The following is a 72089-nucleotide window of genomic DNA, read 5'->3' on the forward strand; positions in this document are numbered from 1 at the left end:
CTTTTTACAGGACTAACTAATAACTTCTAACATATCTTTGTTGAATTAATTTTAAAACTAGAAACTATTACTACTCTCTTTTGTTTGCATCCTAAAACTGTTTACATGGTACAATTAACATCAAAGTCAAATTAAAAAAAAAAAAACTTATCGGATTGTTTTGCTTGGTCTACTGTAGCATATGAAGATGGTTTTACAAGTAGATAGCTCAACTTCTTAGAAAGTTTAGTTGCGATGATATGATGTAGCCATACTATCAAAGTAAACATGTAAAGTATTAATAATACTTATAATAGGCTACATGATTTTCAAGTAAACTAAAAATTTAGAATGAGGCAGTAACAAAGGCAACACAGTCTTTGTAAAACAACTTTATTACATTTTATGTATTTTAAAAATATTTTATTCAAGTTAGTTTGTAACAAAATATGCTTTATTTTACATTTGTTTTAAATACATATTTTTAGGTTTACAATTGACTTTAACAATAGCCTAAGATATTATGGTAACAAACAAAGAATGAACAAAAAAGAACTAGCCTAAAAGACAAAATACCTATAAAAATACTGTTGTATCAAGATTACATATTATCATGTAATTTTTTCTGCGATCCATATTACACTCGGTTAGTTGGGAGTGTACAGTATAGGCCTACCGACAATCTGATAACAAACCACATTCTGCTTTCATGGAGGAACATCTATTCATAAAATCATAAATAATACTATTTTAGTTAAATTCAAGTCATTCTTTAATACCTACTTTATTACATCACTAAAAGGCATCAAGTGACTCAGAGGGTTGAAAGGGATGGGTGGGTTGTTAATGTCGGTTGTCGGTTTTACCGGTTAAAAAAAATGAACCGAGAAATGACAAAAAAAAACAGTTTCCGTCTATTGGTTATTGTGTTATCATTTTGCCTCCGTAGTTGGTTAGGAGGACATAAAAGGTTTTATTATTTTAATTTTTTAAATTTATTACTATGGTAATGATGCTATGAAACCCCCATTAGCAGGGCTACTAATAAATTCTACAAATTTATTAGTAGAATAAACTGCTTGAATCAACAAGTAAAATTACTGACCAATAGTTAGAAAATCCATAAAATAAAGAAAAGTCTATAAAAACTTATATTAACACCTTAATGATATAAGATGTTGGTGTGCTGGTGTTTCCAAAACCTTACATATTACAGTTTTTAACAACATTATAATCTAATATTATTATAATTATTTGTGAGTATAGCCTTGAATAGTAACCTGAAATATAAAAAAAAAAACAATTGTGATTTGTACTGTTAGATACAACAACGTATTTGAAGTTAGGGTATGTTCTCTAATCTAATCTTGCTTCAAAATATAATAGCCCTCAAATGAAGTAAGATACAGTACTAATTTAAAAAAATTTGTACTACCTTTGAATGAGTAGAGAGAAAAATTTTATTTAAATAAGTAATTTAAAGGGGGATAACTGACGAGCGAGTACCGATATTTAAAAAAACCTTACCGAAACCGAACCAATAAAATCAGCAACCGACCCATCACTAATTAAAATATTTTACTATTGGAGCTTTTGAGCCTCAGGAACCTCAAAGACCATTCATACATAAAATAATTTATTAACACTACAAACAAAAAAAAACATAAAACAATTATTTGGTAAGTCCCACTTCACAGTCTCATATTTCTGTTATAGTCTTTTGTTTTTGAAAAATATGTGTTTTCCAGCCTCATTCTGAAAAAAAAAATTGTTCATTAAATTATTTATTATAAAATATTTATTACATATGTGTATTCTAATGTACGTACGTATGTATGCTAGGGTATTCTAAACTTAACGATACCGAGATTAAAAAGATCGAATAAGAAACAGCTTAAATATTACGGTTTTTTGTTGTAAAATAGCGTAAGCCTGACTAGCTTCTGCCTTATTCTACCCCATTTTACAACAAAAAATCACAAAATTTCACCTATATCTTATTTTGATCTTTTTGATCTTGGTAACGTATTCGTTTGATAGGGAATTAAAAATGCTAAATAAAAGTGTTCCTGAAATTTTTTTCATAAAATCAGCCATTTTGAAATTTTAAGTTGAATCAAGATAAACCTTTTTTCTAACATGGGTCTCTTTTACCTTAACATACATACAAAATTTTATAAGGATCGGTTGAAAAAATTTAAAGATAAGAAAGTTAATGTAAAAAATACAAAATGGCGGATATCTGCTTATAAAGTGATTTTGGAAAAAAAATTATTCTTGATTTTCTCTTAATTTTGACCCAAGGAACCACTAGGTAAAATATGTCCCCACCCTGTATATTGTAAACAATTTTTGAAATAAAATAGATTTTTATTATTTTGTTTGTGTAGTATTTTTTTATGGTGTATCCGGGTACTTCGAACCAGCTTATTTCCTCCATTTGGCAATACTGAGAGCCTGCTAGCAATTTTATTTTGTGCTGCTATCTGTTGGGTTCTTGCAAAACACAAACCAAGACGTCCACAATGACTGGAACCCAGTATATACCTCTCCTATTGGATGAAACCAAATCTGGATGCAACCACAGCGAATGTGTTAAAAAGTAAGACTGAATTACATTCTTAAATAAATTCAGAACCAAACAATTTTCTACCATTTGACATTTAGTATAATAAATGTTGAATCATGTTTTTAAGAGACTAAAACAATTAGTATTAGTCAAAAGTGAATAAAGACTATTTACCACCCCCAGAGGAGCTTAAAAGTGAAACCACAAATGATGTAGAGAACAATTAACAATTTTACCTCGTGGTAAACAAATTGAGCAGGAAAATGTGGGATTTTTACTTTCCAGTTTTCCACAGCTTACGTGGACTCCTTGGGAACCACAGAACTGGCACAGAATGAGCTCCCACTTACTGAAAGAAGAGAAAATTAATCTTATTGTTTATTTTATTCTCTACACTTATCATGGAACAGATTTGCAGGTTTAAAATCGTGTCCGTCTTGATCACAATATCAAGCAGATGCTATCAATTGCTAACCATATATGTTAGTAAAAATATCTGTGGCCTGTGTCAACTCTTTCGAATCTAATAAATATAAAATATGAAATCAAAGCAATTTGCAGAAACCATGGTCTGTTGCTGTAAAGTAGTAGCCCAAATGATATATTTAGTCACCAAATTTTATTTATTTTTAACCACCATAGAGGTTAAAAATTATACTAGACTGTAGTACTCAATCACTATGGAGTATTTTGCTAGGGGTCTCAATCCCGGGGTTTTAATCCAAATCCAGGACTTCTCTAAGCTGATCCCAGGATCAATCCCAGGATTATAAGATTTTATTATTTTAACTTTTTAGCCCTTTTAAATGAGCAGAGAGTACTGTTATTGAGTCCTCTAATGTTTTTAACTGGCCTTACCAATGTTACACTGCACAATTTTGCTGTCTTATGTCAATGTCAATCTAGAATTTATGAAATACACACAAAATAAAACACGAGCCACCACACTTCTATGCAAAAATCGCACTTCACTCAATACTAAACTCGCTTAGTTGCACAGCTGAATACTGAGAAAACTAATATGATAATATGGAACCTAATGTGGAATGGAAACAAAATAAATTCTCAAATTTGATTTTGTTCAAAACTTAATCTCCGAAACCCATTTTCTGTAGATTATGTATGTTAAGTTCATTTTAGAACTAGGTATAAAACTAAAATACCCCAGCCGCAGCAAACCTGCTGACTAAGCGAATTTCCAGAGTTACCTGAATTGATTTCCAATTAAATGTATTTAAATAACATTAATTTTTATGATTACATAGGCTTGCTGCTACAGGGAGGGATAAACAAGTGTGTTTTCAGTATAAAATAAATACATTTACCAAGTTTGGTCAAAATATATCCATAAATAAGCAGACTACAACATTTTACAATATTCCCCAAAAGAATAACATGGGAATTTTAAAATAACAATTATTTGAATTTTCTCCGTAACCAATAATTGTACAAAAACACTTTGATATACTAATTTTTTTTTTTTTTTTTTAAGCTCTTTAAAAGGTCTGAAGAGAAATTGGAAAATTTTGCGTTTAGAGGTTCAAAAATTAGAAAAACCAATTTTTACGCCATAAAACCGCCTGTAAAACCCCGTTCCCATGATTAGATCATGCTGGTTCGCAAACTCATTCAAGTTTATCCCACCTTACACCTTCAAACCAAATTTCATCAAAATCGGATAAAAATTACTCAAGTTATCGTGTTCACAGAATTTTTATATATTTTTATAAATTTATAAATTTTTATATATTTATATAATATATAGATTTATATATATATATATATAAATATATAAAAATTTGAACGAATGGTGTTTTTGGCCGCTGGGGACATCAAAATGAAAAAGTAAATCAGTCCCGGGCCTAGACCATGCCACCTACGGTAATAGCTACTTCCCTATAGGGAAATTCGCTAAAACCAGCTCTTTGATCCAAATATTGCTGCTCAGATTCAGATTCAAACCACTTTATTCAATATACATATTGTTTTGTACATGAATGGCATCAAGACTAAAACTAAATATGACAAAGTTAAATGCACACATATTTGGGGTTTCCCCCTTTTTCCCAATCAGTTTAGATAATCAAGTCAGTGGCATGTCTGAGAATGATTTCCATATTGACTATGATATCTTGAAAAAGTCTTCAATAGAGTATAATGGATGGTCTAAAAGGAAGTTGTTTCATGTTCATTACAAAAGTTTAAGATCAATTACATTTTTAATTTCATGTGGCAAGTTACTGTAAAATCATTTCCAGCACATGTATGCCATGGTGGAAGGAAAATACATATGTGTGCTATTCTTGTCATATGCTGACGTCAATCAAATTGCAAACACCATTTTGCAATTTAGAAAAGTTATAAAAAAAATAACAATAACATCGAAACAAATATATACTTATATGGCAATACATCAGCAGATTTTTTGTTTGCAATCTGGATGACGTCAGCAAATGACAGGAATAGCACACCTATGTATTTTCCTTCCACCATATGCACTATGAAGGTTGTTTTCAGTGTAGACTAATTCTGTGGTGATTAAGTACAATTTTTTTTTTAAATTTCTTGTGTCATAGCAGTGCACATTTTCTAATTTTACTTTGTTCTCTTCATTGTTTGTTACATACGTTATTGTTTGAAATATATACAGATTTACCACAGTAAATATTCTTAATTCCTGAAATTTATCCATGCATGGAGTATTGGAAGTTCATTTTAAAAGAGCTCTAATCACCTTCTCTGTATGACTAATATTCAAATCAAACCATTGAAATCTGTTAGAGAGGATAAATTTATATTCTTGTCATATAGTACATACATGCCCCAATCTTTAGGCTATCAAGTGTCAATGTAACTTAGGCCTATATGACTTCTTCTTCTTCTAAGAATGAAAGTATTATTCTTCCTATGTCCGGAGTCGGTTGTGAAGTTATGTAATGTCCTCGTTACTTCATGTGTGTGCTGTTGTGTAATAACTCTAATAGACAATAAAATGTTCCATATCCACACCATTGCGCGTTGTTTAATAACCCTAACAGTGGTTATGGGCCCAGAGGCCGTTTGTGGATATGGATGTTAATAACTGGAACATTGCGATATCGGTTTGTTCACGGGTTCGCGAGTAACGATTGATCCTAACCTACACATAGGTTGTGCCGTGTGCGACTACGTGAGACTTTTGTTCATAGTTTTGAAGACAGTACCGACAAAAAATGAGTGCTTCTTCAGGTCTACCTATTGTTGAAAAACTACAGGGGAGGGAAAACTTCTCAACTTGGAAATTTGCTATGAAGGCCTATCTCGTACATGATGACCTTTGGGATGTCATAGAGGAAACCCCACCGGACCCCATCAGTGATAACTGGAAGAAAAAAGACAAGAAAGCCCATTCAAGAATAGTTTTATTTGTGGATAAGATTAATTATTCTCACATCAGAGACACGAGAACGGCTGCAGAAGCTTGGAAAGCCCTGGAAAAGGCCTTTGAGGATTCTGGCTTAACAAGGAAAGTTGGCCTACTAAAAACCTTAGTCACAACCACGCTTGAAAAATGTAAGTCTATTGATGATTATTGTGATAGAATCATAACAACAGCTTTTAAGTTAAATGAAATGAAATTTAATGTTAGTGAGGGGTGGATTGGTACCTTGCTACTCGCAGGTTTGCCTGATCACTACAAACCGATGATCATGGCATTAGAAAATTCGGGAACACCTATCACTGGTGATTCTATCAAAGTAAAACTCCTTCAGGATGTGAAATCCGAGGACTGGACCGGCGAATCTGCTCTTTATGCCAATAAACAGTTTAGGTCCAATAAGTCAACACCGCTAAAATGTTTTAGGTGCAATAAGCCTAACCATCTAGCTAAGAATTGCCCTCAATCAAATGGTAGTAACAATAAATCTAATAGGCCTAACCAAAACAGTAGGTTTAGACCTAATGAATCTAGATTTTCAGATAGGCCCAATAAAAGTAGGCCTAATGAGTACAAACATGAAAATAGCCATGATACAAGTAAGAAAAATGCTTTTCTGGCGGTAGACAGTCATCGGCGTACCCATAATGAAGGTTTATGGTACTTGGATTCATGTGCGTCCACGCACATAACAAACGATGTAAATAAGCTTAGCAATCTAAAACCAAATAGCTGTACAATAGTTTCAGCAGATGGTTCAGATCTAGTTGCAGTTAGTTCTGGCACTGTAGATCTTGAGCTATATAATGGTAGTGAAGTTGTAGACGTAGAAGCAAATGATGTTTTTCACATACCAAGTTCGGCAGTTAACCTACTATCAGTGAGTAAGATAGTTAAGAAGGGACACACTGTAACCTTTGACAAAAGTGGGGGTTATGTTCATAATAATGAGACAGGTGATTTAGTTGCAACAGCTCATCTAAAAAATGGAATTTATTGTATGAATACAACAGAAATAAAAAACTGTTTTTATTCTGAGAATAAAGGTATTTTATGGCATCGTAGATTAGGCCATCTGAACAGGAAAGGTATGTTAAAGCTGTCTAAAATATCCACAGGCTTAGACGACAATATTGTAGTGGAAGATCCATGCGAGCTTTGCATAATGGGAAAACAGACACGTTTACCTTTCAAACGGAGCAAAATGTACTCTGAAAATATTCTAGACCTTGTACATACAGATCTCTGTGGACCTATGGAAACTGCATCTGTCGGCGGACGAAGATACTTCTTGACATTCATTGATGACTTCTCAAGACTCATGTATGTGTATTTTCTCAAAGAAAAATCTGAGGTGACAAAAATCTTAAAAAGTTTCAAAGCCATGGTCGAGAAACAAACAGGAGCGAAAATAAAGAAAATCAGATCGGATAATGGTGGCGAATACGTCAATGAAGAAATGAAGAACTATCTTTCTTCTGAAGGAATTGTTCACCAACTTACGACTCCCTACTCCCCTCAACAAAATGGAGTCGCGGAGCGAGCCAATAGAACATTAGTTGAAAAAGCTCGAACAATGTTGTTTGATGCAAACCTGCCTAAAATATATTGGGCTGAGGCTATTTCTTCAGCTGTGTACTTAACAAACCGCTCGCCTTCAGCAATCCTTGGAGATCGAACACCTTATGAGATATGGCATGGGAGAAAACCCAGTCTAGCTCACCTGAGAGTATTTGGATGCAAAGCCATGGTACATATACCAAAAACGCAAAGAAAGAAATGGGACCCAAAGTCACAAAAATTTATTTTTGTAGGCTACTGTGCATCAACAAAGGGATATCGACTTCTCGACCCTAAGACGAACAAGATTACAATCTCTAGGGATGTAATATTTTTGGAAAACCAAAAAGAGGAGGATCCTGAGACCAGTCAAAAGTTAAATAAGCAAGTTCAGGAGAACAACGTAAACCTTTCAGCACAAATCGAGTCAAGTGAAGATGGACCTGAAGAGAACGAACATCATGCAGAAGATAATCTCCCAAATGAAGATGAGGATACTGAGGATGAAGATTTTCATGGTTTTGAAAATGAAGACGTACCAAGTGAAGCACCACGACGATCTGCTAGACAGAAGAAACCGAAAACTTGGCCTGATCATGTAATATACTACAGTTAAAAGAATGATGATACAGAAATCACCATAGAAGAAGCCCTAAGTGGTGAAAGATCAAAACAGTGGCAACAAAGTATTGACAAAGAAATACACTCCTTGATAAAAAACAAAACCTTTGAAGAAACTAGCCTACCTATAGGTGTAAAACCATTGAAAACTAAATGGGTACTAAAAATTAAGCCCGCATGTGAAAACCAAGAAGAAACTCTCAAGGCGAGACTGGTAATCAAAGGATGTAGCCAGATAAAAGGGATAAATTACGAAGAAACGTTCTCACCTGTCGTGAAATATTCATCCATACGATACCTCATATCCTTGGCAGCCAAAGAAGATTTGGAGATAGATCACATGGATGTGACAACAGCGTACTTGTACGGAGACCTTCATGAAGACGTCTACGTCATACCACCCAAAGAGATCGCTACTTCAAAGGATGGAAACGTTTGGAAATTGAAGAAAGCCGTCTACGGATTGAAGCAAGCTGGAAGAAATTGGAACAGAAAAATAGACGAAGTGCTATCTGGATTGAACTTTACGAGATCTCAAGCTGACCTGTGTGTTTACTATTCAAGAAAAGGAAATAATCTACAAGTAATTGCTCTATATGTCGACGACATGCTGTTCTTCTCGAACAACAAGAAATCCATGGAAAAGACGAAGAGTACTCTCAAGACTCACTTCGATATGAAAGACCTTGGACCTGTCAACCATTGTCTCGGCATGACCATCACTCGAAATAGAGAAGCTGGAAAAATTTGGATCTCTCAAGAAGACTACACCAAGAAAGTGCTACAGAGATTCGGTATGAGCGAAGCGAAGCCAGTAACTACTCCACTTGATCCAGGCTTGGACTTCACGACAGTAAGTGACGAAGAGACGGACATGGTGAGTGTTCCATACCAAGAAGCTATCGGTAGTTTACTGTATTTGTCACAAATAACAAGACCAGACATTTCTTTTGCTACCAACTTATTAAGTAGATTCAATAACTCTTACAGTAAGGTACACTGGTTAGCAGTTAAAAAAATTTTTAGGTACTTAAAAGGGTCTGTTAATTTTAAATTGGAATTTTCAAGGGAAGGGAATAAAAATGTAATAGCTTATTGTGATGCAGATTGGGGAAACAAAATAAATGGAAGATATTCTGTTACAGGTTGTTTGTTAAAATGTTCTGGTAGTTTAATATCTTGGTTCAGCAAAAAACAGAGAACAGTAGCATTGTCCACTTGTGAGGCAGAGTATATGGCATTGTCATTTACAGTTCAAGAATTGTTATGGTTAAGACAGTTAATCTCAGAAATTGATCCAAAAAATGCTCTGAACCCATTTGATGTATATTGTGACAACAAAGGTGCTATTCAGTTGTCAAAAAATTTTGTAACTAATGCTAGATCAAAGCACATAGATATTAGGTATCATTTTTTGAGACAACATGTTGAATCAGGGGTTGTTTGTATTAAGCATCTACCTTCTGAAGAAATGTTAGCAGATGTTCTGACCAAGCCCCTAACAAAAGTTAAACATGAGAGTTGTGTACAACATTTTGGAATTGTTAGGCATAGTTAGTTTAGAGCCTAACATATTGTTTTCTAAAATGCATAGACCTAGCAAAAAAGGAAATATGTTTGGGGGCCTAGTAATTTTTTCTATGTGTTTTACATATTTTGCTGAATATAAATTTAAGGGGTGGTGTTAGAGAGGATAAATTTATATTCTTGTCATATAGTACATACATGCCCCAATCTTTAGGCTATCAAGTGTCAATGTAACTTAGGCCTATATGACTTCTTCTTCTTCTAAGAATGAAAGTATTATTCTTCCTATGTCCAGAGTCGGTTGTGAAGTTATGTAATGTCCTCGTTACTTCATGTGTGTGCTGTTGTGTAATAACTCTAATAGACAATAAAATGTTCCATATCCACCCCATTGCGCGTTGTTTAATAACCCTAACAAAATCAAATATTTTAGTAAGGTTATTTTCTGATGTTCTTCCATATAGTAGAGGAGAATCAAAATGCTCAGCTCACAATAAAAGGGAATTTTACGAATTGCATGAGTCTTGGAGCTTATCCTACTACAAACATGATCTACATGGTTATTCCATGTTAATTGATGACATCCAAAAGTATTTTTTTTTCTTTTAAGGAACTCAATTGTGACTTTAAAAGTGTTTTTTTTTCAGAATAGTGAGTGTTAAAAAAGTTTTGTTCAGCAATCTGTAGAGTTAAATCATAGGCATACAAGATGAGTTGATTATTATTTTTTATTTGATGAGGTGTTGTAGTAAGCCCATGAAAGTAACAAATAAAAAGAAGAGGACCAAGTACAGAGCCCTGAGGTACTGAGTTATTTAGCTCCTTTAATCTGGATCTACAATTTTGAATAGTACCATTCTCAACACATGTCACTTTGACATATTTCTTTATTCCTCTAATAAATTAGTCCAACCACTTTAAGGACAATTCATCAATTACACAGATTTGCAGCACTTTAATAAATTTAACGTGGCCAACCTTGTCAAAATCTTTTGTTAAGTCCATGAGTATAGATAGCAATTACTTTTTTTTTGTTTTTATCAAGGTCTTCTATTACATTTTCAATGAAATTTGTAGCAGCTGTTATTACTGATCTTCCCTGCCTGAACCCATGTTGTTCTTCCTTTAAAATGTTATGTTTTTCTAAAAAATCTGCAAGCCTGTTGTACAGGGTCGCCGAAATTTTATCCCCCTGGAATTTTACCCCCTGGGCAAAGCTGACGTCACTATGACGTAGTAACCTGAGTGGCCAAAAGTTTGTTCGCGGCCGGAATTTTACCCCCGCGGATTTGGAAGTCTAATGAAAATAGCCAGAGCGTGATTAATTAGATTAGCGATAAAAACCGGAATTTTACCCCCTGTCCATATAACTAGCGTTTCGACAACTGAAGATGTACGGGCCGGATTTTTACCCCCGGAATTTTACCCCCGGATTTTTACCCCCGGAATTTTACCCCCCGGAATTTTACCCCCTAGCCGATTTTAGAAATGGAATGATTGATTTTCTCATTTCTGTTTTTAATTAATTGTAAACATTTCATTATTTAGTAGCCTATCTTTATGTATTTATTTCGTAAAGAAATGTTCGAAACAATTATCATTCAGTTGATTGTTTATACGTCATATTAACCAACTGTTGGCTTCAAAGATCGAATCCTAATACTAAAATCTCAAAATTAAAATTAAAAACCTGTTCGTTTAGTTAATGTTACAAAGAAATTAATTAAGGCTACTTAATAACAAAATGTTTACTAATAATTAAAACAGAATGAAGATAATTAATCATTCTCACTAATTTATACATCTGGCCAGGGGGTAAAATTCCGGGGGATAAAATTCCGGGGGGTAAAATTCCGGGGGTAAAATTCCGGGGAATAAAAATTCGGGCCGTACACTCTAGGTTTTTATAATTTGATGTGTTCTGATTAAATTCACAACCGTGAAAATATATGTTCAATTCCGCGTTTAATCCATCGAGCTGATGTCGCGAAACTCAAAAGTTCGCGGCCGGAATTTTACCCCCTGGTTTGTGACGTCACGTTTGCCCAGGGGGTAAAATTCCAGGGGGGTAAAAATCCGCTACCCCGTTGTACATACATGTTTCAAATATTTTTTGAAAATATTGGTTGTATAGATATTGGTTGATAACTGTTTATTTCTTTTGGGTCTCCTTTTTAGCAAATTTCCAATGGGGAATAAGCTATTACCGTAGTACTCATGGTAAGACCTGGACCCGGGACCAATTTACTTTTTTGTTTTGAGGTCCTTAGAGGCCAAAAACACCATCCATGTGTTTTAGTCAGATTTTAAGATTTCTACAGTTTTTACTAAGTTTTGGTTTCCAATTTTTATTTTAGCCAGCTCCTGCTTCAATATTTTTCTATGAAAATCTTCATTTTTGTGGCAAGTGATTTTTCGGTTGATTACGATTAATTTCTGTATTTTTGAAAATAGTCTAATTCAATACACTTGTTTTTTACAGCAATTATCTGAGACTTTAGGTCTTCAACAGTCGACAACTGTTTATTTCTTTTGGGTCTACTTTTTTAAAAACTGGAATAACTTTAGATATCTTAAGTTTTTGTGAAAATATTCATGATACAAAGCTTGAATTTATAACCAGAGGTTGTACAGTAGACCCCCTCTTAACACGTAGAGTGCGGCCGTTCCCGATCGGGTACGGTGCTTGGCCCCCGTCCGGTGCGTCCGTACACCATCGGGAACACTCGACAATGCCTTTTGTATATCTTCGTTTTTGCTCTAGCGTCGGCCGAAAGTGGACCTATACCACGTTAGCGTGTAGTATGTGACTTGAAAATAGCGTATTTTTTTTCAGTTTGTTCAGGTGTTGTGTTATGGTGTTGTGGTGTAGGTTGGTAGTAAATTTCCCCGTAAAATCCCCGTCTGGCAATGTCAAAAATCAACTTTTTGTCCCGTGTTTTTCCCTCCATTTGGCAATACAATTACAATGGGACCGGCTACGTTCCAAGCAGTGCTGCTATCTGTGGGTGTTTAGCGAACTACATCGACTGTCGTTGTAAAGCAGGACATCCCCGCACATTATTTGCTATTCATCAGACCAAAATTGGAAAGCCAATCACACGCGGCAATCGGGGTTTGTTTGACGCTGAGGGCTGCGCCGCACTGGGGATACGCCCGCCATTTGACGTGCCGCAGCGAACGTGTTAACCGACCCTAATGGGACCTAGGTCGGATGATTCAAAAGGTCGGATAAAACGGGCAATCCCTAAAATCATAACATAATGAAGTGCTATTCATCTGGAATTATATAATCATTATTTTGAAGTCATACTTGCATTATTTATAAAATAAACTACTCTTATCTCCTTTTTCATATTGATAGAAATGTCAAAAATAAACACAAAACACGGTTAAGTCAAATAGGCCTACTTTCAGTGAATATATTATAATACTAGGCAAGAGTCAATAAAATTCCTATTTTAATAACTTTACTACTGTAATGTATTAATTAATGCTTTCCAAATACATCGTAATATAGTAAAGAACCTTTTGTCGTCATTAAAGATACAAGCGACCATTTTGTTACAGGACAGGACGTTTATTTATAGCCTCTCACTGGAGGCTCGAGGCACAAAAACTATCTTGACCTTGGAGTTGTTAACACCCCTTCCCTGCCCTCCATACAAGTTGCGTTGTTTGTTTACTCAAGCGATAAGATAATCAGTTCTCAAAATTTAACGCACTTTATGATGTTATAAATTTGCCGCACAGATAACAAATCAGATCAGATGTGCTCGAGCTACGAAAGATGATGACAAACTGACAATAGGCTATGCTATATTTTTTGTGATCATCACAAAATAACTTATTGTTAGTCATATCCTGTGGAGATAAGCGTATGGTTCAGTTATCATCGCCCAGCGTGGGAGCGGAAATGCCGAGATTCCTAGAAAGCGGCGGTTAAAACGAGCTGCTCTCAAATCAAGGTCGGTTAAAACAAACTGTATTATTTTACGATCAAAGGCGGATAATCCGATTATCGGTTAATACGAGGTCGGTTAAGAGGGGGTCTACTGTATAGCTGATTTTATAACACTGACTGGAACCTCGTCATACCCTGATGACTTTTTGTTTTTAAATTTTTTACCAATTTTAGTATTTCTTCCTCACTTACTTGATTACAGCAGAATTTAGTTAATGCAATAGTGCAGTTAATGCAATAGTGCAAGTGTTAGTTGTATCTATCCCTTGGTTGTTAATTGGAGTGGAATCTACCATATTTATATAGTAATCATTGAACATATTAGCTACTATCTCAGAGTTTGACTCTACTACATTATTTTCATTTATAATTTTTATCTTTGTAATTTTTTTTGCTTTACTTTACCTAAATCTTTGTAAATGATATTCCAAGTAGGCCAGTAAAAATAGGTTTTTGCCTGGAAATAATTCTCGGAAAGCTGCAAATCATTTTAATCCTTTTAGCGAATTTCCCTTATAGGGAATAAGCTATTACCGTAGTACTCATAGTAAGACCTGGACCCGGGACCGATTTACTTTTTTGTTTTGAGGTCCCTAGAGACCAAAACACCATCCGTTCAAATTCATATATATATATATATATATATATATATATATGTGTCCGTTAGCGCGATAACTCAAGCAAAAATCATCTGATTTTGATGAAATTTGGTACAAACGTGTAAACCTATGTTTATTCGAACGAGTTCGCGAACCAGCATGATCGGACTATGGGAACAGGGGTTTATGGGGGTTTTATGGGGTAAAAATTGGTTTTTCCCATTTTTTACGCTAAAAACTTAAAATTTAGCAATTTCTTTCCAAACCATTTTGTAGAGCTTAAGAAAACAAATAATTTAGTATATTGAAGCGATAATATGCGCCAAATGGTTACGGAGAAAATTCCAAAAATCTGTAAATTTAAAATTACCATGTTATTTTTATGGAGAATAAGCTGTTCTGTTGTAGTTTGCTTGTTTATGAACATATTTTGATCAAATTTGGAAAATGCATTAATTTCATACTAAACTATTACATTAGAAAAAAAAACACCTTTTTACCCTCCCTTTTGCAGTAAACCTAAGTACTCGTTAAATTAATGTTATTTAAATAAGGAATAAATGTGATATTTTTAAGGAGACATTTTAGTGTAATTCCAATCAGGCAAATGGAAATTCGCTTAGTCTGCAGGTTTGCTACGGTGGGGGTATTTTTTATATAGAAGTAAAAGGATTTGAAATTTGTCCCATTTTTCCAGGCGAGCTTCTGACCTGGGACCACAAAAACCTTGAAATTAAGGGTTATTTTTTAGTTTTTGCTAAAACGTCAAAAACTGTCTAGCCTACAGAAAAACATATCGTAATGGAGTTGTAGAACATAAAATTCTGCATCCATTGATTACCTGTTGATGAAAATCGAACCAATAATAAGTGATTTATAGTAATTTAAATAAAGTTATTTTATTAAGAAATTATTGAACATAGCATATTTAACATTTATATTACTTCTAGGAAATGGATTCCAAGTACATTATTATTTACAAAGTAATTAATACTCCGTTCTTCCTTTAAGTGCAACCAATTTTACACACTTACATGAGATAGTGTTAAGAAGATCCGGTGGTGCAGCTTTAACATTTGTTGGAAGAACGGAGTCAAATGTACAACACTGTAAAGGTGTTTCTTGCACCAATCCACCAGAGAAAGAAAAACCACAAATAAGCTGTGATGTGCGTACACCCCACAAATACACAAATACAGACGAGGAGGAAGTTAGACCTGCAATTCCGGATTCACCACAACAGAGACAAAAAAATCTGATCAGTTTGTTGTAATTCGTATTAATTACTTCTAAATAAAAATGTACTTGGAATCCATTTTGTAGAATTAATATAAATGTTAAATATGCGATGTTCAATAATTTCTTAATAAAATAACTTTATTTAAATTACTACAAATCACTTACTATTGGTTCAATTTTCGTCACCAGATACTCAATGGATGCGGGATTATAATGTGTTTTTCTGTAGGCTACACTTTTTTGACGTTTTAGCAAAAACTAAAAAATAACCATAAATTTCAAGGTTTTTGTGGTCCTAGGTTAGAAGCTCACCTGGAAAAATGGGACAAACTTCAAATCCTTTTACTCCTACATAAAACATAAGGATTAAAACAATTTCCAGCTTTCCGGGAATTATTTCTAGGTACGGTCAATTTTTTAACTAATGTTACTGGCCTAAAGTTGTTTTGGCCTGTTTTGTGATTCAACTACGGTATTAAATTTGAAAAATACTAGTTTTTTCATCGTTAATAGTTATTTTTGTGTGTTAGTAGGAGCATTTTATAAATGGACTTGTATTGCTTCTCAGTTCTTGATTCAAACTAATTAGATTTTCTTTTTCTTTTTTTATATTATTATTCACCCATTCCATTTTTTATTACTGCCTTTTTGTTTCTTTCAATTTCTTTGCAAGTTAAGCCTTCTTTTCCAAAAATCGAAACACCCCCACCTGGTTCTTTATCCCTTGAATAATGCGTAACCAATTCATAACTATCTTAATTAAACATGCTTGAGAAATATAACTTTTTATACATTTGTGCTCTGTCAATACATCAATTTTGGGACTAATTTCTTCCAGAGTAATTATTAGTAGATCAATTATGGATGCAAGGTGCTCAATATTCTGGTGAAATATACTAATTAATTCATTCATTATTATTTTTACCATTCAAATTAATAAATGTGCTACTACAGTTACAATCTAAAATATAATTTTTGACATTATTTAAACTACTATTACTAACATTGTTGTGTCAGTCACTGAGTTTGATGGTTTGCCAAAGTAATTCATTACCGGTTACGGAAACGTCATCTTAGTTATCCTCGATCGTGGAAAAATCATGAACATCTAGACGTCATGTCGTCTCCCGCGGGGTGGAATCTTCTGCGATCTGGGCAAATGCTCAGTTTTATGATTGCAATCTTCTACCGTGGCTAAAACAAATATATCTCGGAATCGGCCCAAAAATCCCGGCTTTTTCCAGCTCCCTTCAAATTCAAGGTGGTTCTCCCGGTTGGTATACACCCTGTTATTTATTTTATACTAAGCTATTAATATTTTACTAAAATACACAATTTATTAGCCTCCCTGTAGCAGCAAACCTAGGTACTTATTGAACCTAATGTTATTTTAAAATAGATTTAATTAAAAATTACTTCAGGCAAATGGAAATTTGCTTAGTCTGCAGGTTTCGTGTGGCGGGGTATTTGTTCTGCAGTAGCCAAAGCCAACGCTTGTTTAAATTGTTTATTATATAATGTAATGCAACTATGTGTTAAACTTGGAATAAGTAAGAGCTTCAGCTTAGTTTCTAAAACACTGTTACTTACGTATTTCTGTTGTTAGTTTGTCTTCCGGTGGGGCACGCACAATTTCTGCTGTCACAGGTCCTGTGCCTCACCAGCAGTTCACCAAATGCATTGGTCTCCTGCTCCCATGCAGCGTCCCTATAAATATTTATTTAGATTTAACAAAATAGTGTTGGCTTTATATTCCTGTCCTAAGGTTTTAATGTAATCCATCTACATTCTGCTCAGTTACAAAAAGTCTTATATTTTGAGATAGAAATATGCAATAACAAGCTCTTTTGTTACACTATACAGTATACGGTAAGTAGTTGGTTTCTGGTCTCTTTGTAGAAATAAAATCATTGTTTACAAGATTGATGAACAGTGTTTTAATTGTATGTGTATGACTGTTGATTTGCTCATGGAAACTGTCCTGTACTAATCTTTGTTTACAAAACAGCGCTGGGGTGGCCGGCATCCCTTTTCTCTTCCAAGAAATTCTATGTCGGTGCAACGCCTCAAAATATAACTTGGTAGCCTGTTGTGTTGACAACGGGACATCGTAGAACTGTGATTAAAATTTTGTCTTATTTGTCTACTATAGACAGAAAAACATTAGCCATCATTTTTTTCTGTAGGCCAAGGGCTAATGGATACTTTATTAATCAAAATCGGACCACAGGTGGAGTCTGTAGCTCCGTACACATCCAAATGCAGACACACACACACACACTCAGACATTATTTCAAAAACCACTTTATGGGTTCAGGGTGAACAGTACGTAGTTGAGACAAATCCACAAACACACACACAATACTCAGAAATCACTTTTTTTTATCAGTGAGACTCAAAATAGATCAAAACTCAAACTCAAAAATGTTGAGAAAAACCTTACTTTTACCAGTGTCGGCTGGTGGGTTAAAGTAGTAGGAGGAGAGAGGACGCATAAAATTTTTTTTGGGGAGGTTACCAGGGAAGGGTCTTAGTTAAAAGAAAAAATGAGTTATTCAAACTTTGACTTGGGCAATTTTTGCATATAAACTGTTTTATTCATTATTGTCTTAATTGTCTCTTTATTCATTATTAATAATTGTCCTCATCACTCGTATACTTTGCAGAAATATTTTTAACAGAATTCACTAGCACCCCTGAACATTTCTAGAGAAACAATTTAGTATGTAAGTTAACACCGAATACTAGCAGCACGATGAACATAACCTCTACAAATCACTAGATAGGTACTGTATTCACTTTTCACTGATCATATTGGGACAGTCAACAGATCCCAGTGCTCAGCGCTCGTTGTGGCAATAGTTAGAACTACTGTTTGGACAGAGTCCCAAAAGCCCGATATCTATTGCATTAGAGCCTGACGCAGGGCTGTGATTGGTCAAATCTTTCCATGCAGTTCCCTGTGTACTACCTGTTGCAAAAATATATTGTGTCCATTATCACCCGTCCTAAAAACACTGATCCTGCAGGAATAAAAATCTTATTTAAGTTTATTTTCACTATTTTTACTTTTATCTTGAAAATGGGAGTACTCCCAGAATCCTTATGGATCAGCCGCTACTGACTTTTTCCACATACTATATAGGGGATGAAAGTAAGAAATTTGCTGTTTAAGTTAATGTGATCCCCAATGTATAGGTTCAATTACAATACACTCCCAATTAACCGAGGTTGATGGGACCGAGACTACCTCGGAAATGGAGAATCTCAGATAACACAGAGGTCGCTTAGATTTTGAGGTTAGGAGTCACTGTACCATATTAGGAAGTCAAATACTTATAATGTATGGCTTTTACATTGAATATAATTGATAAAATGTAATTTTAATGCAAATAATGTTCAGAATCAAGTGGCGTTATTAAAGAAAACAACAACATTCAATTAAAACCACCACCCTTTTACGTTTTTCACTCATTATACTGTAATGATAAACACGATAACAAACGTCACTCAAACAACAATATTTCAACTATGACAGACTGACAATGAAGCACTGACTGATCGACAAACTGTACAGACACTAAATAGTACTGTAACAGTGACTGCATGGAATTTCCCGGAATTTACTTGCTACTTTTACTTTAGGTTATACAGAAACATACGTTTTTAAGGTAATTTTTGTGTTCCAACCATAAATTTAAAAAATATATTTAGCCCAAAAGCTACCTTGGATAACCTGAGGGCTCACATAACCGGGGCTTGGATAATCAGGAGTGTACTGTATGTGATTATTATAATAAATTGTACTCCATTGACACTATATGTACATAGCTTGTATAAAGTGAATGTAATGCAATGTAATGTAATGAATTAAATGTAAGTTAAATGATTTTATTTTATCTTATATTATGACATTTCCTTCTTTAGTTACAGAAGTAAAGAATGGGTTAGAGTTTGATTAAAACTATATGAATCAAATAACTAATTCATAAGCCATATATGAAGTCAGTAATAGTGTTATGAAGGGTCTTAGAAGATTAAGCAATCACTGATATTGTAATTCCTCAGCAATTTAGGACATCTAAGTTAATCAGAGCACAATAACAGAAGGTTCAACTCAATGCCAAAGGCGAGAAGCTGATTGTGGATTGCATCTACCGTATCAAACTCAAAACGTCTTCATTTGTTCATGTACATAAAATAAAATAAATAGTCACATTATATAATAAGCAATTCAGACTTAAAACTAACCTAATACATTTCAGATAATTTTAATTTTAGAATAGTTGAACAGCATTCACATTACTTAATTTATATAGCTCTTTAAAAGAATAAAATCCATTTTAAAAACTTTTTAAGTGTATTTCTAAATGTTGTACAGTTTTCTATTATCAGCATTTCTTTGGAGATGTATTATATAAATACCTGAAAAATACATCAATACCTAATCAAGAAGTTATTTATATAAATACAGCACCAGCATAGGATGATTTCTTTTTAACACTTTGGAGTTATAAGATGGTAATACTATACGACTTTTATTTCTAGTATTGTAACCATGTATGTCCTCATGAGTTACAATCTTTATTATTGTCTTCATTATTTTTAAACTGTGTTACACATTCTAGGATGCACAAACTGTAAACAATTCAAATGTTGTTCAATGTAATGCCCCTTTGCAGACTCATCAGACTAAAGATTTAACATGGCTTTTTCTGCTTTTTCTTGACCAACTAAAATTTTATCATGGTCTTGTTTGGGTTTTCCTCGTACACACAAATTTCATAAGATATATGGGATTGCACATGGGCATGAAAAACATTCCTTAAAACAGATAAATTACAAAGATAATACAATCTTTCAAAGGTATAAATCCCCGAATTTATTTTTGCTAAAAGATGGTCGATGTGCAAATTCCTTACTAAGATGGTGTATCTACTGGTATGAGATACTGATCTAAATTCTTATCTAAACTATAAACTAGGTACACTAATGTAGGCTGTAAAATATATCACTTACTGGGAAGGGACATAGATTCCAAATTTCTTCATTATTAGGACGAATTCCTCTTCATTATTGCAAAGAGGACAGCGGAACTGATATCCAGCACTAAGAGCTGTTTGCTGAAATGAAAATTACCAATTTGCAGTTTAAAGCTTAGTCACAATTGGGATAGCTACAAAAACTAATATAAAAATGGAAAATCTAAAATGGGAGTTTAGTAAAATTAATTTCAGATAATTTAAGATTCAAACGGCTATTTTCCTGGGGTAAGTTTTTGTTGTTTGGCCGCGCACCTATTTATGAAGTAAGCAAGCGGCAGCGATTGGTCTAGAATTGGTCTAGGGAGACGTCGAGTTCGTTAGTGACATTGGTGTCATGGTGGATTCGTGCAATCGAGCAGTGAAGTGGTGGAGTTAAGTTGGGTAGAGAGATGGGTAGAACTGGTGAGTGACGACTTTCCTTGTATTTTGGCTGTGATATCGTAAAATAAAATCTTGAGAATATTTATTACCTGATTTTATTAAAAGAATTAGGGGCCATGGTTCACGAGCTCGGGACTTAGCTGTAATTTAGCTCGTTACTTTCGAGGGGAGGGCAATAAAGTCCGCAACCAGGCGTCTCCATCAAATCCATCAAAGTTTGTTGATTTATAAACACAAGCCTGTATGAAAAGTTTGCATGAAATCAGATAATTGAAATCTTAAGCAATGTAGATTTTTCTGTGTGCATAATTTTGATTCAATTTAGATATACATGACATAAAATAACCGGGTATTTATAACCGGATGAATGCCCATTTTTCATAAATGCGCTAATGTGGGGTGTTTTTTTCTTTTGATAGGCTAATTTTATCTAAACTTACTTAAATAGTACAATTGGAAGAACTATTAAGTATTGAAACTAAAATGAATTTAGAAGTAATGACTATTTAGATATAAAAATCGTGTGTATGTGCTAAGCATCAGGGAAAATCAAGTTTGAAATCTAAGAATATTTTTTTCGTTATTCTTACACTCTTTAGTCTCAAATAATCTAGCTGTAAAATGTTAGAAATAATATTCTGTAGTACTGTAGTTCGCTCGTAATATTAGTTATGTAAACAGCTATGGTTTTGTTTTTATTTACATTTTGGTTGTTGCGATTTTTTAAATCAGTTTCGTTGGTGTTAAAACACGTCCATATTTAGGAAGATCATTGTTTCAGGGTGTCCACAAAAATTTTTTCACTAATTTCCATGACTTTCCATGACTATCCATGACCATTTATTATTTATTTCCATGACTCACAAACTTTACTCAAAAATTATAATACAACATACACACACAAATAATACTGCCTAGACATGTTATTTTGCAGAAAATACTTAAATATTTTTTGACAGAAAACAATAGAGTACAATAGGTACAACAATGAACTAAAAGAAACTCAAAACTCATAAAATAATAATGTAATAAATTGTAATAAGCTGTAATAAATTGAATTGTCGAACATTTGTAAAAAATCCTGAAAAATGCTACAACAGTCAGGGTTACGGCTGACTAGAGCATTGAATAGTCCCCTCAAATCCATCCATCATTGCAAATTTCCATGACTTTCCATGACTACTTGCCTATTTCCATGACTTTCAATGACCAAAATTTTTTCCTATGACTGTCAATGACCATCCCTGACTTTCCAGAATGTTGAAACCCTGTTGTTTTTATACTTTTGGCATAGTTTTGAGCTGGAAATTTTATGTATTCTGCTTTCATTACCAAACAAATAGCAACCATCCAAGCTTTACTAACATCCAATAAATCACCAGTTTCGGGAAATCTGTGCCTTGGAGAGAACGCCTCAAATAACTCATTGACGGCATTTTTGAAAAAACTAAATCTACAGTAAAACCTCGCTAAATCAAATTTCAGAGGAAAGCCAATATATTTCGAATTATAAGAAGTTTGAAATAGAGAGTTTGAATTATAGAGGCCAGAATAAATCAAATTCAAATTATGGAGGTCCCAGTTTTAAGTGTAGAGAGTTTGAAAGATCGGAGACTAATGAACACATCATGGGAACATCAATAAAAGCGCCAGTTCATGTTTGAACATGCATATTTTTTGTTCTAAATTCAAATTACAGAGGCTTGCGGCAATGCAGTTCGAATTGTAGAGGTTGGCTTCGTATTTTGGAGGTAACAATTCGAATTATGGCAACAAAATTTGAATTGTAGAGGCTGCATTAAGCATACTAATCACTTCGAATCATCGGTACAGTATATTATTTTACGGATTTTAGAGGTTTTCTGAGAGGAACAGACAAACATTTCTAATTATAGAGGTTTTCAAATTGCCGAGGTTCGAATTAGCGAGGTTCTAATGTATTATTAAATTCATCAAGTCATAAAAGGTTGTATTCATGATAATGAGCTGGTCGTATGCGAGGTAGTGGTGGTATTTAGTTGTCAACATAATCAAATCATCACCGCTAACCGTGCTCAACCAGTCTCAACAACTTACAATTCGCTTGATGTTTCCCACAGCAGTTAACTATATCTGATAATTATGTTGGATAACAATGGCTTAAGTGTGTCTGATTAGTTATATTTATGTGTTACACATAATTTTATCGTTAAAATTGTAATAAAAAGGAAATTAGTAAATTAGTAAAAATGTCTTTGTAATGATAATACTTTGTTAAGTGCATAATTTATTTGTCGTTTCAAGTTGTTTTTAAGAATTCTTTTACGTTTTATAAGCCTTTTTTACCATTTTTACATATTTTTTTTTAATATGACGTTGTGGGTAATGAAATCGTTCGGAATTTAATGAGGAACCATATATAAACATTAGTTTTAAAAAAAATATCAAAAATAAAGGAGCTAATTAGATAAAACCGGCATGATGTCACCTTAAACCTGTCTCATACCAGGTCTGAGAGTTGGAGACCAAACACCATTGTTGTTTTGGGCTCTGACCATCTCATTTGAGCTCGGACTTGACTCGTGAACCCACCGGGACTAATGCTCAAAAGCCGGGACTATCTGTAATTAATTGGACTCGTGAATCCAACTTTTAAAACCAGGTTTTATCCCTACACTAATTGTGTGGAGCCTATCAGTTTGGTTCGCGGCTTATAAAGTCTCGAGCTCGTGAACCTGATTTTAAGGTCGCAGCGCGAATTTTGGTTATTTCCGGATTTTGGGCTCGGACTACGATAAACCTGAGCTTGAAAACTGCCTCTTATAGTTGTACCTGTGCTGGTTTAAGCCTGACAGAAGCTAGGGTTTACAGGTGTCAGGAGTAATATAAAAGTATATTCCTAAATCCTAACAGATCTGGGCAAGCGCCAAAACACAAATAATATATTATATTTATGGTCTTTGGTAATTATTACATTGCTTTGTGCCATAAGTTAATTGTTGTACTGGTAATAACTCTGAGGCCCGACAAACCTAGGCTACAGGATTTGGCGTGCTCTGTCTACTGAAAGTCACCAGTAGGTTAGTAGTTAAATTTGTTAGCCTACTAATTAGAAGCCCAGATAATTAATATCACCTTGATAGTAGTAGTGTTTTATTGGTTGGTCATTTTATGATTTTAATTTAAGCTGAACAGCTTGTTACTTAGTTAATCCAACACGTTATCTTGGTAGTTTGTATAGCGTCGTACCGGCTATTGGATATATTTAGTTAGCGTTTTTAAGATATTCTATTTATTACACTGCTACTAAGTATCTCAATAATTTAATAAAAGTGTGACTGGTATTCAATTTTGCCATTTGGCTTGGTATTTATTGAGACCAGCTACTAGGTGTTTAGTTGCTCTGCCGATACTTTGATTTTATTTAGTACCTATTATTGTAGATCGACTATTGAGTGAACTACTGTATGATTGTTAGCTTGGGCACATGTACACAGTTTACAGGATACATGTATCACAGTTTACTATGGATACGTTGAATCCATCTTGAGGTATGGAGTCATACTGTGGGGAGTGTCAACAGAAGTCAAATCCCTACTAATTTTACAGAAAAAAATTATTAGAATCTTAACCAAATCAAGAAGGAGAAAATCATGTAAAAACCTGTTTAAAAATCTTAGAATTCACACCATTTTTGGATTATACATAAATGAAATTCAAAATTGGATACATAACACTAAGGAAAATTTGTCAGATGCAGTCAAATTTACACATAATTATAATACAAGGAATAAATATAATTTCAGATTACCACATCACAAATTGACGACTTTTAGGAACAGCCCTCAATATATGGGACTTAGATTGTACAATGAATTACCCCTGTATCTTAAAAATTTAAATGCTACTCAATTCAAAGATAAAATAAAATATAAAATAATTGAGAAAGCCTACTATTCACTTGACGAATTTTTGGAGAACCCTATAATGTAGATAAAAATTCTCTGATATTCTACATGAGTTTATTTTAATTATTTTAACTATTAATTTTACTATATAATACATCACTATGACGAAACACCTGTTCTTATGTATGAAATGTACTTTATAAAGAACGTATTGTGTAAATAAAATATGTCTTATGTCTTATGGCATATAAGGGTCGTGTATTGGATTTTAGTAGCCGAGTAGACCCTGACTGGTGATAACGTGCGTTGAGGTTATTATTGGCAAGTTAGCGCGTCACTCACATTGTTTTAGGCTCTCTGGGCTTAACTATTGGATAGTTAGGATGAAGCCCGAGTTGTGTAGTCAGCAACGACCCCCTAGGAGAGTGCAGAATCGTGAATCGGCATAGGCCTGGTGGTGATAATTGCACGTTTGCTTGATTACATGTTTTGACTTGTTCACAGTGCGCGTGTATGAGCCAGCCCCATTCCGGTCAGACCCAGCTTTTGGCCAAGTGGTTTCCCTCGTCGCAGACTCTGGAATTTCACCCGGCCAAATTGTAGACTGAGCTAACCCCGGCAAACGATTGCGACCAAGCACAAAATATTGTTCTCAGTACAGGAAAAGTGTGTCGCAAATACTATTGAATGTAATATATAAACACAGATGGTCTTTCTAAAAGTAATTTTGCTACTGTCTACTTGTATAGAATATTGTGCATGTCAAGTCTGTATCCATCCGATTGAAAAACTGTACAAGAAAAAGTTAGTTTTGTGTCATTAGAGATTAATAAATGAATTGTCTAATACCTGAATACAGTTTCGATGGAAACAAGCCTCCTTCCTACAACAAGGAGCATATAGCTTGTCGTCCGATGGCTTCACTTCCTCCAAGCATATAACACAGTTACTGCTTGGGTCGCCAGGGTTCTGTAGGTTGTCTGGCGGATCCTGCTTCGGGCGATGTTTATGGCAAAACGAACTGAAGCACAAGATTTTAAACGTTTTTTTCAACATAATATTAGTAAAACATTATATGGATATACTATTAACTAATATCTAGTTGAACACATTCAGCCCCATTAATTTTTGATTGATTTTATTCTGTCTATTTTAATCATGTTTTTCCTCCTCATGAACACAAAAAAAAAAAAATAGATAATTATGATAAATTAATAATAATAATAATAACAAATCAAAGTTTTTGATAGAAGTCCACACACAGTAAGGACGAGTAGGAGCTGATTGAAGTATGTTATTTTTAGATGGGTAAAAAATAAGCTAATATTTGCAAAACTAACAATAGGACTGAAATGATATTTACAAGCATTTTTGTGATAAATCTATCACTGGACTATGAAAAATGTATAAATTATAACTCACTATCTGATAATAACTCAATACTCCTTATTCTTTCATAAAAATTACTTTCTGTACCAAATCACTAAACCATACTAGCTCAATTCAAGTTAAGCTGAACACTGAAATCTGTCTAATATCTGAGTTATAGCAATGAGGTAGCGATTAGAAAATAAAAAAGCTGTAACTAAGTTTAAACTCTCAAAATAACAATAAACTAACTGTTCGCTTGTAAAATGTTTTTACTATTGTGATCATCTTATAAAATAGCTATATCCTAAAATTGTTATCGATAGGTTTTGAGATTTCATATGTAAGTCTGGAAAGGCAAAAATAATTTGATTCGGTGATTATTTTTGAGTGTAAGTAACATAACATTACTTTACAGTGGATCTTGCATCTATTTACAATCTAACAGTTAAGCAGTCTAAACACTAGACAACAAAATTTCAAATGTTGACCTTTGGAAAGTCATTTGTAAGGCTAAATAAAATCAAACGAGTCGAGATATCAAAGACTGTGCTCAAACCAACCTATATACAGTGCAATGATCTTAGATATGAATTTCATCATGGAATATAAAAACTATTTCTAAGAAAAAAAAAACAATTGAGATATGCCATTTTTGGTGTGCACTCTGTGCAGTAAAACATGATGAACCTAAATGTATTTATTTATTTAAGAATCTAAAATTAGGTATCTTTGATGTTGAAAAACTTTTAGCACAAATATACATCAAATGACATTAGAAAAAGAAACAAAAGGAGAACTTACTGGTACTCCCCGAAGTGCTGGTGTAGTGTACCATTTTTTAGTCCGCACGGAAGATGAAATTTTTTTGAGCACTTCCGCTCTTCGCACCCTAGTGACGCTCCTTTCTTTTTACAGAAACTGCATGTCTGAAAAATAAAGCAACTCATCATAACAGCCTCACATCAGTGGTTGACAATAACATTTCCCCGATTCCCTCACTATTTTGAACAAAACCCACTCAAATAAGCAAAAGTACAAGAAAGCTACCAAACATACAAGCATGTAAATATTAATGGATTGAATGCTCTCCTAAATAAAAAAAGACCATACATTAGCGCTACAGTTTTTAAACTGATCTACAACATTGAAACTGACAAAACTGGAAAACAGCAACTGTAACACTACAAAAATCAAAGCAGCCACCCGACCATAAACCCCGAAAAGCCTTACCCCGAGCTATCGAACACCCCAAATGCACACACTCTCAGTCTGTAAAATAAAACGGAAAAAGAAGGATCTCTTGCCAACATGACTCTGCTGTGTGTCCGTCACCGAGCATCGAGTATACACTAATAAGAGGGGACATATAATGCTAATATGTAATAATTGGGAGGACAATGGGCTACCCTGGCGTTTATAGTAGTTTACGCAACGATTGCTTAAAGATGGTGTTAACGACACTCGTAGAAGTTTTTAAGGCACTCGCCAAGGCTCATAGCTTAAACTTTCTACTCGCGTCGTTAACACTATTTACGCAAGTTGCCAGTTGTTTAGTGAAACTTTTCAATTCTAATAACTGAGCTGAAATGTCTACTTAAAAAAACTGTCGTTGGTAAACACTATTTACGCGAGTTGCATACACTTGTTTACCTACGACAGTGTTTTTAATTACTAAAAATCACTACTGATAACTTCTAAGAGAGGTTATATTTTCATTTAGCCTATAACCTCTCATTGCCACTCACAGTAATGCAACAAAACATTGTACCAAACACTAATTATTGTACCACTTTTCAATTCTAAGAACTGAACTGGAATGGCCACTTTAAAAACTGTGGTAGGTAAAATTATTTTTAACCTCAACCCGAGCAAAAAGCAATCATTATATAATTACTAACAGTTATGGACACAAATTTAAGATAAAATATAAAAAAATCTTACCAATTTTGCCGCCCTTCTTGTTTCTTTAAGAAGGTCTCGGGGTAAAAACCCCATTAGACCTTCATGCTCGGCTCCATTCTGAATTAGAGCTGGCGATAAAAACTGTAAAATGTTAAAAAAATCTAAAAACATCTATTTAAAATATTTGAGTTGCCCCCCAAATCCTCCCTTTTGGGGGACACTCAACAATTTCAAAATCATAAAGAAGAAACTTCCTGTTTAGATTGCACGGCCACCAAAAGGATATCTCTGTATATTTACTTAGAAAATTATTAGAGGGAGGTCTTGACTTTTTATTCACCCTGTATGAGACAGTGCATTAACTATATTCAGTCAGAAGCTACAGATTTTTTAATTGATTAATTTTTACAAATCCATTAAAATATGGACAAAGTAAAAAAATTTACTACATAGTGTTTTAAAATACCTTGTTACTGTCAAAATGATCCTTTCTAGTATGTGAGACTACATCTGTTTCATGCTTCAAAGGAGCACATCTTCAGGTCGGAAGAACGTCAAGTAGTCTTCATTGGTATTAGATATTCCTCGTAGTGGAGGTTGTCAAAAGTTAAATAAATAGGTAACAAAACAAAAACACATAGCACACGGAGTCGCTATTCCCTCAGTCAGTCGCGACTCACCCTCAGCCTGCGCCGTATGACGTGTACTGTATTGTTACCGTCGTCTGGTCGACCAATTCTAAATGTTTCGTGTTTTCGTGTACTATGTGTTTTGTTACCTATTTATTACACTTTTGACGAACTCCACTACGAGGAATATCTAATCCCAATGAAGACTACTTGACGTTCTTCTGACCTGAAGATGTGCTCCTTTGAAGCATGAAACAGCTGTAGTCTCACATACTACGAAGGATTGTCTGATAGTAAAAAGGTATTTTTAAACCACTATATAGTTAATTCAGACGATCCAGAGGCCATTCCATTGTGAAAAAAATTGAGTTTTGTGGGCCAGGGTTTAGATTGAGGAGTGTAAATTATTCAATTACAGTACAGAGTTTTAGTAAATAGCTCCATAATCCTGCCATGCAATATTTATTGCTTGTTTATACTCATGCCATGATCGAGATGTCATTCAAGAAGGGTTTATTTAGATTAATTTGTTACTTTTTTCATAACTGCTCATGTACTCAACATTATTCTTTATACAATGTTAAAATAGTCAAGTTTATGTATCTAGATGGTTGTCACTGATTGTTACAAATTTTTATAATGAAAACAGCAGGCACACTCAAACGGACCAAGAATGACAAATATTGTGACAAGGATGCCAGAATACAAACAGAACATTTTTATCTATTTGAAAGTTTCTCTGTCTACTGCAGACAACCCTGTTATTTCTGGCTTTGTCAGCAAGTTAGTAATGTTATGAATTACTGTTCTTAGTAATCAGCTGAAGTATTTATTTACTTGTTGTTTGTATTAGAGATTTGTTTACCTTTTCAGCTATGTAAGAATTTAAGTTTATTAAATTTGTTGTGAATAACCTAGCCTTAATTTCTAAAAAGGTTCAGTTATTAGTTGGTATTATTAGTTGGTACACATTTGTTAAATTTGGCAATCTAGTTCAATATGCATTATAGTTCAGCAAAGTCTGTTAAGGGTGGGCTCTACCTCAGCTCGGAAATTTCAGCTCAGGCTTCAGTTGCTATGTTGCACCATTGGACAGCGCCTGCAGAGGTTTCCAAGATTACTGTTTTCAAATTAACCAATAATGATAGCTACGCACTCTAAATGGCTTATAGTAGTGCAAATACCAATCAACAGTCCTGCGTTTTTCAAATTTACAAATAAAGTTTTTTCAATAAGTTAGGGATAGTTGAAAAGACCTTTTTTCTTGTCCTACAAATCAGTTTATAAGGTGTGTATAAAAATAAATGAAATAATGAAACGCATAACTATAGAAAATTTCATCCTCTTTAATAAGAGACCTTAACTTTGATTCTACCTTCAATGTAGCAGGTGAACATAGTAATCTTGCAAACCCTTGCATTCGGTTGCGCGTCAGGGGTAGAGCGCACCCTTAAGTATACTATTTGAATCAATGTACAGACACAACTTTGTATTTGTGTTTATTGTAAAAACTGTATTTTAAATAAATTTACAAGTAGCAAATAAAAAACCATCATTCTTACCATACAATGTTGATGAACTGTAATCTTATCTAGTTTGAGAATTTTTCCAAATCGGATCTCGTCATCAGTTTGGTTTCGGCAGAAAATGCACACATCCATGTCCGACCTATAAAAGAAAATGTCTATTAGAGAGGGAAAATTTGGTAGTTTCTTGTGTGAATTTCATTTGTCAATTTTTAAGTTACATCAATGTCAATGCATATATATATGCGATGTCTTTCTACAGCATTGTAAATAGCTTTAAAAAATAATAATTTTTAACTAAATGTATAAAGAAATACCCCTGTTTTTGCTTTGCTGTGTGGTTGGTCATGTTTGTTGTCTCTTTTTGAGGCCCATTTACTCTATTTTTGAATTGTTTATCCTATGCATTGTTTACCCGATCTTTCTAATTCTTTTTTTCAGTGGAAATCAACATTTAATAGAGAAATGTTATTTTCTTTTCTTATTTATTTAACATATTTACATTTGTTTATTTTAAAGGCAATTAAAGACGGTTATTTAACCATTGTTCATTAAGTGTAATTTTTGACCTGTGAATGTAAATAACAATTTGTAATTAAAGCACTTACCGTATTCATTTCATTTCAGAAAAATAATAATATTAATCTAGTACTCTTAAGCTTTGTACATTTAATGGTTACAGAAAAAATGTCAACCAAATGTCAATACTAGGCTGAAGTTAGGTTAGGTAGTTTGCTTGTTTATGTTTTGATCAAATTTGGTAAATCTAGTTATTCCATTCCAAGTTATCAACATTTTACTACAAAATACACTTTAATACCTCCCTTGTACAGTTCGGCCAATTTTTCTATGCTCGCGGACAGAACTGGTTGGGTCTGGGCGAGGGGGTTGGCCTGGCTACTTTTGTGAAAACATTTGTAGCTTGCTACTCAGCATTACCATAGATAAAAGGAGTATAGACATACTCTATATATACTCCTTTTACTGTCTTTACTTTACTTTTACTGTCCTTATACTGTCTATACTCCTTTTATCTATGGCGTTACTCACTCGCCCCTACCCCAAGCACTACCAACAAGTGTCACCCGTATGTTTTAGTTCGGCTGGTAGCGCCTACCACAAATAAGTAAAATGTTTCAAATGTCCTGTAATAGATTTACTTGGGAAGGTCCTATGTATCTCCGATGCACATTCAATTGTAATAGCTCAGGATAATTTCAATGGAAATAGACTAGGCCTACCACAAATAAGTAAAATGTTTCAAATGTCCTGTAATAGATTTACTTGGGAAGGTCCTATGTATCTCCGATGCACATTCAATTGTAATAGCTCCGGATAATTTCAATTCCTGTAGGTCCAACAACTCAACAGAAATAAGTTACTTCCAAATGATGTTATTCACACAGACATTTTTTTTTCAATATCACACAGCTCCGATGAAGTTTCAAAATATCCATACAGGTCCAATAGATGCTCTAAGTTAAAACAAATGAATGAGAGGAACCGAACTGTGCATGTGGCCTACATACCTTGTTTTCTCTACGACAACTTTGACTGAAGTGATTTGTCTATAATTTATAGTTTAGGTTAGTTAAACTGGCATTTTCATACCGACATATATTATACCGAAAATCTCATACAGACTCTTAATAGGCTACTTTAATGTTTTCTATAATATTGGCACAGGCTACTAATGTAAATTATAATGTCATCAAATTGTTTAATATTCTCCGTATACAAATCAAGTCCGTATCAGATTGAAATGCTTCAAAGGGCGCTTCCTATAATTTTTTGTGGGTAAAGGCGACTACAGAGTATGTGCATCTCTTGCTGGCGGACAATCCTAATAAATGTTAATTTTAATTTTGTATTTAACTAGGTAGTCAGCTAATTGATAGTCATGGGAAAGTTTACTTGGCTAATGTATGTATTGCCAGAAGTTAAATGAGTTGTTGGGTTATTGAATTAAATATAATGAACATAATAAATCAAACCGTTTTGAAAACAAATTAGGTTGCCAAAAATAAAATTTCTTCTTCATACCGATGGTGAGGAAGTTCATTCATTGTAGCTAAGGACAAATATACGACATCGGAATGATGGGTTTTTCAACAACACTGAAGAAGCTTTTCTATTTCACTTTGTATATAATAGATACAATATAATAGGAAACCCTTTTATTCTATTGGCAGGCCCGTTTTTGAATATGTCAGCGCCCTAGGCACAACTAATAGTAGCGCTCCTTTGCAATATATAGACTATAAAAGGGTGACCATCAACCTGGAAATCCGGGAATTAAGAATGCATTTTTTTGAACCGGGAATTAAGCGTGAATTTTGTATTTCTACCTGGAATTGTGAATTTACCGCGATGGCGCATGACAACATTGACGTTTCCGTGACCGTAGGAGACGATAATAAGTCTACACAAGGCCGTGAGGGATAATCATAACTTTGCTGCAATCGCATGAGACGATGATAATGTCTAAAACGACTTTGGGATATGATCATTATTTTACCGCGATCGCGCAATACGATAATGAGATCTACAGAGCCACGAAGGATGATCAGAATATTGTCGCAATCACAGAAGACGATGATAATTTCTACACAACCGCGGGAAACAGTCAGAATTTTGCCGCGATCGTGGAAGACGATAATGATCTCCATATGACTGCGGGATATTTTTAACATTTTGCCGTAATCACGGGAGACGATTACGATGTCTTCACGATGCACTTTTGGATACAGCTTAACACAGGAACAGATCACAATACTTCACAGGCTACAGAATTGCTCCCTAAGGTTCGTATACAAACTTAAGAAATATGATCATATAACAAGTCACCGTAGGATCTCAAATACAATGTCCGTCCGAGAGAGCTGTGATAAGCAGGTTGCATGTATCGTCCACAAAACACTGGTCACTCAGGCACCACAGTACTTGAAGGAAAAACTGAAAGCGAGGTCGGCCGTGAGAGAGCGCAGAACTAGACAGGACTTGTTGCTTGACATACCAAGGGTTGTTCTTGTGCTGGTAGAAGGGGTTTTTCTTACTTCGGGCCGGCTCAGTACAATGCACTTCCTTGCAAGCTAAAAGCACTGTCTTACAACAGTTTTAAGAATCGCCTAAAGAGTTTGTAACTAATCTTATTTTGTTTCGTAGTTATAAGAGGTTTTATTTAGTTTAAGTCCTGACTTGAGTCAATTTGTAAAACAGTTTTGTAACTGAAATTCGCTCATGAATAAACACATTAATTTATTTATTTAAAGTAGGCCTATACTGTTTTATATATCATTTTGTTTGGAAAATTATGGGCTTCAATGTAACATATAAAACATTACAAAAAAAAGTTCAACAATTTTTGTGGGATAACATTTCTCAAAAATTATAAAATAAATGAAAAAAAAAATAAGTTTGCGCTCAATAAATTGTTATAATTTATAGGTCTACAAATATTTTAAAATAGCCACTTTGTTCGGAATTTTATGAGGATTCCAAAAATATAATAATATAAGGAAGTAGGTTAGCAAATAAATAAGTTATGGGCAAAAAACAGATTTCCGTACGGTACATAGCGTTTAGCTAAGAATGCATAGCCTAACCATAGTTAGGAATCTGGCTGATAATTTAGCCTACATCAATATCACTACCTACTTCTTCGGGATCATCAACCAGCCCTTCAAAATCACTAAAATCTTCTTATAATGCACCTTGTATATCACCACTTTTAATTTTTAACACTAAAACAATGATAAACGTAATAAAACACATCAGTCATCGGTGCGAGGTTAACCAAGCTGTTTACAAATACGCACGTCAGCTGTCTGCTACAATATTTTCGGAACTAAAACGAAAAGCGTATAAAAACAGACATCAGGAGAAAGCTCTGAATCTGCTGAAAAAAAACGATACCTAACTCGATCCAGTTCAATCCGATTCAGTCAGTCCCAGAGCCGTCGCCGTAAACAGTGTTTGTGAGTCGCAAAAGCGACACATAACACTACAGCGGATGTGTTATGAGTCGCTTTTACGACACATAACACTCGGAGGGTTAATCTACCTTAACATCTGCCTAACATAACCAAAAATAATCTGGGCTTAGGCCCTGGTTGGCATTTTTTCTCTCTTCATTTTCATAATTTAGTTAATTAGAAATGCTGGTCGAGCTGGTTAGGTTTGTTAGGTTTGGTTAGGTTCAAAGGTAGTTAGGATAGGTTATGTTGGGTTTGGTTACGCTACGTTAGGTTTTGTTAGGTTCCCTAGGTTGTGTTTAAAAGATTAGTCGTAGTGATTAAGTATTAAGTTATTGATTCTTAGTATACCGTACGGACGGAGAAATTTACCAGTTTACTCGAAAACCGAAAATTTTTGGCAATTTACAATTTTTAACAAATTTACAATTTTCAGAGTGAAAACAGTCTCGGGTACTTTGTTATTATCTGGAGGCACCCCTATACAGCACGCTGTGGCGGTTATGTTAGGTTGGGTTATCATTAATATGTTTGTAGGATTTTACTCGTTTCTTTATGAATCGAACAATACCAGATGAGTCATACTTTTGCATGCCAAATCCCCTCCAAGTAAGCCAAGGTCAGGTCGTTGACCAGAGCGTGCGCATCACCTGTCACTGCCTGTATCTGGGGTATTTAACGTAGTGGGCGAAAGTATGACTCATCTGGTAGGCCTATCGTTCGATTCATAACAAAACAAGGAAAGTCCTACATATATATTTATGATAACCCAACCTAACATACGGTAACCACCGCAGCGGGCTGTATGCCTCTTGACGGAGTATAGTAGCAGCGACGCATTCAACTCAATCCTCGCAGACATCGCTGCCTTCTAGGAGGCAGAACTAAAAGGCCGCTAATCGTAATCAAGTCAATTTAGAACAGTAAGTCAATTAAACTATATTCTTCCCAATTAAGTTATGTAACTTAGTTACTTTCGGACTCCAGTAAAAAAATCACTCTAAAATAATTGGCCTCCGGATAATACCAAAATACCCGGCCTTGTCAAGAAATGTAGGCCTACCAGAGAAAAAATTAAAAAATGGTTAAAATAGGCCTAGCCAAAACTTTTTTATTTTTATTTCTTACTAAAAAGGCCTAACATAAAGGAAAATATTTTTCTCCAGATAAAACATTTTTCAGTGCTTTTCACCATGTCCAGGGTTAAATCGGCATTAGCCCTAAAAGTGCCAGAGGAAAAAAGATCAAATAGGCCTAAGCCAAATAATGAGAATTTTTTTTTAATTCGTTTGATGACCCTAAAGTAAACAAATAGGCCTCCAATGCACCTTAGAAGTTATTGAAATTTGGGATTCTGGCAAGGTTTTATGATAGGCCTAAGTACTAAGTAATAAAAAAAACCTAGGTCTAATAATCGATCAACTCTTAACGTGGCCTAATTTACATTACTCATAGGTCTAATTTACATGGCCTTATATTCTTCCATAGTCCATACTTGTAGGAATAGGAATACAGTAATACCAAATGGATAGGCCTAGGCTTCTGCAACTCAGGGATTCTCATAGAAAGATAAATAAGCCTAGGTTTTCATAGTTATTTATCTTTACACTTGTAAAATTTCGACCGATAAACCTAGAAAATACATGTAAGATTGCACTAACCTGTATTATTATAGCTAAGTAATGACTAGTTTACGAGTAAATATTAGTGTTTAGACGGTGAAATTATATCTCCAAACCAAAACCCAAATACTACTAATTTCCCTCCGTTGGTTTTTTTTATGATAAGCCAAGCCATGAAGCCAAGCTAAACATTTCAAACTGTCCAACCGGAATCGGTTGTAAGCATAGATCATAGAGTATAAGAAAAGGGCATGGAATATAGGAAAGAGCATAAAAGCATAGAGTTGTATAATCAAATCACCATTTAGAAACATTCGTGGGATTTATTATACATCGTTGACTAAAACATGCTAAATCTAATAAACATTTTAATCATTGATTTAAAAATAGATTTTACATACTCTTTTGAGAAATATAGGATAATCAACCACAAGTATATGTTATTTGTATAAGTTATTTATTGTAAATGTTATTTATTCTTTTTTAATCATTATGTTTAATTCTTTATTATCAAATGCATGTATTTTTATCAAGGTCATAGCGAATGCTACACATTTTTGTTATTAATTTAATTATTGTTTCCATCTTGTTTTGTTGCATGAATGTAAAATGGAGTTGTCCGTTGGTATGTAAAATAAAATAAAATATACTTCTCATCCTATTGTAAATTTCGAAGCTCGTGTTTCGTGTCTAGTTCATGTCTGGTGACACTGGGTGTTAGTGTTGACGTGGTCGAGGAAATTTTGTTTCTATATTTTAGGGTTAATTTTATGATTTGTGCTTAACTGTTTGGTTTTATAACTAGGACACGACTATATGTTTCTGATCTAATAGTTTTATTTGGTTAAACGAGGGTTTAAATAACTAAAATAGCCAAAAACAAATTGTAAACAAAACATGATCACTACAGTGCACAGGACAGAACAGACAATAAATGGCTTCAGCTGTTGTCCTTAAGATGGCAAATCTACTAAGGGAGTAATTATGACCACAGACAATAGGCCATCCATAAATTAATAGTCTATTATCTATGGTATGGTATATCTAAGTTTTAACCATAGACCAACGATATAAACAACTAATGGATCGCTCAGTGTTGGCTATCGACCTTGGACCCTGTCATCGCCGACCATTGTCCGGTGGTGCTTTCTTCAGCCTGGGGTAAGTGACACCAACATCTTACATTTACCATTTACCATCCAAAGTCCTCGCCACTATCCAAGGAAAGGGGAGTCGTCATCTTCTTCATCTCTTCAAATTTCTTCACTCCTTATCTGTAGAGTGATTGTTGTTTTGTGTAATTGTGTGTTAGGCAATGTGAGTTCTTAGATGTTGAAAGGTGTGTTCTTCGATGAATTCAGTAATGGTGTAATATGGTCTGTCAAGTAGGTATTGTTTTAATTTATTGGCAAATTTTCTGTTGTTGTTTAAGGGATTGAGGTGGTCTGGAAGTAGGTTGAAGAAACGTGACCCTGTATGTATTGGGGTGTTACTAGATTTTTTTACAATGTAACAGTTACAATGTAAATATAAGTGCAGTAGGCGCATCATTAAAACTGAAATCTTACCTGAATTTAAGTCTGCCTTCTCAACAGTTAACTGGAGTGATGTGCTTCTTAAAAACGATCCGGAATTGGGGTTTGACTCTTTTTTTTTCATATTTAGGTACATCTTTGAATAATGTTTTCCCTGTAAAAAATTTATCGGCTAGTAACACCAGACTGATGGCATGTAAAAGTAAACCGAGATTCAGTGATAAGTCCTGGTATACTGATGAACTGACAGACTTGAGGAAATTAATGATTTCACTGCATGATAGATACAGGACATGTGTTTGCACAATTGTACAAAACTAGGTTCCACGCCCTCTATCTCAGGGCCAAAAGGCTCTATAGAGTCCAGGTAGATCTGTCTAAAAAGGAAGTGAATATGGCTGCAATAGGTACAGCGAAAAATCATGCAAGGCGGCTTCGAGCTTAGTGAACCAGGTCCAGAAACGTAAGCCAGAAATGAAATGTGCAGCTAGCCCTGACGAATTTAACACTTTCCTCCTCGGTGAGGTTGATAGAATTGTAAAATCTTTGGACTTTCCGACCGAAGACTCTGTGGTGCCTCTGCTCTCTCCTAACTTGTCTAGGCCAACTGTCAATAGTCAATGCGTTCACGAGATGGCGCAGTGTGACACCTGATGAAGTTATGAAAATTATTAACAACTTTAAAAACTCCCACAGGCCTGATGTGCATGGCATGACTGTCACCATATTGAAATATGTATCAGAAGTATTAGCCATACCTCTGGCGAAAACTATTAATGCATGTTTACAGAGCGGAGTTTTTCCCAATTCACTGAAGACTGAAGGTGCCAAGAACAATCCCAGTATATTAAGAAGGATGGTACAGCATCCATCAGCAGTTATCGGCCCATCTCAGTAATTCCAGTTATTGCAAAGGTGTTCGAGACTGAGACTGTTATGGCACAGACAATATAATACTATTGTCTGTGGTTATGGAGTGGAGAGGCAATTAGTGGACTACTTGGAGCTCAACTCTCTACTTGCGAGTTCCCAGCATGGGTTCAGGCGTGGTCGCTCGACTATCTCAGCTGTCTCCGAGCTGATATGAGAGGTCTTAGATACAATTTGAGGATAACGACTCTGCTGCTGGTCCTTGCAGATCTGAGCACAGCCTTTGACATCGTCAACCATAAGATGCTACTACAAAATAGAAAACGTTGGGATCGGTGGCAGTGTATTTGATGCCTTCAGGTCGTATCTCAGTGACCGAAGACAAGTTCTGTCGATATCTGAAGCTAATTCTTCATCTGGATTAGTTGAGCATTGTGTCCCGCAGGACTTAGTATTGGGCCCCATCCTCTTTTCAGTCATGATAAATTACCTTAGTGCCATTGGAAGCGTCCTAATATTTGCTGACGGTTCAACAATTGTTGCCAGATGATCTACTCCAGTTTTGGCCAGGGAAAAGGCCGCAGAAGTTTTTGAGTTGGCAAAGACTTGGTTCCGACTAAACGGATTGAGATTCGACCGAGAATAAACCCATAAGAGATTGTGTGTAGTCTCAGTCGTACAAACTCTGATATTTTAACAAAGGTGAAGCTGCTGGGAGGGATCATCTCATAACTCCAAGGTTTCATAACTCCAAGTGATCATAACTCCAAAGTTTCATAAGTCCAAGAGATCATAACTCCAAATTATATTTAATCCAAAGTTTCAAAACTACAAGTACCCGAAAAGGGATAATTTCATTACTCCAAGAAAAATATAAGGGCAAGTGATCATAACTCCAAAGTTTCATAAGTCCAAGATATCATAACTCCAAAGTTTCATAAGTCCAAGTAAAAATTAAAGCAGAGTGTCATAACTCCAAAAGTTGAGTCGAGTCTCATATCTCCAAGTGGAATGTGTAGTACAGTCAGCGCCACAAGTTCCTGCGCTGTCCGCTCCGCTGTAATACTGTCAGCAGCTTTTGCCGCATCATTGTATCCATATACCTACCGTCGCCTGTCAAACGATTATGTAATTTTGTTATATACTTACAGATTAATTAATTGATATACTTCTTACTTCTATGCTAAAGGTACTTTAACCTTTAACTACTAGCGCGGGTTTTACTAACGTATGTACTCGCGTGGGGTGTTTTTGACACCCCGTTATTACATATTTGTTATAATTAATTGTATTAACACTAATAATTGGTAAATAACATTTTTTTGTTGTTATTTAAGTTTATTAAAACGTTTTTATTAGCTCGCTTTCTTGTCCGGTACAAATTTTGCAATCAATTTTATACTAACTTCCCGATGAGCTAGAGACTTGAAACTTGAAACATAGCCCACAAATGGAAGACAATGCAATATAATATAATTTATTTTCATATTTCCCTTGGGCTACGCCCCATGGGCTTGTTTTTATTTTACTGTATACTGTTTCCAATATGAAAGAGTTATTTATTTTAAGTTATACAATGTAAATAATCTATTTCTTTTACCAACTGCAGTTTGTGTGTGTATTTGATCAAGTTTTGCATATAAACCATTTGTTGTATTAAAAAATATGTATTTTGTCATCAAAAATCCCTTAGGGCTCCACCCCAGTGGCTCTGTAGCTTACCATGATAACCTTATGAGTATTCATATATAACTAGGGGAAACCCGTCGAAATCGACGGTTACTTTCAAGGCTTACGTTAATTCATCTAACTGCGATAAATTGGGTGAAATATACATATTTTGAGCATTATATTATATTATTATATTATATTATTATATTATATTATATTATATTATATTATATTATATTATATTATATTATATTATATTATATTATATTATATTATATTATATTATATTATATTATATTATATTATATATTATAAAGGGTAGTAAGTGTGAAAACAATAATGATTTTAATTGCGTTAGTTGCCAAATTTGGTTGATCATTCAATGAATAAAATATTTCCCATACCGTACGCCATCGGAGTTATTATTAGTATGTTATATGGTATCTCTTCCTTTGGAAGAACCTTTAAATAGTATTAAAATCGTATTGGTGGGTCTTTTGTAGTTAAACACTTCTGTGATTTCATCAGTGTAATATGATTTTATTTGAAAAGAAAATATTTTTTTGGAAGAAATGTTCTAACTTCAAAGGGAGGTATGTCCATTACAGTGTAAGTTTGATTTTTCCTTCGTCACGTCGCGTCAGTTCATATCGTACTTCTGTGCCAATGAATGAACCCTCTAGCAAAGTTATGAGAAATTTATTGTGGGGTTACTGTTAAAGCTGGAATTCCTTGACATGGGGGATGTCAGTTAGTTGTCTCAGCCTTATCAATAACATAAAGTTGTCAATATAATCTCTCTACGGAATGATAGGTGTAGTGGAATACTTGAAGTGAAGTTAGCTTTTATTCTTAAACTGTTAGGGACCTCCTAGTTTATATGGTCTTGCGGCTTCATTGGCAACAAATAATGCAAATGACATAGCAATGGGACATTTCCAAAAAGAAAAAATACTGTAAATTGGCTGTTGCGTATATATTGACGTTTACATATTGTAAATCAACGTATCTTATAAAGGATTATGAGGTCTAGTTTAAAAGGAATATGACCTTGGCAGTGAGGTCAAACGATTGTATGTTGCAGTAAAGCCTATTGGCTTTCGTTTGCCTTTTCAAACACAACAGACACAAATAAATTATGTTAATGCAAACCAGACGATCCACTGCATGCATGCCCATGGACTCGAAAACAAATACGGTGGTAAGCATGCTATTCCTACAACGTCTACTTCATATCCTACAATTGTAACAGGATTTGAAGTAGCTAAATATGAGGGCTGTGATCCTCATGTATTTTGGGGCAATCGCACTGGTGTTATGCCAATTTATAATGACTTCGGATGCAACAGTGGGAAAGAGATGCCTATACCCACTTACTACTATAATACAGCCCCTATTGGTACCAAATATAAATTTATAGATATGTCTTTTGAGGATATCAACATTTTCAATCTCAATACTATGTCACTTGAAGGTCCAACTATTGAATGGGAGTATAGACCACAGATCTGTATTCTTAAGCCTGTTACATCTGCTCACATGGTCTGGCATAACTCTAAGCAAAGGCAAAAGATCCTATATGGTATGAAAACACAGGACCTAGTTGACTTACAGTTTGGAGCAAAAACTGCATATGGTGACCCAACTGTAATTGACCCTGAGAACTTCACAGCATACACAAGAAGGACCATAAAGGATGATCCAATTAAAACAGACTATGACCCCTTCTACATCTCTCCAATAGAACATGCCGGAGCAGCTGCACATGGACTACAGGAGTATGCCGGGGGTTTTGTACCACCTTCACTTCATGTTGGTATATTACCAATACCTTCATGGTCTATGGTTCCTGATAACAAGAAGTTTGTTCCAGCTACGGTTGTTTGGCATATGACATCTACTATCGAGATTGAGACCTCCCAACAGTTTGTTGACCCATACATGAACTTCTGTCCACCACAAGCCATGACTACATTTAATACTGATATTTTGAAACTTGATGGCTACTCCTACTGCTGGAATGGTTATCGATCAAGAGTGGAGTCATATGGTCAACAAGATACATCTGCAAGTGGTACTCTACAACAGCCAGATCCAGCTGTAGCTGGTAAATCTTCAGCATAGCAATTACATTCGGTTGAACCATCAATTAATGTTACTGAACAAATTCCAAATCCAGTCACTGTTACTAGCTCAAGTACTACAACAACAGAGATCCCTGTTAGAATCCTTAAAAATGTAGACTTTTCAAATCAGAATGTTAAAAACCTTTATGATTATGTTTTTGTATTAGATGAGTTTGCTGGCTATAGAAATTATATTGAGACTTATGGTTCAACCGAGCCAATTATTCAACACATTCTTAAAAGCTTATCAAATGTTAGACATTTTGAGGGTATTACAAATTGTGAAATAATACAAGAGACAGATGGTAAATACAACATTTATTGTTAACATATATATATAGTACATGAATAAAATGATATATTAGTTATACCGCCTATTTAATATTTCCCACATTTCTAAGTGTGTACGATTAGTGGCTTCGTTTAACAAATCATTTGCCCACATCAGCAAGAGCCCGTGTGCCAGTGGATAGGGTTGCTTCTCCTTGTATTTCCTAAGGCGATTACATACCTGCCAATCCACTCGAACCACACGGTGGTCAAACCGTGGTTCTAATGAAAAGGGGTAAGTGTTCGCCATAACAAATACCGGAGTCCTATATACTGGCTCTGGATTTCTAAATTTGATATTGGCTAGAAATGGCTTACCCTGTAACAGGTTGAGTACAGTTTCGTCAAAGCTTCTATCGAAATTGCACTCATCCCACTTGATAACCCTTCTATTGTGGCAACTGGAGAAGGCAAAGTTATGGCCCCTGGAAGGATTCTCCATCTTTCCAGGGTTCAAACTGAAGTCGCAGATACCATCAATAAAAAAGTTTTTACCACAGTTTGCAGGTCCAATTAAGCAGAGGCAATTTTGTTTTCCACTAGTCTTTTCAAAGATATCGTATACAACCTTAAGAAACTTCTTAGCCTCCTCCAGATCAGAGTTGAACTGGAAGTGAAGGAGGTCCAATAACATGAATACTGATTCTTTGCAAGACCAGTATACCTTTTTGATCTGATCACTTGAACCTGCTGAATAGACATTAAGGGAGAAGCCCTTAGTCTGGAGGTCATATAGTTCTTTACCCGACATGTCATTGATCTCTGATCGAAATTGTCTCAATGCATTGTCGAATAAAAGACCTGTATGTGAAACCTCCTGTAACTTTTCTATGCGAAACCAATCACGTGAATAAGGTAAGCCATTAGTAGGACATATCAAAAACCTCTTCATCAGTAATACAAGGTCTGAGCTCTTAACCCTGTACTTACAGTTGGAGAAGTTTTCCATTAGTACCAGCCACTGCTCTTGCTGGATGGGCGTACCGGTGGTTGAGGTGGAGGCTTCACAGACGTCATCTCCGCTATGATCCCAGGTTGCTTGTGCACGCCTGTTTCCCGGTCGACCCACAGGTTCTCGGCCGCGGCGGTATAAGTCGCTAAGGCTTGGGCCAGTGGTTCTTCCGGGTTCAGCTGCAGTCTGCTGCGGTGGGTTGCAAACTTCCACCACTCCTGGGGTGAAAGATGTTCCACGTCCTGACGTCTGTAGAGTTCCACCTTCGCCACGAACTCGCCCTGGTTTTCCGCATTTCTCACTGTATAACACCTGTTTAGGTGTCTCCAGGTGATAAACGAGGATGTCGATGAGGGTTTCATGGTCCAACCGGTAGATGGGAATTGCTTTGCGAAAGATGATTGGGTACCTTCTCCACTGGGTAAGACGGGAGCAACGACAGTTGGAGGAGTTCCAAGAACAGACGTGGATGGCATGGTAGTGACAGAAGTTGGGACGCTGATGGAAGCTGACGTGATAGTGCTGCTCGGAACGGTACCTGATGGGCACACCTGGTGGTGCCAATAGTGTAACCGTAAATGAAATTAAATAACTAGACATCGTCCAAATCGGAACCAGAAATTCTTTGAGTATAAAATGTTTCTTGAGTTTTGACAACCAGAAAGAAGAAGACCTTGAATCAGTGTTGTATAGGGCTGTGACACTGAAATGATCGTCGCCAATAGCTTACAAAAAAGGTTTCCACTCATTGACGGCGGGACGGCGCTTCAATGGCGGTTGTGTAAAGTGTAAAGTAAAAAATCACAACTGCAGTGGGTGATTGTAACAGAGGTTTAACAGAGGAAGTGCTAAACTCGCTTTTCCAATGTGTCACTTTCTGTTTCTACTCACCGTGTGATGCAATCGCTGGACCATACAGCCAATAGGCCCATAGCTCATATCTTGGGTACGTAGGCCTAAGCCTACATATTTATTCATAACAACCTTTTTGACGACGATCCTTGATACCGGTACTTTTCCATAGAATACATGGCCTACCTACTTAAAAAATAAAATTACAAATGACCAAAACCCCAACATTGTGTGATTTTCGTCACATTTCCTTCTAATGTTAATAGATATACTAATCATTGTTTAGAGAATGCGTAATCTATTAAATAACAAAAAGTTGTTTGGGTAAGGTTGCTTTTTTTTCAAACTGACACCGATAAGTTTACGCTACAACTTTTTACGAGAAAATCCAAAAGCAGGAGATCAATAACATCGGGACTAGACTAGATATTAATGTATTTAATTGGTCCGATTTACTATAGTTCTTAGGTAGGTTCTTACGTAGGTACTGGTTCTTTTCCTTAGAACCGGTAGTTTACAAATTTGATATCGTTGGTGTTGCACCTTATTTATTAGAGCCGTCCGTATTCAATTTAAGTGATGTCTTAACCCTGTATAAGTTTTGCTTTTTCTGTCTGGATTCCAAATCTTAGCTTACCCGGTATGCTAAGAAAATGATAACCTATTTGAGTAAAACATTTGTTGGGCAAACCATCATGAATTGTTTACGCCTTTATATTGTTTATGTATCAATAGTTCGTGGCCTTTGTTGGATTGTTGTATTGTGTTGTTTTGTAGTACGCAGAGGATACGCGTCCGGTAACCGGACGTGGATTAGGCGTCCGGCAGTTACTGTCATAACCTAACCTAACCAACCAAACTTGCTGATAATTAAAAAATCAAATGAAGGTTCAATTATCTTCATAACATAAGATTATAAATGCCAAAAATTCTAACTAAAGATGTACAGTTAAGAAGAAATTACATTCAAAGCAAAATCTGTGACAAAAAGTTAAAGAAACCGATGGATTTCGATCCAGGGACCTCTAGGATATCAGCCGAGCACTCTATCCACTACACCACGAACAACGCTGACCAAAAATCGTATCGTTGTGGTAATGGCGTTCCGGGACCCCACAACCCGGTGACGTCACTACCGGACGCCTAATCCACGTCTGGTTACCGGACGCGTATCCTCTGTGTTTGTCGCATGTTGGTAACGCATTAATGTCCTTATTTCTCAGTGTTTCACGGAATGGACAAGAGCACCTTTGATACTGAAAATGTCAACCGGAATAAAGTGTTAAATGGTGAGGTTGAGGTAGTACTTTAAATGCGTTTAAGTTAACCGATGTGGAAAGTAACTTTCAATTATAGGCCTACTTTAGGGCTACGCTTCATGGATCTATAAAAGATTTTTTAGTTTAATCATTGGACATATGGACCAACACGATCCGGGTGACATTTAATTGCGAAGCATTTATTTTGGCTTGAACTGTCAGATACTGTATTTGCGAAGGTTTATAATATAATAGTTTTGCCAGCATATCTGCAAATATGCAAACTAATTGCTGTTCTTAATCTTAATATAAGAAGGTTTCAACTGACTACTATAAGATCCCCGTGCGTAGAACGGGCACACAGCTAGTAGTAAATAAATGTACTCGATGGGTTTCATTGAATTGAAAAATAAATAACAGCAATTAAATTAAACAGCTGACCAAAATGTAAACAATTATGTTCTTCATAAGGATAACATGGGAACTTTCAAAGCCACTGGGGCAGAGCCCAAGGGACTTTTTCAAAAATGTAAGGCCAGTTTGCAAATCTACGCGACACGTTCTTTCCAATGAGATGTCAATGGATAAAATCGGTTAAGAAATGGCGGAGGAGTTCAACCGACAAAATTAAATTTTGGTCAGCTGTATAATTTAATTGCATTTCAAAGAAAAGCGTCCTACAAAAATTAAATCTTTGTAAAATAAAACATTGAAAGAACCCATTTGCAAATTATTGAAACATTAGGCCTAAAAGTCATAGAACGCCCCCTAGTAGAAGAAATAGAGATAATATTTTTTTAAAGAATTAACTATCGTCATTAGCCTGTATAATGAAGAACACCTACAAGATTCAGATTCCTACAAACTATGAACGAGGATGTTAGCCGAAGTGCTACAAATTTTATTAGGAAACATGGACTTAACTTTGTAATAATTGCAGAGGAAAGCCCTCTAAAGCCAAATAAATCTGGTACGTCAATGACATTAATCTATGTTTTCATTAAAGTCAAGCAATTTTAATAATAGCCTATGAAAATATCCAAGAGCCCCTTACCAACATTTTACTGAAGGCTTTTAATTATTATTCATATGCTAAGGGAAACAAAAATCATCTGAACAACAGAAGGTCTTTAACTTTGCATTTCTCAGGTAAATATAATTAACGTTATTGCAACTAAACAAAAAATACACCAATTGAACAAATAAAATTGTGACAGACAATTTGATGAAAAATAAGTACGACAACGAATTTAACACAAACAAAAAACTAACATTTGGATTATGAGTTAAAATTCTGGTGACGCAATAACAACGATAAATATACAGAAAATCAAAACAAATTGAAGACTGGTACACAATCATCACATGTTTGATTTTCAGCGTGGGATGAATATGGATAAGTTCATATTTTATTTGGATTGTGGTCGAGTTTTGACCACTGGACGACATCAATTCTTATATTAAAGTACTTAACTCATTAAGGTACTTCAATAATACCTAAATGATAAATACCTTCTATTTAACTCAAATAAAACAATCTGGTATTAGGTATAGATGTATTTACTCAAAAACCTATTTCTATGATAATTTAGTCACGAAATCCAAATGTTTAGACCTATCTATAAATTATATCCGCTTGTTTGGATCATACAAGTCTAGATAGTATTTTTAAAATTTTAAATATGGTATTTTTTTATTAAACCCATTATGCACTACAGACATTTTGCGTACAATTTACTTTGCTAACATACACTCTCATATTTGTTACGGAATAAAGATTTATGAGGAACAAGTAATTGTAACTATAATCAAATTTTATATTTACAAATGAATGCTACAAGATGAAACCTTAACCTGGATTAATACTGTTTAAAATTTTTCCGAAAATAGGAGATGAAAAATAGTGGAAAAAAGGCACTACGACTTATTTGCGTTGTGCACCACGAATATTATGTAGAAAAAATTTCGAAATTTCGTACATACAGCTTAAGAAGTTAAGACTAAATATTTTTCATAGTTTAGAAATTTTAAAACGTGAACTAATACTGTATTTCCTTAATATTGTTGTTGGAAGACGGCAATTGCTAAAATACTGTGCGCGTAAACTAATTCATTCACCTCATGGTGGTCATCTAAGTCGATTATTGGACAAACTAAAAGTCTTACGAAAAAATGTTTGGAACAAAAATTGAAGAACATCTTATTATCTATACTTTTCTCGCTGAAAGTTTTCATCTGACCAAAAAATAAAAAAAATCCTCGCTCACTTACTTTTTCATGTTTACATTGAACAGCCTTTTCATATTTTCCATTATTAATAATTAATCATCTGCACGAACTAAATTGTATTTATATAGTATTAAACATCAGTTTACGCAGAATTTAAATATGTAAATTTCATCCTCTCACTATTTGTATTACAATTTAGACGAACGTGCAAAGCGACAGGGAACGCACCACTTCGAATAATCTCGCCAACATCGGAAACTCTCTTCCAGCATGTGTGTGTGTAATGGGTGCGTGTGTGTGCGTACGTTATCGCTTCCTGCACAGACTGTACCCATTGTCACTTGGAGTTATGAAACTTGGTGTTATGAACCCTTGGAGTTTTGAAACTTGGACTTGTGGTCCTTGCAAATCTGTACGTTTGGAGTTATGAAATTTTGTATTTTAATTTACTTGGTTTTATTTTAACTTGGACTTATGAATCTTGGAGTTATGAACGCTTGGAGTTATGAAACTTGGTCTTATGATATTTTGGTTTTAATTTACTTGGACATAATTTTACTTGGAGTTATGAAATGTTGTATTTAAAAGTACTTGGAGTTATGAAAACTTGGAGTTATGAACCTCACCCTGCTGGGATTCGTCATCATAGATACAAATATTAGCTGGAGTGGCCATGTGGACAGTATCTGTACGAAGCTCTCTCGAGTCGTCCATCTACTCTGCAGACTTAAACCCCCTGTTGACGAGGCATTACCGCATTACCTAACCACTGTCTATCATGGCTTGTTTCATTCCCACCTCTCCTATGGACTCCTGCTTTGGGGACATGCTGCAAGGTGTGGAGATATTCTTCTCCTTAGAAAAAAGGCGGTTCGGATCATTACATCGAAGAGTGACAGTGAGCATTGTAGGCCTATCTTCAGAAGCCTAAAAATCCTTACTATCTTCAGCCAGTATGTAACTGTTTAGCCTCTGCTATGTGAGGGATAACTTACACCAGCTCACAACAAGGGAATTCCACCAATCCCACAAAACCTTCGTAACAGAAACCAGCTCCACATACCTTACTGCAGGCTGTCCAAACCGCAAAGCTATTTCCGCATTAGGGCTCTGAAGATGTACAACGATATCCCCTAAAGATTTAAATCTTGTGAACCGTCCGCTTTTAAAAAGAAAGTTAAAGCCTGGCTAATCGACCGACCACTGTACTTAGTTGACGAGTATTTTTATGCGTTCCACCGAGTGCCCAGGCTCAACACCATCTTGCCAAAAGTATTGTAAATAGTGTAAATATTATTTTTAGTTTATCATTGCCACAGTCTATCCAGAAATTCTGGTCAACGACGTCGCAGCAGGTAGGTATTAAAGGCACGCGATTTAGGTCCCCCTACTCACGACCTTTTAGAAACCGACGCAGCCTATACTATTAGCTATCTATACATTCACCATTAAAAAACGCACGTTTTTAGATTCTGCTCTGTTCAAATATATAGGGATAAAATTTAGCTAAAGCATGTCAACTTCTGTTTACTATTCAAAACTTATGTATCATTGGTTTCTTGCAGAATTAATGTAACCCGTTTAAACTATTTAAAACTACACACTCACATAACCTGATTTTAGATGTTTTTAGACAAATAAAAATATCGCTAATTCCAAATTGTACATGCGGTTTAATTATCAGCTATGGCAAAGAAAGGATAGAAAACACAATATTTGTAATTTAAACCCATCGTTAAACGAAAAAAACATTACACATTCAACATATCTGTTATTGTTGAGAGGCTTGTTAATTTTCAAAGTAATAGAACTGGGATGGGGCCAGATGAAATTCTCGAAGAGTTACATGATCACTCCAAAGGAGCTCGCTACGTCCTGGTTCATAATGTTTTAATGATCCTGAGAGTTGATGTCAAAGGGTTGAGTCTGATAATAAATTTGCAAAAAAATTCAATCAAAGTAGTCGTGCCTGATCAAAGTCTTAATTTCAGAACTATCAGAGTTGGTAAACCGAACAGAGAAACAAAGCCTAAAAGTTGTGTTTAACAGTGATTCGGATGCCAAATCTTTATCAGCACACTTCAATGAAAACGAGATCAGGAATGCGGACCTTTTTTTGCGGATATCGGCATATCAAAACCATCCACAGGACCCTCTATGAGAGGGAACATAAAAATTCTTAAAGGTGAAATGGAGTTGGAGAGGCGCATCAAGAGGGTGAAAGCATTGACTATACACATTTGTAGAGGTGTATAGTCAATGGTGAAAGGGATCTTACAATTAAATATTGCAATAGAATTCCAGCTATAACTAAAAAAAAACTTAGTAACGGTGATACAACGATTAGCTTGTATTATCAAAATGTAAATGGTGTGGGAACAAAACTCGCAATGATTTTGCTGTCAGTCAATGTATGCATGCATAAAATTCTGGGTTTCACTGAAACTAATTAATTTGCTGATATATCAAATTCAGCATTGAGACTTATTAATTAAACCATATTTAGACATGACATGTGTCTAACTAGTAGGTACTATATGTAGCAATCAGTACATCGGGACTTTCCATCATTTGAGATCCATTCATCAGTTACCAACGTGGTGGAAAATGTATTTGTAAACGTTCAACTTTCTGGACGAACGGTCCTGATTGGTGCTGGCTAAATTTCCCCAAATTCTGCATCCGAAGTATACCCCTCGTTCTATGACGCGGCTGAAGAAGTGTGCTCTTCTCTTCGCCAAGGAGATCTTACGGTCGGTGATTTTAATCAGCCTCCTGTTGATGGGAACAATGCCTCCGAATTCGGTGCGCCCTTGGCTAGTCGGCTTTTGATTTGCTAGTTTGCTAGACTTTGCAGACTAATCTGTCGGCGAACGACCAAATAGCACAAATATCGCCGTGTGTGGGGGGGGGGGTGTCTGTCGATTCCATTGACAGTGATTTGTAGGTTGCCAGGCAACATTTTGGTTTTCGGCGCTGTGCCGAAAACCTGTTGGTTTCCAATCAACCAATGTATCGCCGGGCAATGAGATTTCTAAAAAAAAAAATAGAGTGTGCGTAGGGTTCAGCGACTAAGCTGATCATCTAAAGACGGCTTGGACATGCGCAATACAACGAAGAATGAACTGACAAAACAAAACCATGTTCAAATCTCGATCTAGCGTCCTTTTTTCTATGCGGGGTTAATTGGTTCCTTAGTCTTTGGTGAGGTGTATCGGGAGTAGTAGGTTTTCTTTGGTCACTAGCTGCAAAGTATCACGGAAACTGTCATCTCACATCCGTAAATAGTAAACCCTGAGGATTTTCAAGTCACAAAGCTCGTAGAAGTGCCATGTGGCTGTAACTATTTCTACACTGAAGCCACCCTTTAGCCCAAAATCTTCCAAAAAATTATTTCTTCTTTGGTTCCTAATTAAATATAATCATAACTTTGGCAGCTATTTCTCTTCGTCGGCGGGCATGGTGTTGTCACTAAGCTCAACCTATAACCGAACACATTGTCTATCCCCAACAAATTTTGATTGATTTCCTGCTTGATTGAAAGAGTGCTAGGTTTCCTAGTCTGTGGCCCCCAGAAATTAAACGTTCAATCATCAACTTAGTTGCTTGTCAACGAGTTCGGTGGTTGAAAAGCGACCGGGGGTCCTTGTGTGTAGCGGCCTTTTATGAAGATTGCTACATGAAAATGCTACATATATAAGCTGGTAATAAGATGGAGGTTGTTCAGAAAAATCATCAGTGTTTTGAGCCTACTCATTCCCCTTCATTTACTCATTCACGCTCATTTACACTCCCAGTCGTGCGATACAACCAGTTCAATTATGGTTCACACAAAATCTCTGCGTTTTCGAACCCGCGAGAGTAGCTAAACTTATTTCTCTGTCACTTTATCGTACAAATAATTACATGGTGAACAATAGAAAAAGTGTATAGAGTAAAGAAAACTATAATTTTAGTATGCAGTTTTATTTATGAACTGTATTTCTATACCATTGACAGACATAACTTCAATTTCAGATAATTATTTAACTATAGTATAATCTCGATTTTATAATGCTTAGTCATATCGTATAAACGTTTAACACATACCCTATACACTATATTCCATAACTATAAGGTACGGCAACATAGTAAAATTAAATATGGCTCACCTCATGTAATACATACTTGTAAACTTGTTGAATTTTATATCAGTGTATTTCTGAGTATAGATTAGACAAACCCATCTAGGGGTCATGGATTTGTCTAATCTATATTCAAAAAGTCAATACTTACTCTACACCAAGCAAAAGTGTAAACATAGACACGATCCTAGCTGTACCGGACGGAACTAATAGTCTTCAGCTGATCCATGTGGCACACCGCGTGTGCGTTGAGTTGAGTTAAATCTAAAATGGGTGCTTTTATTAAGCACCCATTTTTATTAGGCAAAATTAAGGGTTCCCCGATTAACTTTGCCTTATTTTTACACAAAAAACGTTGTAATTCAGTTATCATTTGTCCGATATTTTTGATCTTGGTATCGTTTGATAGGGAATTAAAAATGCAAACAAAAAGTACTCATGACATTTTTTCATAGATTTAGCCGTTTTTGAGTTATAAGTTATAAAAGTTAAAACGGCCACCATTTTGAAATATACAATCGGAACAACTATATTTTTTTCTATAATAGGTCTTGTGTATGTTAACATGGTTACTGAATTTCATAATAATCGAATGAAAAAAAATCCTTCCAAATAAAAATAGTATAAAAAAACAAAATGCCGGATAATTGGTTAAATATGCATGTTCGGACATACCTTTACATAAACTGTTTTCTTCCTTTTAGTATAAGGATTAATTTCCCAAAGTCCTGAAACATTTTTTATGGACACCCTGTATAAAATAAATGTCTCAGGAAATCTCGTATAGTCGTATGTGTTGTAGTTTATTATCTACTCGAGCGCACTCTCCTGCTCCTGGTGGCAACACCTTTGTTGTTTATACTGCAATATTTTGTGTTCTTGTTTAAAACAGCTATTTAAAGAAAATATAACTCAGAAAATCCATCCTACTAGTACTGTATTACAAAATAAGTAGTAGTATTAGCACGATAACTCAAGCAAAACTCATCTTATTTTGATGAAATTCAGTACAAACAAACATGTAAACCTACAAATGCACAAACCAACAATTATTTAAACGAGATCTCAAACCAACATGATCGGACTGTGGGAACGGGATTTTAAGTGGAGTTTTATGTGATGATAATTATTTTTCCTATTTTTTAAACCTTTATACAAACCAATTTTGCAATAGAGCTTAAAAACAAATTAAAATATTGAAGCGTGGTTGTACCTTAATGTAACCTAATGGTTCTGGAAAAATTCTATAATAATTCTTAAGAAAAATAAGTAAACAGTGTTGGGGGCCCGCTTTAATTTTAAAATATCTTTGACATCAGATAAAGTAAACTTTAATATAAACAATGGTTATGAATAATGAAAAATAAAATTATAATAACATAATATACATAATTTTAAAACTAAGCGACAAAAAATTCGCAAGAAAAAACTATTTTTAAAAACACTTGACATGAAGGGTAGGCATTAGGTAACTATACAAAAATTAAATATTATAGCTGCATATTAAACCCACTATATATAAAATACATTAACAATGAAACAATATGGCAACCAACCCCGCCACCGCAATCCTGCAGACTTCTCCTGGTTGGACTTTTACTAAAATATGCCTTTAAAACTGCCAGATTGTTTTCTATTCGAATAACATTAATACATAATAAAAAAGGAATTACAATTTTTTTTAAATTTTCTTCATGATTATGGAGAAAATTAAAAATAACTGTAATTTTTTTGTTTTGTGTTTTGGGGGTCATAAATGGGGAAAATCAATTTTTACCCCATAAAACCTTGTTCCCATAATCCAATCATGCTTGTTCACGAACTCGTTCGAAAAAAAATTATATTTACAATTGTTTTACCGAATTTTATAAAATGTATGTTTTTGGCCTCTGGGGAGCAAAACAACGATGTTGTTTTTGGCATCAAAACGAAAAAGTAAATCGGTCCCGGTCCAAGTCTCACAATGAGACAAACTGTAGTAGCTTATTATTATGAGAAATTCTTTAAAATATATATAAATATTCAGCTTTTTAATCAAAGTTAAATTCGTGTATTATAGCATCTACAATTCCAAGCGGGTTTATATTTGGTAAGTTTCTGCCAATTCCTCTTATGTAAATATAATTCATAATTTTGTGGACTTAACGTAAAACTTATAAGTATGCCCACTGATCAACTGGATATTTGGTTATAAAGTGAATTGTTGTTCAATTTTATGGTGATTGTGCAAAAAGATAGATTTCTTTCTATCCGAGACAGAAAAAATAGCTAAAATAACACGATTTTTGTTTTAAAATGAAGCAGACCTGACTAGCTTAGCCTTGTTCAACATCATTTTACAACTAAAAATAGTTGGGAAATATTGCCAGAAATCCGCAGGTCAATTTTAACCCTGGGAAAGGTTGTCCGTTTCATGATTACAGACCGCATTTACAGAGTTTAAAGAAAAAGTGCAATCAGACTCACTTTAGCCGATCTAAAGACCACTTAATTACATTACACACTCACCCATCGACTATCAACACGTGACATATCACAACAAAAATCCATCTGGGGCCTTGCGTCATGCCGGTGGGGGGAAGGGGGGCTTAAACCCCTTTAATAAAATAAGTCCATAAAGCTGTATATGAAAATTGTTTGCCGGTTGAGGGCATGTCGCTTGTCGCACAAACGATCGCACTCCCCAAACCATTACCCCCCCCCCCCCCCCTTCAACACTTGGACTGTTCGCTTCCCGCTATCAATTATAAACCCCCGGCTCTCGCGATATGCATACGTAATTTGATACTTAAACTTAAGTGACGTTGAATGGACGGATTTCCGATTTTACTTACTGCCAACCCCAAATATTTGTATTCTCGACAACTTTGATATAAATCTCCATTTGGGAGTGCTGTTGACTAATACAAATAATTGATCCCGCATTTATAACTGCATAGCGGAATTTTACCCCCTGGAAAAATTGTCAATTGATAAAAAAAATTAAAAAAGGAAATTACTATAAACAATTGATTTTTGCTTATTTTCTTTAACATTGAGGAACCGAATACGTAGATTTCCTGCCATAGTAACTGCCAAAAAATGAGTTTTTAACAAAACTTATTAAATCAGAAAATATGAAGGAGAACACAATGTCTTTCTTATCCATATAAATGTTGAAAATCAATATTTATATATATGCTTATTCTCCTTAAGATTCCTGGTTTTGATATTCAAGGTTAGAAATATAGTTTTACATGATATTACAAATTTTCGCGGAAATCAGTCAATTCCGAACTATAAAATCGACGAAACTACAGTCATCTTTCCGGTTGTCTGATTTTGGTAGACTTTTTCTGGCACTTAGTTACCACACCTGTTACTACCAAAAACCGTTGAAACACCTTTCGTTAGTATTTGTTCTATCTTGGTATTTTTTTTTTGGGCTAAATTTACCTGTCTTCGATGACTCGATCGTGTTAAGAAGCGCAAAGAGCAAGATGTCAATTTTATAGTCACGGCATAAAAATAGATACAAATAGTGGCCGCTAGTGTGCCGCTAGGCGCTAAGAATGTGCATAATGAGAACAGCATAGGAATACAACTGACAATACCGAAAGGCCGCTTTAAACATTTCGAGACTTGAATTTGACTTAAGTCAAATTTGTCTCCTAATGTATGAGCGGCTGTTACATCTACACATCTATATACAGTATTTATTTACATTGGTAATTTCAAAGCTCGATCAGTTAGATGTGTCAAATGTTCAACACCTAGGCGTGGTTCTTAGAGGTGTGGTTCTAGATTATAAAATCAAAAAGAATTTATTTTAATGCATACATTGTGATACATAACCTTTAAAATGAGCATCAAAACTCAAACGGTTTCCAACTACTAGTAGAGGTCGCAACTAGAGGACGTCCAATGGTCGAAAACTCGACCAAAAATATGTAATGCACAGAACTTTTTTCCACCCCACACTGTAAATAAAAACATATGGTTCGAATTTTTTCCATTTGTTTTGATTTTCTGTTTATATCTCGTAGTTATTTCGTCACCGGCAACCCATAAGGCCCATGTTAATTTTTTAAAATTTTAAATTCATTTTGTGTGCTTATTGTTTAGCCTATTTTAAATTATAAAGGGATTCTGCGCATCTACGGGACAATACATTTTCAACACTATGCGTAGATTCTACCTTTCGATTCACATGAGCTGAGAAAAACGGTTTAAAGAAACACACTTGCCTATTAATATGTAGATATGGGTAAGTTTTAAAATCCACAAATAGTCCCAGATAGTGGTTTAAACTGGTAGAAAGAGTGAAATAAACGTGTCGATGAGAGAAAGTAAGGGGTAGTTTACACGATGGGGGAAGTAGGGGTGATTTGGCAGCTCCCCGCGGAGTCTGAGATTAGACGCAGCGTCCCAGATCAGATTAATGCTGGAGACCCGCCCCTAGTGTCGAAAACAACGATAGAACAATGCTGGTGCCGCACACACCTAACAACTGCTATTACTGCTGGTCAAACAGGCCTACACACTGAATAATCAAAGCCAAACCGTCAAGTATAATCTCCTTGATATAAAATAAATAACCCTGGCCAAGGTGCTAGACAGTTAACATAGCATAGCAATCATTTCACCCATTCAACATTACCAATCCTTCACTCGCCTTCACCCTGGAATATACACTCTAATGTATAACTTCTTGATCACACACACACTGAAACTCTAATGTGTCGTTGTAGCACGATTCTAATTTATTAATTTGATCTATATCCTTTTTTCATATACAGGGTGTTTTTTTTTTTAACTTGCATCTTCATTTATGTAAAAACCGCAATCGATAGAAATTTGCAGTTTGCGGGAATCATCTATTGACGTAAGGGGCCCAATTGTTTTGAATTCAATGTTACATTCATATTCCCCCCCTTCCCCCCAGCCATCATCTTATTTTTTTTAAATAGCAATGTACTCCTTGTGACATATCAAATGAAAGAGCATAAAAAAATAAAATGTTTGATGAAAAAAAAATTGAAAATCGGTTCATAAATTTGTGAGATAATCCCCCCTCCTTTTCCCCTACTCATAACTTGTTTTTAATAGCAAGGTACCCGCACTTGTGACATATCAAATAAAAAATAAATTTCACCAAACATTTTCTTTTTTCATGCTCTTTCATATGATATGTCACAAGGGGTACCTTGCTATTAAAAAAAAAATAAGTTCCGGGGAAGGGGGGGGGAATATCTCGCAAACTTATGAACCGATTTTCAATTTTTTTCATAAAACATTTTCTTTTTTCATGCTCTTTCATTTGATATATCACAAGGGGTACCTTGCTATTTAAAAAAAAATAAGTTGGGGGCAGGGGGGAAGGGGGGGGAATGTGAATGTAACAATGAATTCAAAACAATTGGGCCCCTTACGTCAATAGATGATTCCCGCAAACTGCATATTTCTATCTATTGCGGTTTTTACATAAAAAAGATGCAAGTTAAAAAAAAACACCCTGTAAATATAAAATGAGTAATGTTTGAATACTTGTTACTTCGATCTGGGAATCGGAACTTTTATACTTACGGCGTATCTAAGTTTTGTTTCAAAAATAAGTTCTAGACCAGTGTTATATTCAGGAAAGTTCTAATATCGCCATAATATGCATACGAAGTTTGGAAAATTTTATACGAGTCTTATGGAATACCATTCCGCCTCTGCCATTACTATTATTTAATGCCTGTAAATAAAATATTTGTAACATATGTTTACACAGAGCAAAGGAAAAGAACAATCAGACTAATACCGTTGAGCCTATTATACTACTAAATGAGTAATTTGCACAATGTTGAGTAGTGAAATTAAGGGTAGGATAAAACGGAATACTCTACTCCTACTCCAACCAAACTCATACCTGTTGGATCTATCAGCTAGCTATTTGAGGTAATTTATTTCGAATTAAATATTGTTCCATATGGCATTTCACAATGTTCCCTAGTGTAAATGTCTTCAATTTAGGTTAAGTAATAAGGCGGGTTTACACGATGTAGCAAAACATGCTATATGTTACATATAGCAAAAGTTATATAACATTTTCTAAAAGCTCGAAAAATACTTCTAGCAGAATGTGCTACATTTACCATTTAGCAAAAGTTATATAACTTTTGTTACAAGTAGAAAGTTTTACTTTTTAAACTGCTACATTTAACATAGCAGATAATGCTACATTTAGCAGAAATCATGCTATCCATCCAAAGTCGGTAGATCAAAGAAAACTGGGCTAGATATAGCATTTGCTATAAACTACTTGCATGCACTATAAACCTATGCAACTAGAGCTCAAGAATTTTCTACATATTGCAGGATTACTGTAGAAGTTAGGTTTAAATAAATTATTGTGCACACAGAGTAGGCTATCATGCACCAAATGTAATTTAAACAAGACTATCTTTGTGTAAATTTTTTTCAAAAATGGTCTTATGGCATGTTAAATATTTATTATGTTGCTTATCAAGTATCAATTACAATTGTCAATTTTAACAGATTTAAGTTTTACTACAAATAAAAATTTAGATCAAAAAATTACATTAACCAAAGCCCTCAGAGTATACCAATTATTTGAACCGAGCAAATGTCGGTCTCCAGGTACTATATTATTGATGATATAATGATATGATGACATGATGATGATACAGAGTGTCCCGTAACTCTCTGGACACATGTATAAAGCGTTATTGCTTAGGTCAAGACAAATACATTTCACCATAGGAACATGGGTCTGTGGGGCCTAGTTTTCCGTCTGTCTGTATTAATGTGTTTTTTACAAAATAATTAATAATTCCTAAACTGTTTGAGATACAGCGTTGAGATTTATCAAAAATGATTATCTTATAAAGACCTATCTTTGTGGATAAATAATAACATTTGGAACTTTTCTCCATTCAAACAATGCTAATGCTCCTTTTACATTGTCTAAATATCTTTACAATAATGTTATACGTCAATCAGGTGTTTTTTAAACATAACAGCTGATTCAATCATTTGTTTCTGTTATTTATAAGTATAACTTGTTGTTTGTTAAGGAACATTAATCTGTCTTTAAATAAATAAAAAAAGTTGATCTTGTTAACTTTTTTTTAAATTATTAAATACAATAAGGACAATACCTTATAGCACTTAAAACCCTTAAATTCTGCCTTGAAACTATATTATACAACAGAATACCACATCTAGAGTATTATTCAGTGTTTATTTGCAGTTTTTACTAACTATATTTCCGTTTTTTATGTTTAAACTTTAACTTATTTCTAAAAGTAGATTCATCAGTAAAATTCATTTTTGAATAAAAATAAAATTTTCTTAAGTCTAGCACAAAATGTACGATGCGTCTATCAGCAATCAATTAATCAATTAAAGTCAATTAATTGGCAATAAACTATGAAACATGAGTTAGGCCTAACTATTATCAAGTCTTATACAATGGCTCAATTTTAACAAATTACAATATTTTAATGATACAATTTTTAAATGTAGACTTTTTATTTTGGTATTTTTGTGTACTGTGTCAGTAATGCTGTTTTTTAGTCCTACAATGGTTTTTATTACTTTAGACAACAGGGTGAGACTAATACGTGAGCATGATAAAATGTTATTTTATAACTTAATTTGTTTTCTTACATATTTTAGACTGTATTTTATAATATCATGGAAATTGTACATATGTAAGCCTATGTTTATTTTGTTAACGTTTCCTTACAAATTCCTCCCTGGTACTCCTTTATTAACATTTGATCGAATACACCTTTTTCTCACCCCTTATAGCAGAAAACCTAAACTCAGTTAGGTTAATTAGCCTTACTCTAATTAATTGTTAAATGTTTTCGTGCGTAATGTGTATATTTATTTAAATGTTTCTTGACGACTCCATCATGGATGAAGACAAAGTATTCTTGCTAGGATATCACCTGACGATGCCTGAATAGGCGAAACATGTAGTGAGTTTTACTTACGACAATTTAACTGTTGACGTAAAGGTATGTACCTTCAATTAGTCTGATTAAACAGTTCAGGGGCTACATCATGAATTTTAATTAAACCTAAACTCGTTCAACGAATGCTATTTAGATATGAAATGAATATGTCATTTTTAAGGAGTTATTTTAGTTCAAATCCAATCAGGCAAAAGGAAATTCGCTTAATGTTTACTGGTTACTTGTTAGTCTGTTAGTTATTAGCTATTAGTTAGTTATTTACTAATAAGTTTAGTTTTCAGTCTGCAGGTTTTCTGCGGCGGGAGTATTTCCTTTTAATAATAGAATCGTTAAATAATAGTCTGATGAGTCCTGGATCGATCGTGTTCAGGTCCAAGCAGCAACCTTCAGATCTGAAGGGGAACACAATAAATCGGATTAGAAGATTATCAGAAATATTTACGGTAGTCACCTTGTGTTAAACTGATTATACAACATTAAACCATTCACGAAAACGATTCTTTCTATTCACTACATTTATTTTATAACTCAAGGACATTGGCATCTCGATAAAAAATCGATGTGCCTAATTTTTGTGATCAAACCAGCAAACAGCATACAACCACCCAGACAATAAACTTGGTAAGCAGCAAAAACAATACTTTCGCTGGTTGTAAGGCATTTCTCAAGCAATAAAGCTAACTGTATTACCTCCCTTATGTTAACTCTCCTTGCCAGTGTTGGCATCGGTCGCGTGACATAGAGATATGAGGGCATCGCTATCACAGACGACCTATTAAGTATTCACAACTCGCTACATGGAGAACGGCGCTGACTGAGGATTGTGTGCTCAAAGTAATAAAATTACAACGTAATGGGTCCGTAATGGCAGAGTTCTAATGACCTGAGGGGCTCTAATCAGCCACGCCCACTGCCCCCCTTGCTCACCCCCCCCCCCCCCACTAATGGCCCCCGTGATCTTATCTCCCTCCAATCCCGTACAGGCTCCACCGAGTTAATGACAGCAAAAACCAACTAACGTTTTCAAACCACTTTAAAATCTTAATCTTCATTTTTTTTGTTTTTGCTGTCTTTTTTAATTTTGAATATCAAAGGAGGCCTTAAAATTTGAAATGGAATAAAATATAAATGGTAAGAGCCTGTGGTAAAGAGAGTAGTAGTTTTACATTTTACCTGTTATAATTTATAGGATTTACTGTGGCGAGCGAGATGGTCTAAGCCGCGGAACTTGTGTAATTTCTGGTTCCGTCTATCTACTTACACCCGCATAAGCTAAACTAACATAAAAAACATATAATACTTTTACTACGCTAATAATAATCATAACAATAATACCATACCTCAATATAATATGCATTTATCTTATATCTACTATATTGCTCTTATTGCTAATTAGTAATAATTTGTAAAAGACACGACTTTATGGTACGGTACGGACACTTTCGGCAGCACTGGTCAATAATCTCTTCGTGCTTGGCTCCCATTGAACGGCGCGCGAAGTTTCTCAATGGTAGTTAGCAAATCCCGCCGAAGAGCCAAGTTAGCCAGTTCCGTACTCGAATTCGCTAACTACAGTGCCATTTTGAGAAGCCTACGAACTCGGCTCTAGAACGGGCTTCCGGAGATAAATTCCGAACAAGTTCAAGTTAGTGAGTTCTGCACAACGACCGAATTTGGTTATAGGAAATTTGACATGGTTAGCGAGTTTTGGAGTTATCAAATTCCACGTAGCCCTCTACTCCCTTTAAATTTCGTCGACACTAGCGATCAGTGTCACCAACATGAAGACACAAAAAACGAGCTTCAAAATGTACAAAGGGATGAGATGAGAATTGAATATTTACTACCTATAATCTATATAGATGGAATGTCTACTTCAATATACTCAGATATCAATGGTAGTAATATTAGAGACCGCAAGTTGTCCTAGACAGACCGAATATGAATCGATTCCATATAAAAATCTTATAATCTAACGTATTGTATGCCTACTTTTTATTTTCTCCGGATCCGGTTTCCTTTTCAACAGTTTTTAACGAGTCTTTTTCAGAAGAGGCCCGCCACTATTTAAACTGTGGAAAACCACAGTTTAAGGTGTTTTGGTGATGTTTGAGTTTTTGTAATTATTTCTGTTTAGTAAATTAAAAAAAACGCGTGAGTAGACTATAAACTATAAGTATTAAAACAGAGTAGTTTGGTGATCAACTACTTCCAGTTGTGACATGAGAATGATTACATTTTAGGGAAAGGAAGTATGTTTAATTAATGCGAAGGTGACGTATTTTATCTCGGAACTATTTAAAGCGTGGTTCAAGCAATAGCCAATATACGAGTGTGTGTGTATGTACGTGAGTGTGTGTGTGTACGGAAGTGGCCGGCGAAAAGTCCACACACATTATGGCAATAATAGCATTTGGGGCCCGAGTATGACAGAGAAGGAACGCCCCCCGCCTTTTGCAGCGGTCAGATTGTATGGCTTGTGGTCAGTATAGTGGCCGGTCATGGACCGAACCTGATAAATTGCCTGCGACTGTGTGTATTTCTTTTTATTCCTTCCCCAACCTCCGCGCCCAAACCGCCCAAACCTCGGATATTTATTTGCCGCGTCACGAAGCCCCAAAGCCTGGTCTCTAGTTCCAGGAGATTTAATTATTAAGAACCGCATGACCATCATACTAATATACAAGTACTAATATTATTAATGTGAAAGTTTGTGTGTTTGTTTGTTTGAAGTTCAATCACGCATTAACTACTGGTCGGATTGAGCTGAAATTTTGTATGATGATAGCTTACGTTCCCGATTAACAGACATACTCTTATCTCAAAGATACTCTAGGGCCCCAGTGCCTCTGGTCATTCCCATGTTAACCATATCAGTATTCATATTTAAATGGAATTAAAGAAATTTGCCAGCTGTTTCAACTACACTAGGTTGGTTAAGCTGTGGTACACAATGGGAACTGTCAAAGTAGGATTGTTTACAGTTATGCTTATGTTTTTGATTTATAAGTAATTTGTGATATTGTTAGAATAATTGGTAATTTACTTTTTATATTGTTTAGATGCAGTGGTAAAACATTATTATAGTCATGGTAGATGTGTTATACGATAGCATACCGTAAATTAAAGGAACCAAATTTTCTCAAAGCGTGCCCTCTTCCATTGCAAACGCAAAGCACGAGTAACTGCAATAAGCATTTTACGCCAACTCTGTACAAAGGACGGGTACTCTGCTAGTTGTAATATACAATAATAACTAAGGGCGATATTTAGCTCGATTAATTCATTCGTATTTGTGTAATTTAAAGACATTAAGTGTCGATCATATTTCTGGCATCATTTTTAAAGAATACCTAGTTTGTCGATCTGTTTTACCATTGAAGGCTACATAAGCCGGATAGATGTCTAAATGAAATAGACATATATTGCCTATTATTATATTTACTCAATCTACAAATCAATGATTACTCATGGATCCTACCAGAAATGTCTTTTTACAGCAGCATCTTAGACCAGGCAGAACAAACACCACTTGGCTTTTACTATTTTATAATACAGGGTGTTTCAACGCAACTCAAATTACAAGTTGTAAGAAACAAAAAAAGTTCATAAGTTGGTAGTACTGTATCCTTTATTCATTGCCTATCAGCTGATACGCTGCATTGTTTCCTACACGGTGTGGTATTATTGGGAATTTAATGTGAATAAGACTCTACATTGCAGAAGATTACGTTAAAAGTAAAACACTATTTATTAGTTTATTTAATTTATTAATTTTATGCTAAGAACACTCTCCAATTTCATTCAAATTATAAATTGCAATTACATTTATATTAAAGACTGCACTTTTAGCGAATTTCCCTTTAGGGAAGTAGCTATTACCGTAGGTGGCATGGTAAGACCTAAGCCCTGGAGCGATTTACTTTTTCATTTTGATGTCCCCAGAGGCCAAAAACACCATTCGTTCAAATTTGTATATATGTATATATTAGAGATGTAATGAATATTCGGTTACTATTCGGTATTCGGTCCATTCGGCCGAATACTAGTTGACATTCGGCCCAATACCGAATACTCATTTAGTTATAATTATTAGACTTTGTGCAAAAAATAATACCTTAATAAATTATTTTGAAAAGATTTTTATTATTTTAAGAACCAACATTAATTTTCAGAAGTTTGCAAATAAATAATCCAAACACAATCAATTAATAGTAAACTAGAGGACCCATGCTGCTCCGCAGCGTTAAAATAAATATAATATCCGAGAAATAATAAAATTTATGATTTTCAATTGAGTAATTTTAAAATATATAAGATTGAGATGGTGATGGTGTAAAATTATGGTGCAATGCCCTTCCCCGTCACTATAACAAAGAGACAATAAGTCGTAATGACTTGTCAATGAGTCATAGCATAGCTAAACCTAGACATAAAAGAACTACAACTGGGGCAGAATATTCGGCCGCCGAATATTCGGCGCTTCGGCCTGAGACCTCACCGAATACTCGGTATTCAGTATTCGGCCAAAAGTACTATTCGTTACATCTCTAGTATATATATATATATATATGTATATATATATTTATTTATTTATATATATATATATATAGATTTATATATATGTGTCCGTGAACGTGATAACTTGAGTAATTTTTGTCCGATTTTGATGAAATTTGGTTTAAAGGTGTAAAGCGGGATGAATGAGTTCGCGAACCAGCATGATCGGACCATGGGAACAGGGCTTTACGGGGTGTTTTTATGGGGTAAAAATTGGTTTTTCTCACTTTCAACCCTCAAAACACAAAGTTTCCCAATTTCTCTTTAGACCTTTTTAAAGAGCTTTAAAAAACAAATAATTTAGTATATAAAAGTATTTTTGTACGGTTATTGGTAACGGAGAAAATTTAAAAAAATGTAAATTAAAAATTCCTATGTTATTATTATGGAGAATATTGTAAAATGTTGTAGTTTGGTTGTTTATGGATATATTTTGATCAAACTTGGCAAACTTATTTATTTTGTACTAAGCTATTAATATTTTACTAAAAAACAGACTTTATAAGTTTCCTTGTAGCAGAAAACCTAGGTACTCGACCTATAATGTAATTTAAATATATTTAATTGAAAATCTATTCAGACAAATAGAAATTCGCTTAGTTGTCAGGTTTGCTGTGACGGGGGTATTATAAATTTATACCATATGCACTCATGAAGCACGCCATAATCCTACAATCAGTATCTACTGTTGTCAACCCTATAGCTCTGAACGGAGTGATAAAGTTCAAATCTGTCGAATATTTATTTATAACGCCTAGTGTTTTCGTTTCACGCTGTTGATCGTTGTTTCGTTTTTCCATAGATAGGCTAGTAATAATTTGCTGTTACTGTTTTGTCCTACTACTTCATTATTATTAACAAGTTTTTACTACCATTTTTATTTTAATTCATTGATTCCTAACCTCGCTGGTTCAGAGAATCGTCGTTATTACGAATGAAAAAAAAATAATTAAAATAAACACCCATTCAAACTGTCACTACTCGTGCAGTTAATAAGTAAGTATAAGCAGACAAGTTAGAGACAGTGGCTATGGTAAACGTTTTTAGAGAATTTCCCATATATGGAATAAGCTATTACCGTAGGTCTCATTGTAAGACCTAGACAAGGGACCGATTATTATTATTATTTTTTTTTTTTGAGGACCCCAAAAAAACATGGGGGTACACAGAGTTTAAATACACGGAGGCCAAAAACAGCATCCGTTGAAATTCATATATATATATCTTCGTTAGCACGATAACTCGATCAAAAATGATCCGATTTTGATGTAATTCAGTATAAACTTGTAAACCTACATTTATTCGAACAAGTTCGCTAACCAGCATGATCGGACCATGGGAGCGGGGGTTTGGGGTAAAAATGGGGTTTCCCATTTTTGACCCTAAATATAAAAAAATTTTGCAATTTCTTTATTAACCATTTTGTAGAGCTTAAAAAAAGAAACAATTTAGTATATTGAAGCGTTGTTGTATACCTAACGGTCACAAAATAAAAAAGTGTAATTTAAAATTCCCATGTAATTCTTACGGAGAAAATGAAAACTGTTGTAGTTTACTTGTTTATGGATATGTTGATAGAATTTAGCAAATATATTTATTTCATCCTATACTTTTGACGTATGGTCAAAAAACACTTTTTACCCTCCCCGTAGCAGCAAACCTAAGCACTCGTTAAATCTAATGTTATTTAAATTGAAAATAAATATGTCTAATTTAGTAAAAATATAATCAGACAAGTTTAAATTCTCTTAGTCTGCAGTTTTGCTGCGGCGGGGTTTGTATATACGCATAAAACCTTTCTTTCCGAGACTTGTTTTACATCTAACAAATTCTTCGCCAAAATCGTGCATAAAAAGTCTAAACAATACTTGACCTTTACCGATCTTAGTTATCATCCGAATGTAAAGCGTAGGATGATAAACAACTGTGGAACGGAGGACGAAGGAGAAGGGGAGATGTTGTCTAGTCTAACGAGACCCTCATCCCAAGTGGTGATGAATGCTGATGTTAATATAATTCAAACTGGAAACCACGTCAAGCCACACCGCTCAACAGTGGCGTCTCTTCGACGAGTCAATATCACGAGCTAGAATCTAAGGACATGAAGTGATCATAGTGCTACGTACCTTCTTCCTTTACAATTATATTGAGATTTCACTGAGGATTTTTTAATCAGCATCGAAAGTGACTTATTGATGTTTACCAAATACAAAACATGCTGAAGCTCTCCATCCAGGAGAAGGTTTCTGAGCGCAGAACCCGTCATGGAAGTCTCCTGTTTTTTTTTTTGTTTTTTTTTTCACAGAGTGAGGCTTGAGTTTGGAAAGAGAATAGGCATTTCTCCACTTCAGTCCAAATCTATATATCGTCCTCTATCCAGCCTCAGAACATATACTAAGTCATCTTTAGACAAAAAAATCAGACAATTGTGCTTTGACTACTTGGGTAATTTTTAGTTGTCACTTAGTTTGTCTTGTTTTAGCGAATTTCCCATATATGGGATTTATTACCGATGGTCTCATAGTAAGACCTGGATCCTGGACCGATTTACTCTCTAGTTTTAGTGGTCAAATTTAAGACGAGGAAATGTATGGCCCCCGAACGGTCCAGTCCAACTTCGCGCGGTGGTCACATATAATCCCTACGCTTCCCATTAATCTTTAACTTGTACTTGTTGTGCTCTCGGATGAGATATGATATGTTTCATTCAAAACACCTTGTCTCTCAAAAGTAATGTTACACCTTTTTTATTTGTTCATAGCTACTTTATTCATGTTACAGAGTAGGTTAATTATAGGTAAATTCAAATAAAATATAAGTATTCTCTTTTGTATTGGTTAACTTTATTTTATTAGTTACTGTGGTATCGTACAGTTATAAATTATATCTATTTATAACAATTTCAAACTTAAAATACAAACTCTCAGCAGTCAGGGCGGTGAGCGTCAAAATTGACCACCACGAGGAGTTGGACAGTCGGTTTTGAAAGGTTTCTGACCACCGCGTGGAGCTAGGATAAGCCCTTAGGTTTAAGGGTGTAAAAATTGGGTTTTCCATTATTTACCGTTTGAACCAAAAACTTGACAATTTATTTCTGAAACATTATGTAGAGCTTATAAAAACAAATAATTTACCACATTGAAGCGTTGATGTGCGCTGAATGGTTACGAAGAAAAGGACAAAAACACGCTACATTTAAATTCCTATGGTATTCTTATGGAGGTAGTTTGCTGGTTTATGGATATAGTTTGATACAATTTGGTAAATTTATATATTTCATACTAAACTATTAACATTTCGCAAAAAAAAAACACTTTATTATCTTCCCTCTAGCAGAAAACCTGTGTACCCATTACACGTTTTGTTTATTTAAATAGACAGTAATTTGACATATTTAAGGAAGTAAGACGGCTGTAGAGGACGAAGTCCTAAAACAGCCTCAGTACCAGCATAGATTAAAAGAAGTAACCAGTAGTTTCAGCTCACTGGATTGGAACGTCACGAAGATCAGGAAGTTGTCTGTGCTCTGCAACGGGGAGAACGCAGACAGATATTGTGGACGTGGTTCTGATTCTTCACTGCCTTGTCCAATTTAAACTGCTGAATGATAGGCACTTACTCATTATGTAAATCTATGTGATCTATTACCATTTCACAAGGGAAATGCTCTAGAGATGGAACACATATGGCTCCTTCCAAACTATATGGTTCGTCACTTAATTATATACTATAAACATTTGTCTGCAACTGTAATATACAAAACCCATCATTTGTGCTGTGTTTTCAAAATATACAAAGCTGAACTAATATGTAAACTATTGGAACAGAATTAAAAGGTTTGAGCTCTTTCCCACATCAGAAAATCGTACTGTCACCATGGTGCAATATAGAACATCTATGGTAAGAATCAAAAGGTTAACTCAGGAAAAAGTAAACAAACAATTCATAAATCAAAATAAATGTAACAGCAACAGCTGACTCATAATTCAATATTTTAAATATGAATTATGAATACCCCTTTAACGAATGTTCGTGACCTTAGGAGAGATTTTATGGAAAACTGATATTTTTCAGAGAAGTTTCTCATCTAAACCTTTCTCATCTAAATGTCTGCGGCTTGCGCTTTTCTCAAAAGTTCTTTGTCCTTGCTTGCTATATATAAATTATATAAATATAAAACTATATATATAAAGCTTAACTATAACTATATAACTATATCGAACTATATCGAACTTTCTTAACTATATTTATATCTGTGCCCTCCGCCTTGCCTCAATCCTCAAATTGCTCATTTCACTAATTTAGCCTCAGAATAGTTTAAAAATTATATTAAATTATTTGTTTTTAAGATTCCCTGAATGCTTATGAATATTATTGTTTTCCAACAAATACAAAAGTCACTGATAGCGACTGAGCCTACGCACAGGCTTCCAGCCCATGTAGGCTTATTTCCTTAATGTATATGTTTAACATGGCTTCTCTGAGACCTTACATCCTTTGTTGTTATTATTAAGTTTACATGTATTTTTATATTTAATTATTTTTATCCATGCAATAGCAAGTAAGGTGTCTGTTTCACTGGAAGTTATGTTTATAATTTATATTTTGCAATATTTTTGGAAATAAAGTATGTTTTGATTTTATATATATATATATATATATATATATATATATATATATATATATATATATATATATATATATATAAATTATGAAAATCCTAGAGATTAGGGCTGCTATTTTGAAATAAAAATACATTATTAAAAACTAAGTACCCTTTTTAAAATTCATTTTATTGAACAACTAGTTTAAACAGTAATGTCATATATAGTCATGTATTTTATATCTTAACAAATACAATAAACATGTTTGTTAAATAAATAAAAATCAAGAGCTATACTAAGTTATAAGCTAAGTTTGTCATATAAATCGTAGTTGAATATATTAGAAATTACATTATTACATACATAGAAATTACCTTCGATCCAGAAGTTGCCTATCCATACATGGACGTGCCTAATTATTACAAGATCGTAAGGACAGCCAGGCTGTGGTGTGTAAAGAAGCCGGCGGAAGAAGTTTTGGGTCCCAGATCCCGGAGACTGGGGATTCTGCCCACGTATTTCTGTCGGTGGCCGATCATACGGGGAGTCCGTCGAACATTCGCTAGTCCCGACAATTGTTTGCCACTAGTGAAATACACAGGTTTAATATTTATGGACCACCCATTTCTTGCATGCTTGAAATTATTTATTTACCATCCGATGGCCACAAATAAATTATTCATCTACGTATAAAGAGCAATAAACCTCGTAGTCTACGTATACAATTTCAGAAAAACTATTTATATTTTAATTTCAGAATGATTTTTAGTAACAAGTACCTTGAATTATTGATAAAGCTAGACATTCCATCCACATGTTTAAGTGGTAGCGTTGACTATACACAGAATAGACCCATGTGATATGAAAGTTTGAAGTCAAGAAAATAGATGAAGTTCAGGACCATCTCACCAGAGTTTACTAGTGTATTGGGTTGAATATTAATTAAAACCAATTAAGTATCATAGCAAACAGCTGATTGATTGATCACTTAACACAGAATATTGTCATTAGTTGGTGACTATCTCAACAGATTGCACCACGTTTTTTTGGCTTCAAATTTTTACATTACATGGGAAGTCTGCCCAGAAATTAAAACTAAATTTCTCTTATTTGCTGATGACATTAAGGTGTTCAACAAAGTAACCTCCACACATGACCAAGAAATGCTTCAACACTCGATTAACAACATCAGCAAATGGTGCTTATCAAATGCAATGGAGCTCAATGTCTCCAAATGTGTAGTTATGTTTCTCAGTCGCAGTAACTTAGTTCATGAGTATGACTATTGCATCGATGGCAGAAGTCTCAGCGTGGTCGAGAAATTCAGAGATCTTGGTGTAATCACTGTCCCTTCACTCAGCCCACATGATCATCTCATCCATATATCCTCAAGAGTCTCTTCTCTGCTGGGGTTTATCCATCGTTCCACAAGATCTTTCAAATCTCCCATGGGACTCGTCACGCTATACAAATCCCTGGCCCGACCAATCTTAGAGTACTGCTCTGTCGTCTGGAATCCTTATCAAACTGGCCATATTGAAATCTTAAACAGGATTCAAACACGATTTCTTAAACTACTGGGTCTGAAACTCGGGTTTCCTTTCCTCGACGTTCCTGTAGCAGCTCTCGAGGTGCACTTTGGCCTTCAACCACTTCCCCTGAGACGACAAGTCAACGGCATTGTATTCCTTTTCAAAGTGGCAAATGGGATTATTGACTGCCCTGAACTCTTGAACGAAGTGGACTTTCACGCTCCCAGAGGAACCCGATCCAGAGCTGTCTTCAGAAGGAGGTATCAGCCCACGAACTCCGCTACTACGAAGTATAGTGGCCCACGAACTATACCCTTCACCACGGAATCTCCAGACTGCTGAGATTTAGCGAAGACCTTTGCCCACACTTGGATTTCTTTGGGCCATCACCAGCATCCTTCAGACGTGATGTCCAGAGGCTGCTCTACTGACACCTCTCCGCTCCGCTCTCTATCAGTGTTGGTTATTTGGTGGTGCCTCTAAAGGGCCACATGCTGGGTGCCGGGAAGTGCTGATTTGTGTCGAGTGATGCGATTTGTGCTCTTGGAGTTCCTTGGTGGTGCCTTTAGAGGGCCACACGCTCAACAGTGTCAAGTGATGAAATGTCTTGTCAGCATTCTATCAAAACGTTTTTCTCCCTCCAGATCCATCCTTTTGTTATATAGTTTTGTTTTTATGTCACGTTAGCTCTTTCACAGTTTATTATATTGTTATCATTGCCATAGTCTATTATTGTTATGTATAGTAAATTTATTAATGTTAATTATCCACAATGCCAGTCTTGTTATCATTGCCATAGTCTATTATTGTTATGTATAGTAAATTTATTAATGTTAATTATCCACAATGTTGTCATTTTGATGGTTACTGATTGTTATTCACACTTATTGTTATTGTAGTTAATTATTTACACTGTTTCTCGTTATTGTTATTGATGTTTATTATTCACAATTTTTCTTGTTATTGTTATTGATGTTAATTATTTACACTGTTTCTTGTTATTGTTATTGATGTTTATTATTCACAATTTTTCTTGTTATTGTTATTGATGTTAATTATTTACACTGTTTCTTGTTATTGTTACTTTTTTCACAATGTTGTAACTATTGCAATTCACTCAAACTGTCCACCACCACCACCAATCTTCTTACTCATTTATTGATGTTTTCTATTGTATTATCTTGTTGTATGTAAATCTTGTCCAATGTATTATTTTGTAAAATGGCGATTGCCGTCGGAATGAATAAATGAAATGAAATAAAATGAAGTCTATTATGTGTAAAGTCAATGGTGGTAGTCACACAAGAACAAAAATTAACGTAGATAAACTAAACCACCGGTAGAGTGCGCTGATTACTGATTTCTGTCAAATGTGCCAACTTCTATACTAAGTCAATGCTACTACGTAGAAAGTAATACTGGATCACTAGTTGAAAATATATGAAAAATATATGTATTAGTTTTAAGTCTTTGATTTAACAATTGACAATATGTCCTGTTATTGTGATGTACTGGCATGCAATCCAATAAAAAAACAAATAAATAAATGAATGGTCCGACTAAATAAATATAAAAGTTTTTGTAGCTTAATTATCATTTTCATTAAGAGGTAAGAACAAATCTGCTCATTTCAATCTGAATATGAATGTAGAATTGGTATAT

The 72089-nt window shown here is 34.8% G+C and overlaps 2 protein-coding genes across 2 annotated transcripts; one reads left to right on the forward strand and one right to left on the reverse strand.

The window, feature by feature from the left end:
- Window positions 1–1437: 1437 nt before the first annotated feature.
- Window positions 1438–30352, reverse strand: LOC128999082 (PHD finger protein 7-like). The gene is made up of 8 exons (XM_054425438.1): window positions 30254–30352; window positions 28102–28203; window positions 26962–27086; window positions 25639–25810; window positions 20496–20599; window positions 17067–17189; window positions 2785–2897; window positions 1438–1734 (listed from the first exon to the last, which is right to left on the reverse strand). Exons 1-8 carry the CDS (start codon window positions 30350–30352, stop codon window positions 1730–1732), a joined length of 843 nt encoding a protein of 280 aa, XP_054281413.1. The 3' UTR covers window positions 1438–1729.
- Window positions 30353–70058: 39706 nt separating this feature from the next.
- On the forward strand, window positions 70059–70769 carry LOC128999083 (uncharacterized). Its single transcript, XM_054425439.1, has one exon. It carries the CDS (start codon window positions 70059–70061, stop codon window positions 70767–70769), a length of 711 nt encoding a protein of 236 aa, XP_054281414.1.
- Window positions 70770–72089: the final 1320 nt, after the last annotated feature.

This window comes from Macrosteles quadrilineatus, unplaced genomic scaffold, assembly GCF_028750875.1.
Source record: "Macrosteles quadrilineatus isolate MER2022 unplaced genomic scaffold, UCM_ALF_1.0 Scaffold_7__1_contigs__length_78375512, whole genome shotgun sequence".
NCBI lineage: Eukaryota > Metazoa > Arthropoda > Insecta > Hemiptera > Cicadellidae > Macrosteles > Macrosteles quadrilineatus.

Coding starts and splice junctions, on each gene's coding strand:
- LOC128999082 (XM_054425438.1), bottom strand. CDS start 30,352: ATGGATGTGTGCATTTTCTGCCGAAACCAAACTGATGACGAGATCCGA. Junction 20,600..25,638: donor TCCATCGAAACTGTATTCAG/GTATTAGACAAT, acceptor TTTTCATTTCAG/CAAACAGCTCTTAGTGCTGG. Junction 17,190..20,495: donor GGAATCTATGTCCCTTCCCA/GTAAGTGATATA, acceptor CTAAATAAATAT/TTATAGGGACGCTGCATGGG.
- LOC128999083 (XM_054425439.1), top strand. CDS start 70,059: ATGCTTCAACACTCGATTAACAACATCAGCAAATGGTGCTTATCAAAT.